The 60948-nt window shown below is 42.9% G+C and overlaps 1 protein-coding gene across 2 annotated transcripts; it reads right to left on the bottom strand.

Annotated features, from left to right (window-relative positions):
- Nucleotides 1–2303: 2303 nt before the first annotated feature.
- On the bottom strand, nt 2304–32426 carry got2a (glutamic-oxaloacetic transaminase 2a, mitochondrial). Of its 2 annotated transcripts, none has more exons than XM_072279262.1 (10): nt 32304–32426; nt 27676–27832; nt 25528–25656; nt 20602–20661; nt 18870–19031; nt 17767–17871; nt 17125–17275; nt 10703–10868; nt 5628–5778; nt 2304–3312 (listed from the first exon to the last, which is right to left on the bottom strand). In XM_072279262.1, the coding sequence occupies exons 1-10, from the start codon at nt 32375–32377 to the stop codon at nt 3190–3192; spliced, it is 1278 nt and encodes a 425-aa protein (XP_072135363.1). In that variant the 5' UTR covers nt 32378–32426; the 3' UTR covers nt 2304–3189. The 2 variants fall into 2 exon arrangements, with proteins under 2 accessions (XP_072135363.1, XP_072135364.1); XM_072279263.1 differs by lacking the exon at nt 32304–32426 and adding an exon at nt 31303–31536.
- Between the last annotated feature and the right edge of the window lie 28522 nt (nt 32427–60948).

The raw sequence follows: 60948 nt of genomic DNA, 5'->3' as shown, positions 1-60948 counted from the left end.
ATGGCAATTCTGGACTGGGTGGTGTGCATTGATCCAGATTTAATTATGAAGCTTAAAATAAAGGAATCCTTAAGGAGGTAGTGATCATAATATGATAGAATTCACCCTGCATTTTGGGAAGGAGAAGCTAAAATCGGATCTATTAGTATTATAGTGAATAAAGGGAATTACAGAGGCTTGAGGGGGGAACTGGCCAAATTTGACTGGAAGGGGAAACTAGCATGGATGACAGCAGAACAGCAATGGCTGGTGTTTCTGGGGGAAATTTGGAAGGTGCATAAAAGATATATCCCAATGAAGTAGTCTTCTAAAGGAAGGACGAGGCAACTGTGGCTGACAAGGGAATTCAAAGACCACATAAAAGCAAAAGTGAATGCATATGATAGAGCAAAAATGAGTGGGAAGCTTTTAAAAAACCAACAGAACGTAACTAAAAAAGCCAAAAAGAGAGAAAAGATGAAATATGAAGGTAAGCTAGCCAGTGATATAAAAGAGGATACAAAATGTTTTTTCCAATACATAAGTAAAATAGAGATGAGAGTGGATATCGGGCCACTGGAAAATGATGCTGGAGAGGTAGTCATGAGGGACAAAGAAATGTTGGATTAACTTAAAGTATTTTGTGTCAGTCTTCACTGTGGAAGACACTAGAAGAAAGCCAGAAATGCAAGAATGTCAGGGGGCAGAAGTGCGTCATTATTATTACTAAGGAAAAGGTGTTTGGGAAGCTGAAAGGTCTGAAGGAAGTTAAGTCACCTGGATCAGAGTTCTGAAACAGGTAGCTGAAGAGATTATGGAGGCATTAGCCAGTACCCGAGAACTAAAAAAATTTGCAAATGCCATACTACTCCTAAGGGAGGGAGACAAAAGGAAGGAAATTATAGGCCAGTTAGCCTGACTTCAGTGGTTGGAAAATGTTGGGAGTCTATTAAGGTTCTGGGGTACTTGGAGGTACATGATAAAATAGGCCAAACTCAGCATGGTTTTCTAAAGTGGAAACTTGCCTGCCAAATCTGTTGTAATTCTTTGCGGCAATAACAGGCAGGATAGAGAAAGGAGTCCAAGGATGTTGTTTATTTGGATTTTCAATTGCCACACATGAGGCTGCTTAACAACACAAGAACCCATGGTACTGTGGGAAAGGTACTAGAAAGGATGGAAACTTGCTGACTGGCAGGTAGCAAAGAGTGGGAATAAAGGGGGCATTTTCTGGTTCATTGGTAGTGACTGGTGGCATTCTGTTAGGGTCAATGTTGGGGCTGCTCCCTTTCATGTTATATGTTGATGATTTGGATGAAAGAATTGATTTTGGGGCCAAGTTTGTGGATGATACAAAGATAGGTGGAAGGGTAGGTGGTGTTGAGGAATCAGGGTGTCTGCGGGAGGATTTAGACAGATTAAGAGAATGGGCAAGGAAGTGGCAGATGGAATATAGTGTAGGGAAGTGTATGGTCATGTACTTTAGCAGAAAGAATAAAGGCATGGACTATATTGTAAATGGAGAGAAAATTCAAAAATTAGAGGTGCAGAGGGACTTGGGAGTCCTTGTGCAAGATTCCCTAAAGGTTAACTTGCAGGTTGAGTTGCTGGTAAGGAAGGCAACTGCAATGTTTGCATTCATTTCAAGAATACTAGAATGCAAAAGCAAGCATGTGACACTAAAACTTCAACACTTGGGAGTACTGAGAGTAGTTTTGGAATGTGCTGGCATTAGAGAGGATCCAGAGAAGCTCCACAAAAATGACCCCAGGAAGGAAAGAGTTAACATAGGAGGAGTGTTTAAAGGGGGTGGGGGGTGGGGGCAGTACCTCAATGAAACCTATCAAATATTGAAAGATCTGGATTGAGTGGATGTAGAGAGGATGTTCCCTACAAGATCAGAGGGCACAGCCTCAAAATTGAGGATCGTCAATTTAGAACAGAGATGAGGCAAATATTTTTTGTCCAGAGGGCGGTGAATCTGGAATTCCTTGCCACAGCCAGCTGTGCAGGCAATGTCTGTGAGTACATTTAAGGCGGAGGTTTATAGGTTCTTCAATAATCAGGGGGTCAAAGGTTGCAGGTAGAAGGCGGGAGAACAGGATTGAGCAGGATAATAAATCAGCCATGACGGAATAGCAAAGCAGACTCGATGGGCCAAGAGGCCAAATTCTTATGGAATGGGGCTTGTTCTGACCCCATTATCATTTCTTCTGGTTTCAAATGCTTCTGACTGTTTAATGTCCTGACTTGTACTGCAAAAGAATTAATCAGCAGCTACGTGCAGTCAGTTCAAACTAATTCAGCAGAATGCTAGACACACGTGGAAGTATAATTGCTTTATTGAGCCTCTCAATACAGGTCTAAGACTTTTTAAAATCAGGATTACCAGCTGACAGCGAGCCTAAACTTGCTTCCACAGCCTTGTACCATCTACAGAGAGCAGTTTTGAATCTCTTGTACTGTCCATAACAGCACCGCCCCTTGGCAAATCTGAGCCAAATATTTTTTTAAAAGCAACACAGCCAAATGTAACACGCAATTAACCATTCTACCATGACAGGAACCTATTGGTAAGGGGCATTCCAAACAGCTACCCACAGAGCATGATTAAAAGGATGTCTGACCAGAAGAACCGTTCAATTCATTTCCTACAGGCATATCATGCTGACAAGTATGAAGCTAAGCAATTATGCTCATGAACATACTGTTGACCTTTACCTGCTTACAGTATACCTAGAATGGCCCAATATTGAAAGCAGCTACCAGCAATGTGCAAGTTATTTGTGTAACCGTGCTAAAGCAGATCAAAAGGAAACAAACAGCTGAGTATTTCTCTGATAGCTGAAGCAAAATAAAGAGAGAAAATGGAAACAGGGCAGCAGTTTGAAAAATACCCAGGGTACAAGGGGCTGACCGTAGAAAAACAGCACAGGGAACAGGATGGTTTCTGCTGTTCAAACCCATGCTTTCAGACAAGGGTGAGGAGACAAAACCTCACTCAGTTTCCATTAGTTTACAAGGTAGACTTCAGGCGATTTACCACTCCTCCCAACCCTTCTCTTTGTCAGCCAAGATGATTCAATAATTAATATCCACAAGATAATTCACAATATCATACTGTACAAACTGACTGGTCTCTGGCTGTGATTGAAAGATGGGTTTCTTCACCCTCCTCCCCCTTCATGTTTTGACTCTTTCTTGGGTGCATTATTTGGAGACTTGATGGATGCCATGTGCTAGGTACCCGACATTGGAAGAGGTGACTCCAGCAATGGAAATCCGGCCATCCTTTGTCAGGTAAATGGAGAATTCCTTCGTCAGACGCTCTACCTGCAGGTAAAATACCAGGTATGATTGAGTTCCAGTGTAGGTCTGGCAGCAACAAATAACTACAATTATTTCATTCCTGATGACAAAGTTTATACTACACTTCACCGAGCAAACTGGGAGCCCCAAACAAATCATTCTTACTCTCCTAGCAACTAATTTTTAATGTAAAATTTAGAAATATATTTTCCTATGCTTCATCTTCAGCCTTACTAACCAGTTGACCGTTAAAGTATTTGAAAAGCATAAGTGTTTTAAATTATTCAATTAAAATATCCCATTAAAATGGTACAATGGATTTCTATTATATTTATGACACATTTAAAAAGTTACTACATCTACATGAAATATGACAAAATCCTGGTGTATGGTGCAAGAACAAACAGGGTGAGGCATGAACAGAATTCTTTTAAACTGAAACATTTAATACTGCTCTTTTAAAGGATGCAGTGTTATGGTTTTGAATTTTTTTTTAAATCTCAGCTCTACTCATTTACCTGCCCCAATCTCTAGCAGCCAGGTTTCAGGATACCTTTGCTATTCCATCAAAGTTTAAATCTGGATTTTTCAGTTCCTTTACTGACTGATCCCATTCAGTCTGTATGGCTTGACTGCATTCCTGTTCTAATGGTCTTCCATTCCTCCACCCTAGCGTATTTTGCAGTGACAGATTACTCCTCTGAACAAATCATTGTCCACAAGACCAAAAAGATATTGGAGCAGAATTAGGGTATTTAGCCCATCAAGTCTGCTCTACCATTTCAACATGACTGATCCAATTTTCCTCTCAGCCCTAATCTCCTGCATAATCCCCATATCCCTTCATGCCCTGACCAATCTATCAACCTCTGTCTTAAATATACGTAAAGACTTGCCCTCCACAGCTGCCTGTGGGAAAGAATTTCAGATTCACCATTCTCAGGCTAAAGAAATTCCTCATTCCTCATGCACTCTGTTCTGAGGCTGTATCCACCATAAGAAATATCCTCTCCACATCCACTCTATCAAGGTCTTTCACCACTCACAAACAAGAGAAAATCTGCCGATGCTGGAAATCCGAGCAACATGCACAAAATGCTGGAGACTGGAGAAAAAAGGCTGAGGAGTAGATTTGAAAGGTGGGGGGAGGGAGGGAGAGAGAGAAACGGCAGGCAATAGGTGAAACAGAGGTGAGGGATGAAGCAAAGAGCTAGGAAATTGGTCGGTGAAAGAGACAGAAGGCAGGCCATGGAAGAAAGAAAAGTGGAGGAGAGGGGAAAAGCACCAGAGGGAGGCGATGGGTGGGCAAGTTGTTCCACCCCTCCCCTCCTTTCTTTTATGTTAGCTTTGACTTCTCTTGCTAGCCATGGTAGTATTATCTTTCCTGTAGAATACTTGGGGATGTACATATCCTGTGTCTTTTGAATTGCTTCCAGAAATTCCAGCCATTGCTGCTCTGCCATCATTCCTGCAGTGTTCTCTCTCTCATGCCTCTGTAATTCCCTTTACTCCTCTGTAATACTGATGCATCTGACTTTAGCTTCTCCTCAGATTTCAGGGTGAAACTGGTCATATTATGACCACTTGCCCCTTGAGGGTTCTAATCAATTCTGGTTCATTGCACAACACCCAATCTAGAATAGCTGATCCTCTAGTGGGCTCAGCCACAAGCTGCTCTAAAAAGCCATCTCACAGGCACTCTAAAAATTCCCCCTCCTGTAATCCAGTACCAACCCGATTTTACCAGTCTACCTGCATATTGGATGATCAGCCATGATCCGTGAATGGCGGTGCTGGCTCGAAGGGCCGAATGGCCTACTCCTGCACCTATTGGCTATTGAATCCCTCCCCCCATGACTATCATAACATTGTCCTTCTGGCAAGGATTTTCTACCTCCTTTGCAGTTTGTACGCCACATGCTAATTACTGTTTGGGTGTTTTTTTTCCACCCTTGCAGTTTCTTAGTTCTATCTACAATAATTCAACACCTTCTGACCTTACGTCACCTCTTTTTAATAATGTGATTTCACTTTTACCAACACAGCAATGCCACCATCTCTGCCTTCCTGCCTATCCTTTCGATACAATGTGTATCTTTGGACATTAAACTCCAAGCTATAATCTTTCAGCCATGATTCCGTGATGCCTACAGCATCATACCTGCCAATCTTCAACTGTGCTACAACTTCAACTAACTTATTCCATATACTGTACGCATTCAGATTCAACACCTTCTGTCCTGTATTCACCCTTTTTGATCATTCTCAACCTTATGATTCTTAACTTTGTCTGAGCTCTTACCAACATCTGCCTCCACAACCTCTCCACTTGGAATTACCTGTTCTGGTTTGAGTCCCGTGAAGCAAAACATTCCAATCTGGTCTGTAATGTGTTGCCAGTTGTGGATTGAGCCTTCCTTCTTCAGGTTTGATACCAGCTGTTCTCTCATGCTGATGATCCGATTTGCCATTCCTTTCACCTCATCTAGCCTAGTCAGGGACAAAATGAAATCGAAGGATCACTGTCAGAAGTCTTATTTCTACTGCACAGCAAGTACATTCATAACAACATGCTGGAGAATGAATCACTTTCCATTTCAGGGAAAGCATCAAAACCAAACAAAAGTATGATTTTAATGTGTGGGGTCTTAACTCTGCAGTAATGAAAGATCTCAGCCAAAATATTGGCTGTTTATTTCCCTTCATAGATGCTGTCTGACACGCTGAGTTCCTCTAACATTTTGTGTGTGTTGCTCTGTATTAACACTGTGTCATAGCTCCCCTCCAGTCCCACAGCTATGACACTTACTGCGAGAAGATTGTTCTCCAAATAAACCCTCCTGTCATTTTCTAGACATTCAATCATACAGGGCCATTCAACACCACAGCTTTGATTCAAACATAGAAAGGAGATGAAATCCACAGGGGAGAGGAGAGATACTAATCTTCACATCAGTGTGACATTTGTGTGTGCCATCAAAGCCCCAGTGAAACAGAAATTAGTGGGAATCAGGACAAACATACATATGGCTGGACTCATGGAAATGAACTCAGCAGGCTAGGCGTATCTATGGAAAAGAGTACAGTCATCGTTTCTGGCCGAGACCCTTCATCAGGACGGAGAAAAGCAATGAGAAGTCAGAGTAAGAAGGTGAGGGAGGGAAGAAGTACAAGGAAGTAGGTTAAAGGTGAAACCGGGAGAGAGGGATGAAGTAAAGAGCTGGGGTTGATTGGTGAAAGAGATAAAGGGCTGGAGAAGTGGGAATCTGATAGGAGATAACAGAAGACCATGGAAGCAATGGAAGAGGGAGGTGCACCAGGAGGTGATGGGCAGGTAAGGAGATAAGGTGAGAGAGGGAAATGGGAATGGAGAACAGTGAAGGTGGGGGGGCAGTCATCAAGTTGGAATACTAGGTGTTGCTCCTCCAACCCAAGTGTGGCCTCATTGCAGCAGTTGACGAGCCAAGGACCGACATGTTGCAATGGGAATGGAAAGTAGAATTGAAATGAGTAGCCACTAGAAAATCCCACTTTTACTGGTGAACCGGTCTCCCTATCTACATTGGGTCTCACTGATCTACAGGAGGCCAACTGGGAGTACCGGATACAGTAGATGATCCCAACAGACTCACAGGTGAAATGTTGCCTCACCTGGAAGGACTGCTTGGGCCCTGAATGGTAGTGAGGGAGGAGGAGTAGGGGCAGGTGTGGAACTTGTTCTGCCTGCAGGGGTAAGTACCAGGAGGGAGATCAGTGGGGTGGAACAAATGGACAAGGGAGTCATGTAGGGAGCAATCCCTGTGGAAAACAGGAGGTGGGGGGGGGGGGAAGAAGAGGGAAAGATGTACTGTGAGGTGGAACCACATTGGAGATGGCGGTGGAGAATTATGTGCTGGACAAAGAGGATAGTAGGGTGATAGGTGAAGACAAGAGGAACCCTTTCCCTGGTGGGGTGATTCTAGCCATGACCAACCTCTCAAAGAACTTTTATCACAGTAGATATGAGTGCCACAGGACAATAGTCATCGAGATAGTTCACCTTGCTCTTCTTGATCATGGTATGACTGCCGTCATTTTGAAGCAGGTGGGGACCTCCAACTGCAGCAGTAAGAGATTAAAGTTGTCCTTGAACACAGTTGGTTGGCACAGGTTTTCAGACTCCTATCAAGTATGTACACCATCAGGCCCTGATGTCTTGCAAGGGTTCATCCTCTGGAAGGTGTTCTGACATCAGCCTCCGAGATAGAGATCACAGGGTCCCCAGATGCTGCGAGGATTGGCACAGGTGAAGTTTCATTCTTGTTTTCAAAGCATGCATAAAAAGTGTTGAACTCACCCGGAAGCATCACAGTCGTTCAGCTTTCTGGGAAGAAATGGCCTGCAAACCCTGCCAGATCTGATATGCATCCAATTCTATCAATGACCTCAATCGGATTTTTTTTTGATCTTAAAATAGCCTTCCATATGTCATACCAAAACTGCTTGTATGGTTCTGGATCACCGGTCTTAAGTGCCACAGATCTAGCACTCAGCAGACTACAAATCTCCTTGATCGTTCATGGCTTGTGTATGTCTGGTACGTTCTCGAAGGCAGACACTCATCCACACTGGTCTTGATGAAGTCAGTAAGAACTGTGGCATACTCATTCAGATTCAAAGACGAATCTCGGAACATTGTCCAGATCACCGATTCAAAGCAGTCCTGTTAAGTGCTCCTGGCCTCCCTCAACCATGCCATCTTGGTCCTCACCACTGGTGCTGCAGTCTTCAGTCTCTGCCTATACGCTGGAAGTAGAAGTACAGCCAAGAGATGGGGCTTTCCAAAGTGTAAGTGTACGATGGCGCAGTAAGCGTTCTTGATGGTGGTATGACAGTGGTCAAGTGTGTACCACAGGTGACATGTTGGTGGTAGTTTTTCCAGAGATTTCTTCAAGTTGGCCTGGTTGAAATTTCCTGCAATGATAGGTAAGGCATCAGGTTGCCTGCTGACTATGACGCCCAGCTCTTCCAGTGTCTGCCTATTGTTGACCTGAGGTGGAATCTACACCGCAACCAGGATGGTGGAAAAGTCCCTTGGCAGACAAAAAAGAGTTAATGATACAGCATACTCCACCTGCTATCTTTAAAAAACTGAGTTGACCTGTCTTTATGGAGAAAGCTGAAGCCATCGGTCTGTAGCGCTATGTTCAAAATTAGATTAGATTCAACTTTGTATCTGTACTCGTCATTGTGCCGAGTACAGATACAAAGCCAATGAAATACATTTAGCATCTGACCAGAAATGCAAAGAATAGTGTTATTTACAAAATAACTATGAATAAAAAGTGCTACAGCACACAAATATAAAAGTACTGAGACAGTACAATATGGGTGCAATACTGCTTAGTGCTGTGATGTGAGGTTCAGCAGGGTCACAGCCTCAGGGAAGAAGCTCTTCCCGTGCCTGCTGGTGCGGGAGCGGAGGCTCCTGTCGCGCCTACCGGACAGGAGGAGAGTAAAAAGTCCATGGTTAGGGTGAGATGCATCCTTGATAATGCTTTTCGCCCTGCCCAGGCAGCGTTTATGGTAGATATTCTCAATGGTGGACAATTGGATGCCAATAATCCACTGGGCAGTTTTCACCACACGCTGGAGTGCTTTGCGGTCCGATACAGGACAACTGCCATACCACACTGAGATGCGGTTGGTGAGTATGCTCTCAATGGTAGTGGTAAAAGTCCATCAGTATCCTGGGACAGAGGTGAGCTTTCTTCATGCTCCACAGGAAATAAAGGCGCTGTTGCGCCTTTTTGATCAGGATGGAGGAGTTCAGGGACCAGGTGAGATCCTCGGAAATGTGGACACCAAGGAATCTGAAGCTTGATACACGCTCCACTACAGGCAAATGGCAGCTGATAGCCATGTTTCCATGAAGCAAAGTACACAGCAGTTCATGGCGTCCCTCTGGTACAGCAATCTTGCTCTGAGGTCTTCAATTTTATTTCCAGAGACTACATCCGCCATCATGATAATTGGCATGGGGGGAGGCGGGGTAGTTGGTTGGTGTCTAAAGCTTTGGCATTTCATTCATACTTGGCAACCAATGCATTGTCCCTGCTTCCACGTTCTTGAAGGGGAATTGCACTTGTGATCAATGCCGTATGAGGTTTATTGATGTTGAGTAGCAATATATTTTTTAAAACATTAAAATTATGCTGCTTATTGAAGTACTTATGTCTGTGACTGTGGATTTCAGCTGTACTGGTCCCTAAATGAGAATATTTAATGATTTCCATTGTAGTTGCATGTAGAGTCAGCACTTATCAGTGCCATTTTACAGTCTGAAATAAGAAGAGAGAACTCTGAAAGCACACGGCAAATTAGATGGCATAAGTGGAGAGAGAAACTGAACTAACATTTCAGGTTTTCTGATTTTTAACAGCTGCTGCCTGATCTGCCAAGTGTTTGATTTCCAATTCTCCAGTGATCCTGGGTGGTGATATTGACCGAGTCGATAGCGGGTATCTTTCTTTCCTCAACACAGATCACCCTCTCCACATCAGACAACCATGAACAATTCACTTCTGCACATCAGCTCCAAGTGCAAATTCCTCTACTTTCATTAGTCCAAAGATAAGGAACTAAAACGGGTGTTTTATGCCATCAGAAAATCTCAAAGCGTGTCACAGCTATTAAATTGATTATGAGCAATCACTGTTTAAAGCCTTACCCAAATTACAGTGATCCTTCAGCAGCATGATTTTTGCTCTGAATTCCAGCACTGCAGTCTCATGTCTCCTCTGACGCTGCCTCTGGAACAGTGCTTGAACCCTACTTATCCAGTGACACAGACAGACAGCAGAGGACATCTGCGGTCCACGCCTCCACTCTGCACTCAAAGGCCAGTGACCAGGAGGCACAAAGAGGCACAATCAGTTGGCACGTCCGGAGTTTGGGGTCCCGTCCCTGACTATCTGGGAGTTGATACCGAAGAGAATCTGAAGGTCGGTCAGTAGATAGTCCAGAAGTTGAAGGCTGGAGGCCTATCCTGCCGTTGGAGGATTGCTGTGTGCGTGGGTGAGTGGGAGGGAGGAACAGGGCTTGTTTAGCTGTTGTTGTGTTCTTTGTTGTTCTGCTCAGCATTGCGGACATGCTATGTTGGCACTGGAATTAGTGGTGACACCTGTGGGCTGCCCCCAGCACATCCCAAGCTGTGTTGGCTATTTACGCAAACGACACATTTCACTGTTTGTTTCGATGTACTGTACATGTGATAAATGAACCCAAATCTGAATCCAAGTGAGGAAGAAGAGTACTACTTGTTCAGCACAGCTGAGGCTGATACCTGGTCCCCAAGACTGAGCCTGTGTCCCAACCTCTTCATTTGCCAGCAGGAAGTCAGACCTTCAACGTGTTGGTCATTAACCGCACTCACCATTCTTTCCTGAGTTCTGCTGTGTTCATGATGGTGGCAGCAATGCGAGCTCCATTTAACGGTGGGTTGGAATACATGGGACGGATCAAGATCTTCAGCTGGGATTCCACGCGCTTTGCCTCATCGGGATCACTGCAGATTACTGTGAATCCACCCACACGTTCGCCTGCAAGATTAAAGAAAGCCCATTAAGATAAGAGGTTGAGCAGGAAGACCCAGAAGGCAACAGTGCAAATGAACTTCAAGGATTCTGTTCAGCAGTTTAGGATTAAGATTGAGAGCAGTTTAAGCATCTTGCCAGTTAATGATATTGACCAAATGCTTCAGAAACAATTTCTTGCTGGTTGAATTCTCAAGTGGCATAACTTTGGACAGTAGGAGGAACATGGGAATCCCAGTGCAGGATTGAGTCAGTAGTGAGGAAGGCAAATGCAAGGTTAGCATTCATTTGAAGAGGGCTACAATGTAACAGCAAGGATGTAATGCCAAGACTTTATAAAGCATTGGTTAGTCTGTATTTGGAGTATTTTGAGTAGTTTTAGGCCCCACATCTAAGAAAGCTACACACATCAAAGTTGCTGGTGAATGCAGAAGGCCAGGCAGCATCTCTAGTTAGAGGTACAGTCGACATTTCAGGCCGAGACCCTTCGTCAGGACCCTCTCTAAGAAAGGATGTGCTGATGTGCTGGGATGAGAGGATCCAGGACGTTTACGAGAAATAATGCTGGGAATGAAAAGGTTAACGTACGAGGAGCATTTGACAGCCCTGAGCCTGTACTTGAAGTTTAACAGAAGGGGGTGGGGTGGGGGAAATCTCATGCCAAATATTGAAAGGCTAGATAGAGGAAGTTTTTGGTAGTGGTGGAGTCTAGGATCAGAGGGCACAGCCTCAGAATACAAGGATATCCCTTTAGAAGACCATGAGACCAGAAGACAAAGGAGAAGTAGGCCATTCGGCCCATCGAGTCTGCTCTGCCATTTTATCATGAGCTGATCCATTCTCCTATTTAGTCCCACTCCCCCGCCTTCTCACCATAACCTTTGATGCCCTGGCTACTCAGATACCCATCAATCTCTGCCTTAATTACACACAATGACTTGGCCTCCACTGCTGCCCATGGCAACAAATTCCATAGATTCACCACCCTCTGACTAAAAAAATTTCTTTGCATTTCTGTTCTGAATGGGCACCCTTCAATCCTTAAGTCATGCCCTCTTGTACTAGACTCCCCCATCATGGGAAACAACTTTGCCGCATCCACTCTGTCCATGCCTTTTAACGTTCGAAATGTTCCTATGAGGTCTCCCCTCATTCTTCTAAACTCCAAGGAATACAGTCCAAGAGCGGACAAACGTTCCTCATATGTTAACCCTCTCATTCCCAGAATCATTCTAGTGAATCTTCTCTGTACCCTCTCCAACATCAGCACATCCTTTCTTATTTAAGGAGACCAAAACTGCCCACAGTACTCCAAGTGAAGTCTCACCAGCACCTTATAGAGCCTCAACATCACATCCCTGCTCCTATACTCTATTCCTCTAGAAATGAATGCCAACATTGCATTCGCCTTCTTCACTACCGACTCAACCTGGAGGTCAACTTTAAGGGTATCCTGTATGAGGACTCCCAAGTCCCGTTGCATCTCAGAACTTTGAATTCTTTCCCCACTTAAATAATAGTCTGCCCATTTATTTTTTCTGCCAAAGTGTATAACCATACACTTTCCAACATTGTACTTCATTTGCCACTTCTCTGCCCATTCTTCCAATCCATCCAAGTCTCTCTGCAGACTCTCCGTTTCCTCAGCACTACCGGCCCCTCCAGCTATCTTTGTATCGTCAGCAAACTTCGCCACAAAGCCATCTATTCCATAATCCAAATCGTTGATGTACAATGTAAAAAGCAGCAGCCCCAACACGGACCCCTGTGGAACACCACTGGTAACCAGCAGAATAGGATCCCTTTATTCCCACTCTCTGTTTCCTGCCAATCAGCCAACACTCTATCCACGTATGTAACTTTCCCATAATTCCATGGGCTCATATCTTGTTAAGTAGCCTCGTGTGGCACCTTGTCAAAGGCCTTCTGAAAATCCAAATATACAACATCCACTGCATCTCCCTTGTCTAGCCTACTGGTAATTTCCTCAAAAAATTGTAATAGGTTTGTCAGGCAGGATTTTCCTTTGAGGAATCCATGCTGAGTTCTGCCTATCTTGTCATATGCCTCCAGGTACTCTGTAACCTCATCCTTGACAATCGACTCCAACAACTTCCCAACCACCGATGTCAAGCTAACAGGTCTATAATTTCCTTTTTGCTTCCTTGCCCCCTTCTTAGATAGCAGAGTGACATTTGCAATCTTCCAGTCTACAGGAACCATGCCAGAATCTACCGACTTGTGAAAGATCATCGCTAATGCCTCCGCAATCTCCACAGCTACTTCCTTCAGAACACAAGGGTGCATTCCATCTGGTCCAGGAGATTTATCTACCTTTAGCCTATTCAGCTTCCTGAGTACTTTCTCTGTCGTAATTGTGACTGCGCACACTTCTCTTCCCTGCCACCCTTGAGTGTCCGGTATACTGCCGTCTTCCTCAGTGAAGACTGATGCAAAATACTCGTTTAGTTCCTCTGCCATCTCCTTATCTCCCATTACAATTTCTCCAGCATCATTTTCTATTGGTCCTATATCTACTCTCACCTGTCTTTTACTCTTTATATACTTGAAAAAGCTTTTAGTATCCTCTTTGATATTATTTGCTAGCTTCCTTTCATAATTAATCTTTTCTCTCTTAATGACCTTCTTGGTTTCCTTTTGTAAGGTTTTAAAAACTTCCCAATCCTCTGTCTTCCCACTAATTTTTGCTTCCTTGTATACCCTCTCCTTTGCTTTAACTTTGGCTTTGACTTCTCTTGTCAACCACGGTTGCATCCTTTTTCCACTCGAAAATTTCTTCTTTTTTGGAATATACCTGTCTTGCACATTCCTCATTTCTCGCATAAACTCCAGCCACTGCTGCTCTGCTGCCTTTCCTGCCAGTGTCCCTTTCCAGTCAACTTTGGCCAGCTCCTCTCTCATGCCACTGTAATTTCCTTTACTCCACTGACACATACCGACACATCAGATTTCGGCTTCTCTTTTTCTAATTTCACAGTGAACTCAATCATGTTATGATTACTGCCTCCTAAGGGTTCCTTCACCTCAATCTCTCTAATCACCTCAGGTTCATTACACAATACCCAATCCAGTACAGCCAACCCCCTAGTGGGCTCAACAACAAGCTGTTCTAAAAAGCCATCTCGCAGACATTCTACAAATTCTCTCTCTTGAGATCCAGTGCTGGCCGATTTTCCCAATCTACTCGCATGTTTAAATCCCCCACAATTATCATAACACTGCCTTTCTGACAAGCCTTTTCTATTTCCAGTTGTAATTTGTAGTCCACATCCCTGCAGCTGTTTGGAAGCCTATAAATAACTGCCATCAGGGTCCTTTTTACCCCTGCGATTTCTTAGCTCAACCCATAAAGATTCTGCACCTTCCAATCCTATATCACCTCTTTCTAATGATTTAATATCATTTCTTACCAATAAAGCCACGCCTCCCCCTCTGCCTACCTTCCTATCCTTCCGATACACTGTGTATCCTTGGATGTTCAGCTCCCAGAGACATACATCCTTTAGCCAGGTCTCAGTGATGGCCACAATATCATAGCTGCCAATTTGTAGCTGTACAACAAGATCATGAACCTTATTCCTTATGCTGCGTGCATTTAAGTACAACACCTTAAGACCAGTATTTGATACTTTTTGCTTTGATTTCACTGCAACTTTATTGCACTGCAACTCATCCCAATGGCTACAAATTTGCCCCATCACCTGCCTGTCTATCCTGACATCTTTACTGCTCACTATTTTAGATTTATTTCTGTTTTCCCCTTCCTCTGCTCTATCATTCCGGTTCCCATCCCCCTGCCAAATTAGTTTAAACTCTCCCTAACAGCTCTATGAAACTTTCCCACGAGGATATTGGTCCCCTTCGGGTTCAGGTGTAACCTGTCCTTTCTGAACAGGTCATACTTCCCCCAGAAGAGATCCTAATTATCCAAGAATCTGAAGCCTTGCCCCCTACACCAGTCTCTCAGCCACGCATTCATCTGCCTGATCCGACTATTCTTGCCCTCGCTAGCACGTGGCACAGGTAGCAATCCTGAGATTACTACCCTGGAGGTCCTGCTTCTCAGCTTCCTTCCTAACTCCTGGAAATCTCTCTTCAGGACCTTCTCCTTTGTCCTATCTAAGTCATTGGTACCAACATGTACCAAGACAACTGGCTGCTCACCCTCCCCCTTTAGAATATTCAGGACCCGATCTGAGACATCCCCTACCCTGGCACCTGGGAGGCAACACACCATGTGGGTATCTCTATCAGGCTCACAGAATCTCCTGTCCGTTCCCCTGACTATGGAATCCCCTATGACTACCGCATTCCTCTTCTCCCTCCTTCCCTCCTGCACAACAGTGCCAGGCTCAATGCCAGAGACCCGGTCACCATGGGTGTCCCCTGTCAGGTCATCCCCCTCAACAGTATCCAGAACAAGACATTTGTTGCTGAGAGGGGGCAGCCACAGGTGTGCTCTCCACTATCCGGGCATTTCCCTTCCCTCTCTTGACAGTGACCCAGTTTTCTGACCCCTGTAGCCTAGGGATGACTACTTTCCTGTAGCTCCTGTCTATCACCTCTTCACTTTCCCTGATAAGCAGTAGGTCATCAAGCTGCAGCTCCAAATCCCTAACACGGTCTCTGAGGAGCTGCACCTCGGTGCACCTGGCGCAGCCACAAATCTAAAAGAGGAGGAATTTCTTCAGAATTTCTGCAGAATTCATTGCCACAGACGGCTGTGGAGGCCCAGTCATTGGGTATATTTAAAGCAGAGGTTGATATAAGTAAGGGCTTCAAAGGGTATGGGGAAAGCAGAAGAATGGGGTTGAGAAGGAAAATAGATCAGCAATTGACAGAAAGGTGATGGACTGAACGGGCTAGTTCTGCTATGTCACTGTCACATTAGAGGGCTTTTGACACAGTAGGGGTTAAAGCTGTCCAGAAAGCAAGCTTTCACACTGAGAGCAGTGGCTAATGATCCCAAGCAAGAATGATTAGCTGATATCTATGTTTCCTAAGTGTCAACACTCAAACTTCTAATGCTGATATTCTCCACATGGATTTTCCTCTTTAGCTTCTAGAGTAACCATTCTCAGGAACAGAGGAACAACACAATAATCTTCTCCAGGCCACAGTTTTATCATCAGAGCCAACACAACTGCAAGCATAGCTCCGTTGCCACACAACAGTTGTTTGATTCTCATGAAACAGAACTGTACACCCCCTTTAGCCCACGATGTTGTGCTGGACTTAAAACGTTCCTAGAACAATCTAATATTTCCCTCCTCGTACTCCTCCATTTTTCTATCACGCATGTGTCTATCTAAATGGCCCTAATGTATCTGTCTTTACCACCACCCTGGCAAGGTGTTCAACTCTATTAAAAAAAATTACCTCTGACAACCCCTTTATACTTTCCTCTAATCACCTTAAAATTATGCCCCCTCATCTTTTCTCGAGAGAGAAAAGCCCCTGCTCAAAGCTGACTGGGAGTGGGAGCCCTGATTAGTCTCACCAGACCACCTCAGTGGTGTTGTGTTACTTAAATGCTGTTTTCTATCACAGTGATTACATTTAAAAAAACACATCGTGGGCTTTGACATGCCATGGAAAGGATGTGGAAAGCACTGCACAATTGAGATCAGCTAATGTTTCACAAAATATCGATTCCCAGGGGTACTAGCTTTCTTTAGAAGATGTCGTCTCTGGACTGCAAGTTGAGTTTACATGGAATTAGGATGAGGTGAAACCAAGGCAATGGGAACAGTTGACACTGTCAATGAAAGTTATGCTCAGTTAACAGCTTATCACTCAACGATGTGGGCATGTGCAGGAAAGAACAGTTGAGGCAGAAATTTACCACAATCATTTTGAATGATTAAACAGGCTAAATGGACTGGACTTGATTTTATTGCATTCCAGATTTTAATTATGAAGTAAATAGCGGGCACAGTCACACAATGAAGCAGCTATTCCAGAATGACATTAACCAACCTCATTCACACCTATACATCTCAGTGTTTAGATTTTTAATGCTGCAAAGGTAGAGGAACAGGAACAGGAAGATGAGCTGTCAACTCAGACTCCTCATCTGGCAAACTAGCAGGAAAGGTTACTTCAAAACTGACATCCTGTAGGTGGCCCACTGAGATACAAGTGATACCCTTCACTGATTTTGGGGACTGTACAATCCAGAGTGCTGACGACCAAACTAAACTGTTGAGTAACTGAAAAAGCATCTGGGTCATTTACTTACCGTACAGTCCCATGTTCTTTGCAAAGGACTGTGACAGAACCAAATTCATGCCCTGTTCAATGAAATAGCGCATTGCCCAGGCATCTCTGTCAGCATCTCCACTGGCAAAACCCTGATAAGCCATGTCAAAGAATGGGAAGAGATTTCTTTGCTGAAAAGAAAAGAAAATCTTAGCTTCATTCACATAAGTCTAACTTTATTTAACAAAATAGAAGTTACACCTTTGTCTAAGAGCACACGACCCAATTATATACCAGATACAATGGACTGTGACAGGTTTAAGTTCAGATTTGTTACACATATGATGAAACGTAGAGTGAAATGTATATTTTGTGTAACAACTAACTCACCTAGGGATGCACTGGGGCAGCTCACAAGTTCCATAGCATGGCCACAATCATCAGAACACAAGCAACAAACAGCAAAACAAGCCCATTTGCTCCCTCCCTCCCACTCACGCACCCTCAAAGGCAATCCTCCAACTCCAGGATAGGCCCCCAGCCTCAACCATTGGACTTTAATGGTGATTTTTATTCACAATACACGGTTAGAATCTGTACTGTAGACCTCTACATCAGAGTGGAAAAGTGGGTTATGGTTCAAAATGCACCACCTGAAGACACCATAGATCCTGGTGCTCACCTTAACAGCAGCAGCCAGCTCCTTCCACTGTTCTGGTCTTGGGTCTACGCCTGTGGGGTTGTGAGCACAGGCATGGAACATGATGATGGCCCTCTCTGGGAGTTTCTGCGGGGAAACAGAAAGGAAAATAAAAATCTAAATGCACCCTCCTGTAAATGCAAGTGTGTTAAACCCATACTTAACAAGTCTGTGATATTCTGATTTTGTGGTTTGAAGTAGAATCTATACAATCCTGAATCCATTACTCACTATCCAGTATACAATCCCCAGAATATACAATACTAAAATAGTTTTGACAAAGAGCTTTCATTCTGAACTGTCAACTCCGTTTCACTTCCCACAGATGTCAAAGTAAATTATCAAACTATGTACATGACCCCATACCCTACACGGGTTCATTTTTGTGACCTGACAAGCTGAATGCTCTCAGTATTCTATTTTTAGTTCAGGTTCAGTACTGAAGCTGCTTCACAGGGCATGCCTTTATAGGTAAGCCTTTCGTTGGTGGTGTACTGGGAACAGCATGATTCAAAATTTGCTAGAACTAGAAATCAATGCTTTAAATTTTCATTGTAGAATATTGAAAATGAATCAAATGGGTTGCTTAGATGCTGAATTCCTCTAGTTACATTATAATTGGTCAATCTGCTCACCTGCCATTTTTGGAGTGGCTCAAGAAAAATTGCTGAGATTGTAAATATATTGTGTGACATCAAATCAGTGGGCAGGCCGCAAATGTCACCATGATTCCAACACCAACATAGCATGTCCACAACACACTAACCTAACAATACATCTTTGGAATATGGGAGGAAACCAGAGCACTTGGAAGCCCACATGTTCACGGGGAGACCTTTCCTTACAAACTTTTTTTCTAACTGGAAATTGAACCCCGATCTTACAGCTGGTGCTGTGATAGTTTTACGCTAACCACCACATTACAATGTCGCCCTATCTCAACCAATTGCCAGCTACAGGTAATTAACATCAAATACACTCTTCGTTCTGAGGGTATTGCATTGAAAAGGTTGTGGCTTACACCAATCTATAATTACAAGCCTTGTCTGATTTGTATTTATGAATGAGCTTCACCACACACTCACTGAAATATCCTCTAGTGCTCCAGCAAAATCGAAACCACAGGTCTTAGGGTCATAATAGCGGTAACTTTTGACCTCAAAGCCGGCATCCCTGAAGATAGCTGTGTGGTTGCCCCAGGATGGTTTAGGCAGATAGACCTCTCGACTGTTCTTGTAGAAACGATGCTGTAGGGTAGAAAAAATACCATTATGGTGGCACCTTGAGTCAGGCTGTTATTCTGCACTCTTGTCCTATATCTGTTCACCAGAGTCTTCTATTTTACTGTGCCATACACTTCACTATTACGCTGGCTAATAGCCAATCAATATTCTACCTGATGCATTTGGAGTCAGGGTCCTGTGCACAGAAACGAGCCCTCAGCCGTCAAGTAAGTGCTGAACTATTCTGCTTCATCCTATTGACCCGCACCTAGACCGTAGCCCCTCAAATCTTTCTCGTGTGTACACTTCTACAAATTTCCATTAGATGTTGCAATCAAACTGCGTTTGCCACCCCCCTTGCACTAGTCTCCTAAGAATAACCCCCTCAGGTTCCCCATAAATCTTCCACTTTTCACTTTTAAACTTTTACCTCTAGATCTGGTCTTACCCAGCTTCAGTGGAAATAAAAGCACCTTACACTTACACCATCTATACCCCTCAATTTTGTATACCACTATCAAACCTCCCTTGATTTTCCTACGCTCCAGAGAATAAAATCCTAACCCATTCAACCTTTCCCGATAAGCCAACTCCTCAAGTTCCAGCAACAGCCTTGTAAAATCTCTGCATACTATTTCAATCTTATTGATATCTCTCCTATTGGTACATGACTAGAACTGCATACAGTACTCCAAATTTGGACTCGCCATCGTCTTATATAACTTCAACACAACGTCCCAATTCCTGTACTCAGTACTTTGATTTACGAAGGCCAATGTCTATCTACCTGTCTATCAACCCCATCTACCTGTGATGCCACTTTCAAGGAATTATAGTGCTTTGTCGTTTTAACTTTTACCCTGGTTTGTCTTCTTAAAAGTGCAACGCCTTTCACTTGCCTGCATTAAATTCCACCTGCCACTTTGCATCTGATTTTTTTCAGCTGGTCCAGATCCCGCTGCAAGATACGATAGTCTTTCTTGCTATCCACTACACCCACAACCTTGGTGTCATCCACAAATTTGGTGATGCAGTTTACCATTTGTGGTTAACTTAGGAAGTTACAGCAAGGAGGGAAAAGGAAAAGTAGAGTAAAAAGTCTTCACTGAAGAAAGCCGAAGTGACCTTGCAGTTTTCACATGATGCCGAAAGCACCATACTAGCAAGTGAGGTTTTCAAATACTCAAATCATTAATCCAGATAAAAAGAAAAACAATTTTCTTAAAAATAAGGCTTCACTGTGCTTTAATTTATAAATGTTCTAAGACAGCAGTGTAAAATACCCCTACAATTCTGCCAAAGAATTAATAGACTGAAAACAAAGTTAAGAAACTGTCTTGAAGGTTTGACACTGAGGCTGTAGAAGGAAGAAAATATTTTCACTGGTAAAGGCTGCCAGTTTTGAGATCCTGAGGAAATCTGTTAAAGAAATTACAAGAAATCTTGATGTTTAATGAGAAGAAAGCCAACAGTGGTCTCAGAAGTGGAAGACTACTTCCAAGAAGCAGAACATTGTGTCTGGAGTTTAGGTGGAGGGAATCAGGCAAGTTCAGATGATAAAATTGAGATTTACTCAAATAGTGTTGCTACTTACCAAAAAATTAGCACCAACTCTCAGAGATCCAGTTCCAGAAATAGTTTGAACGGTGATGTACTGAAATCAAAATAAGCTCTAGTTTATGACTGTGCATTTGCAAAATATTCAGTATTCATATAGAGGGAGAGGGAGAGAGAAAAATGAATTAAACTAGATTTTCATTTTCTGCTTTTGTTTGAGTTAGATATGGCCCTTGTGGCTACGGGGGATCAGGGGGTATGGAGGGAAGGCTGGTGCAGGGTTCTGAGTTGGATGATCAGCCATGATCATAATAAATGGCGGTGCAGGCGCGAAGGGCCGAATGGCCTACTCCTGCACCTATTTTCTATGTTTCTATCTTTCTAGAGTGATGAGACCACAGGTAGTAGAACTGGGTAATACAGTGTTGCAGTTCTATCCATTGAAATATAATGCAGACTGGTAAGTAAAGGGGCCAGGACCATAAATCCAGGGCGTCTTGGCCTAAAACACGTAACACATAACAATGTTGATTTAAGACAAATTGGGATATTTATTCCAAAAGACCACGGATTTTAATTTGGGAGACAGGTAGACTCGCACCAATTCCATGGAGTTTGATGTTCACATTAATACAAACACAATGAAAGGAGGTTTACTCTTCATCCTTTATTAATTCACCTCCTGTCTCATACCTAAAATGCTTATTTTTGTGGCTCTACCTCTACTCGTCAGTAACCTGTACATTTGCTCAAGAATCTAAAAGGTCTACCTTCCTTAGGCAGTAGCATCTTGCGCATCTTACGTTGCACCAATGGCTATTGTGATTTCAGCTGCCCTACCATTCCCCACCATAAACCCCATTCATTTCATCTGCCTTATTTTCCTTCCAGAACACTTAAAATCTATTGCCCTGACCAAATGTTTGAACAACTTTCTAACATTCACATAATGCTGGAGAAACACAGCAGGTCATGCAGCATCTACAGAAAGGGATAAACAGTCGATGTTTCAGGCCAAAACCCTTCCTCAGGACTCCTGTAGATGGACTTTCAGCGTCTGCAGAATCTCTTGCGTTTCTAATATTTCTTCCTTGGGCATAGTGTCACAGCTGTTTCTAACAATTTCTGAATTGCTGTGTGATGGGTAACATTTTTGAGCAATGGTATATTGCTTAGAACACTAATGAGGACTCTTTGTGGATGTGATGGTGTTTATAAGAATCATGGGACCAAGCAGCTAAGTAGTCCATTCCGTTGTGAAGAGGGCAGTTATTTGCAGGCTAGTGTTGCAAACCAACCCAGACGTACTGAAGAGTACTAGTAACAGAAAGCGTTAACAGCCCCGTTAACTTGCTCTGTCATTCCAATGAGATCATGGCTGATCAGATCTTGGTTTCAACACCACTTTCTTGCTTAATCCCTGAAGCCACAAAAAAATACATGCAACTTGGCAATGAATACGTTTAGATTCACGACTACATCACACTTCAGGCAGGAAAATTTCAGAACTGGTTTACAACCAATTACCCCAACCTTTGTTCTGGTTTTAGATTCACCCACCAGGGGAAGCATCCTCATCTCGTCCACCTTGACAAGAACATAGAACAGTACAAGAACAGTCCCTCCAGCCCACAATGTTATGCCAAACTACTTAAATTAGTAATCAAATAGCCAACTAAACCAATCCTCTCTGCCTACATGGTGCGCAAATCCTTCCATTTCCCTGACATTCATGTGCTTACAGTATCTAAACATCTTTTAAAAGCCTCCATTGTATCTGCCTCTACCACCACCCCAGGCAGTACAATCCAGGTGTCACCACTGTGTAAAACAAACTTACTCCTTACATCTCCTTAGGTGCATTCCCTCTGGTATTAAGGCATTTCAACCCAGGAAAAAGATACTTCCTGTCTACTCTATGCTTCTCATAGTCTTATAAACCTCTATCACATCCGCCCTCTGTCTCAGCTACTCCAGAGAAAACCACCACCCAAGTTAGTCCAATCTCTCATGCCTTCTAATCCAGACAACATCCTAGTAAATGTCTTCTGCATCCTCTCCAGAGCCTTGATATCCTTCCCATAATGGGGCAACGTGTAGATAGTCAGAGGCTTTTCCCAGGGCTGAAATGGCTAGCACGAGAGGGCATAGTTTTAAGGTGTTTGGAAGGAAGTACAGAGGAGATGTCAGGGGTAAGTTTTTTCACACAGGGAGTGGTGAGTGGGTGGAATGGGCTGCCAGTTGCGGTGGTGGAGGTGGAAAAGATAGGGTCTTTTAAGAGACTCCTGGATGGATACATGGAGCTTAGAAAAATAGAGGGCTATGGGTAAAGCCTAGGTAGTTCTAAGGTAAGAACATGTTCGCCTCAGCTTTGTGGGCCAATGGGCCTGTATTGTGCTGTAGGTTTTCTATGTTTCTAGAACTGTACACAACACTCCAAAGGCGGCCTAACTAGTTTTATAAAGTTGCAACTTCATGACTTTTGAACTCAATGCCTCAACTAACAAAGGAAAGCATGTCATATATCTTCTTAAGCACCTTATGAACCTATGTAGTCACTTTCAGGGAGCTATGAACTTAGACCGCAAGATCCCTCTACTCATCAACATTGTTAAAGGCCTTGCCCTTAACAGTGTACTGTCTCTTTATATTTGACCTACCAAGGAGCAACACTTGTCATTTGGCCAAGTGACTCCATCTACCATTTCTCCACTCATATATGCAACTGATCTATATTCCACTGTAGTTTTTGCTATCGGCTCATAATTTTGAAGTTTCAGCTTGACTCTAGTGCGTAGGCAATATCTGCACAATTGTCTTCAGATTATAAGCAATCTATTGAGTCATCAGCACATCTTCTCAAGGTAAGCATACCCCTCCTTCAATAAGACCAAAACTGTAGCCAGTACACCAGGTACAACAGTTTAGCAAAGCTCACCTACACTTACTTACTCAATCTCCCTTTCAACAAACACTAAAATCTCATTTACCTTTCTAATTACTTGCTGTATCTGCAAACTGACTTATTCATAAAAAGAGACCTAGATCTCCCTGAACACAAGCTTTAAATAGCCCCATACCATTTAGAGAACATAAAACATACGGCACAAATAATACTCTACTTTTCTATACTTCTAAAGTGGATTGCTTATATTAATGCACGCCATGCTGTGTCATGTTTTTGCTCACCCAGTTAACCTACCAATGTTACAAATTTTCATTCATTATATCCAACAACTTCCTTTCCCACATGTACAGCATCTTCAGCAACTTCCCCTAGTCCATTTGGCTGTCTATTAAGAGAGATTAGAAATAGCTGACACCTTCACACTGATTCCTAATACATTACAGTAGGTACAGCCTGTAAATCTTTTAAAAAAAAAGCACCCATTTGAACTGACTCTCATACATTCTCTCAGTTAACCAATTCTCCATTTTTCATCATCAATACCACAAAGAGCTAATTTCATGCAGCAATTTATTAACTGGCTCCTGGAAATCCAAATTCTACCTACGCTGGTCTCCACCGTTTAGCCTACTAGTTAAACAACTTGCAGTTTGATATGAAATTTTAAGAAAATACTACAACGCTGTTCTGTCTCAACGTTTCCTATTCCATAACCAACACAGATTAAGTTCGCCAGTGCTCAGATTATGGGATATTTCCATGCATCCACATTAACGCTGATGCTTTTTAAAAGTAATTTTGCGATTTATCAGCTCTTGGTACACTGATAATACAATATTTGGCTACATCTTTTTTTCCGTTTTCTTGAATTCATAATATTGATTATTTGAGAGGGTGAATACACATAATACAAAGGAGCTGCACAGTAGCTAGTGGTATTACAGCAGGTTCAATTTCCAAGGAGTTGGTACGTTCTCCCTGTGACTGCATCGGTTTTCTCTCACATTTCAAAGGTGTATGGGTTATTAGATTAAATGGCCACATGGGTATAATTGGACAGCACAAGCTCATTGGTCCAGTTACTGTGCTGTATCTCTAAATAATGCTCAAGGTCAATTAAAGTTAATAGTCATACAGCATTGAACCAGGCATTTCTGTCTATTGAGCCCATTTATAGTAATCCTATTAAATTCTGCCCACATTCCCAACAACCCCCACCCCAGATTACAGCACTCTCCAACAGTGCTAAATGGTTAATGAGAAAGCTCTTTGCTTACTTGCTATTCCATGGGAAAAATATCAGGTTTACCACCAAGTAACTTTGAACTTGGTTTAATAGCCCTCTCAGTTCTTCAGATTATCTGCTTCTATGTTGCTTTTAGCCTTCTTTAAAACCCAGATCATGTTACCTCTCTGCAATGACAATAACTTCACTTTGGTATCCCCACGTTCAGTTAAACTTCCAAAATCTGCTTAAACTTTTGAATGATATCCCAATGTGCACATAATCTTGACCATTCCTGTGTTCTGGTCAAATCAAGATTTAATTATTCCCACTAATTATCAGTAAATACATCCAGGTTAAATGGATCAGCAAAGGTTTAATTGTAATTGTATTAATTTATCAGACCTATATACTGGTGAACCTGTGGAATTCATTGCCACAGACATTTGTAAAGGCCAAATCATTGGGTATACTTAAAGCAGAAATTGATAGGTTCTTGATGAGTAAAAGCGTCAAAGGATATGGGAAGAAGGCAGGAGAATGAGGTTAAGAGAAAAAATAAATCAGCCATAATGGAATTATAGAGTTTGATGGGCAGACTGGCCTAATTCTGCTCCTATGTCTTAAGGATCTTACAGTCTATATTCCTCCCCTGCTTCAATATAGTGCTATCTCCTGCTTTAATAAATTGCTTCTCCTCATTTTCCCATCCAATCAGACCACTTATCCTTCTATCCTGATAGACTACTCCATATATTTGGTCGTGAAACCCAGGTATGCTGGCCTTCTGCTTGCGTGGCCCAGATCACTAGAAAACCATAGTTCTTTACCCGTCCACTCTTGATGACTTCATTGTTGTTCCCTAGAGCCAGTTCTGCGCAGGCCTTGTTGAAGTCTGCCAGGCCTCCTATTGGAAGGTACTCTTTGTCCATCTTCTTTGCCGCAATTTGACTCTCAGCCTGTCAAGAATATTGAAATGACAAGGTACTCGTCAGAAGTAGTAACGTCTGGAGGCACTGATTGTGCTGACAAAGAACAGCTCTTCCCCTGAAAAATTTTTCTGTTGGCCATTCCTGCACAGGATCACGTACGTACAACAAAGTTAAAGAAAAATAAAGCACCGGAATACAAGTTTGGTATTACCAGCTGCACTTTGACGTTGTCCTTCAACAGTAGCACAACCCCCAGCCTTCTCCACTATCTCATGGTACATATTTTCAACAGATGCATGTTCTATGGTGAATGAAATAAAATTCTGGAGTAGTAGTAGTCTACAAAGCTAAATCAATAAAAATTGGAGTTTCATTCCCATCAGTAACTTTGTGAATTGAATTCATATGGACTTTTTTTTTAAACAAGGTGATTATTAGCATAGTTGTCAGATTGTCAATCCTGTCGTACAGCTCTGGTGTTCAGAGAAGTGCTCCGTTGCTTTTACAGTTACTGCAGTGGTTCATAGTATCAGTGCCATAATCACAGAGCAAATCCTACCTTCCTAATGACTTCTAATTCCAAGAATAAAAGTAATTCCCTCTGAAGGTCTTTGTACTCCTCTCAACTAAATGGCAGCCATTTCATAAAGAGACACCAATTCTGAATTGCAGGTTGTAGTTCTGTACTTGAAGTAATGGACCAGTCTTTCAATGATCACATTTCCAGTATTGGGTTACTCAGAAATCTTTGCAAGTGGTTAGTTCAACCCGCTTGATATGAAGAAAACATTAAGTACAATGTTAAAGGGCCTGAAACCATGCAACTCCACTGTTACTTTTTTTGTGACTGTGCTTAAAGTGTAGACTTAATAAAAGATCTACACCGGAAAATTGGCTATTTATGTCCTGATCATAATGAAGGTTGGTCAAGAGGTTCATTTGGCATTCAAGATGAAGCAGTAAGTTGGGCCGACTAGACATTAGCTTTGAGGGAGAAGTCAGAGTGGTAGTAGGTGGATGCCTCTCTGACTGGAGACCAGTGACTAGTGGTGTGCACAGGAATTGGTACTGGAACTGATTGATTGAGGACCTGAGTTTTAGTGAAAGGTTGAATAGGTTAGGAATTTATTCCCTAGAACATAGAAGATTAAGGGGAGATTGGCTAGAGGTTGTACAAAATTATGAGATTGGGTAAATACAAGCAGGCTTTTTCCACTGAGGTTAGGGGAGACTACAACTAGAGGTGCAAACATGAGGAAATCTGCAGATGCTGGAATTTCAAGCAACACACATCAAAGTTGCTGGTGAACGCAGCAGGCCAGGCAGCATCTCTAGGAAGAGGTAAAGTCGACGTTTCAGGATGAAGGGTCTGAGCCCGAAACGTTGACTGTACCTCTTCCTAGAGATGCTGCCTGGCCTGCTGTGTTCACCAGCAACTTTTATGTGTGTTACAACTAGAGGTCATGGGTTAAGGGTGAAAGGTGAAATGAGGGGGAACTTCTTCACTTCAAGGGTGGTGAGAGTGGAACAAGCTGCCAGCGTAAGTGGTGGATGTTTGGGAGAAATTTGGATGGGTACATGCACGGGAGGGGGTTATGGTCTGGGTGCAGATTGATGGAACTGGGAAGTGTAATGTTTGACATGGACCAAATGGGTCAAAATGCCTGTTTCTGTGCTGTAGTGTTTTTATTTTAAACTTTGATATGAAAGGCCCACAATAATAAGCATGAAGAATTTCAACAGACTACACGGTAGATTCTATTAGGTAGGCTCTTATGAAAAATGAAGGACCCTGTTGAGAAAGCCCCCCCCCTTATCTAAATAGATGAACTTTCAGTAAATACAAGGTTATTTACTGACTCTTCACAAATGCTGCCTGAAATTATTTAATTTTCTTATATTTTTTCCCCTTTCTCTTTCCCATGCATATATTAACCTCAGTCATCTCGCAGCATTGTTCAGTGAAGAGACCATGAGTCTACAGGATTTGGTGTTTCTTCACCATAACACACTTTACAAATAAAAGGAACACCGTATTCTACTCACCTTTCGGACAGAGTTCAATACGAACGGCTTCCCACTGTCATCACGGTATGCACCGACACCCAAGTTCATTTTCTTGGGATTGTTGTCACGCTTGAAAGCTTCAGTAACCCCAAGAATTGGATCAGGAGGACCCAGTTCCACATGTGACCACACCGAGCTGGAATATTATTGGAAAGTATATTTCAGCGACAGCTTCTATTCAAAAAGTTATTTGAATTCATTTAAAAACTGCATAAATGACAAAATAAGCTGCATTATAGTGGATTATAATTGCACAATAAGGAGTTAGCTTGTTTTATAAATAGCAGTCATAACCCCCAGGTAAACACAATACACACTTTCCTACCAATTGGATTGCTATGGATGTACCACTCAGGAGAATGGTGTAAGCATAAAGTGTCCAATTAATGTACAGTATCATATAAATTTTCATGCCCATTGTGAACATGATGGCAAAAGAGGTCATGTATCCTTGCATGTTAAACCACGGTCTGTGTCCTTGCATGTTAAACCATGGTCTGCGTCCTTGCATGTTAAATCATGTAAACTGCCCATCCAGTTGAATCACAAACATGAGAAAGTCTGCAGATGCTGAAAATCCAAAGCAACACATGCAAAATGCTGGAGGAACTCAGCAGGTTTGGGGTGAAGTAAAGAGCTGGTAAATTGATTGGTGAAAGAGGTAAAGGAGAGGAGGAGGGGAAATTTGGTAGGAGAGGATAGAAGACCATGGAAGAAAAGGAAGGGGAGGAGCATGAGAGGAAGGTGAGTGTGGCCTCATTGTGGCAGTACAGGAGGCCACGGACTGACATGTTGGAATGGGAGCAGGAGGTGGAATTGAAATAGGTGGCTACAGGGAGATCCCACCTTTTTCTGGCGGGTGGAGTTTCTCAACTCCAGAATTTGTGTGTGTTGCCCATGATCATTTCAGTTTGAAATCTCATCAACCATTGGTTAAAATCTTCTCCCCTGCTTCTGTTTAAACCTATTATAGTACCCTCAAATTTATATACTTACTGAAATAACAATTATCATTTTTAAAAGATAAATGTTGATGGCACAGTAGGACAAATCCACTGTTCTATTCTGAGGAATAAGCCTGAATCTATATGATATCCTCACAGTTTGATGTATAGTCACATCTAAAAGACAAATCTCCAACAATATAGGACTTCTCCAATACCACACCAATATGTAACTTTGTACCCATATACTTGTAAAAATCCTATAAGTGGCTGATCTAGTAACATGGGAATAACCACCTGCAATTCTCCTCGGAATTGAGAATCAGAAATAGGGAAATTGTGAGTCAGAGAAAGACTGACTGCTGGAAGACAAAATGGAATCCCACGTCCATGTTCCTAACACAGATCATCACTCTACTCTGACTGAACCCAGTTACATTCCTGTTTGCTGAAACCACAATTTTAAAACACCCTCAGTAATCTGTTTCCAGCCTAACTTTAAACAAAGATGATAAACCATACTTTCAAAGACTCTACAACTCAGTATTATTTATTCTTTATCTGCTAAATTGTCTTCTTTTGCACAGTCCTGGTTGCATCAGTCCTTATATATTGTTTTTCACAAAATAATATTGCATGTCTTTATTTTGCTGTAAATGCCAGCAAGAAAAGGAATCTCAGGGTAGTACATGGTGGGGATGGACGGACACACACTTTGATAATACATTTACTTTGGGTGAGACCACAGAAAGGAATGACATGCCTGGATTATTCTGAGGTTTGATATAGTCATGGTTGAAAAACCAGCATTGGCATAGTGATGGCAGTGTGTAGAAGCTAAACCAAACAGCAAGTGGATGGGTGGGTGGGTGTGTGTGTCTGTGTGTATATACACACACATTTTAAATGTACTCTTCTGTGTACGTGAGAAAGTAAGAAATAGAAAGATGTGGGATGTGTTGGAGAAAGAAAGAAAACTGTGCCAAAGAGAAAGAAGCAAAAAAGACGAAAGAGAAGACCATGAAAGGAGATGGAGAGAGAAAGAACGTGGAGAGTATGGACAGGAAGAATGGGGAAGAGAGGGGTGCAGAGGAGAGAGCCAGTGACAGAGGTCATTCTAATGAAGTCAGTCTGGATGACTTGATAAGGCAACCTTCACAACACCAGGTAAGTCTTGATCTAGCAAGACATAACTTTTTTTTAAAAAAGGAGAAATGAACAGAGAAATTGAAACTCACATTAAACACAAGTGAGGCACATTTCATTGAGGATAGTTGGAAAATTGGACGTAAGCCATGATTTCAAAAAAAAGATTTTGTTTATGCCAAAATGCATTTGCACAATCACAAATTTAAAATCTACATAAATTAGCACTAGACAGCACTGAATATAGAATCTAGTGCGTTTCTGGTGTATATGACGAGTTTGTCATTGAAATGTTGGTTAAAATTGATGCTTGTACCCAGCTGGAAGCCGAAGAGCTTATTCAGCATTAAATATAATTATCTTCTTATTTGCATTAAGACACTGTTATAAGTGTCTTTAAGAAAATTGCTGTATTTTTATGAACATACTGTATAGCTAAAATTAATTTATTACAATATAATCTTAATACTATTCAGTTTTCAGAGTGGAAGTAATGTGACTAAAAAGAACACTGAAACATTTACTAGTTTAATCAATGTACACCTTCAGTTCCATGAGTTACTTTGTAGAGTGTAGAAAAAAATGATGCTTAAGAACAAGAACTCAATTTGAGAAGCTCCATGAACCTGAAACTATAATAGTTTTGATTTTCAGACAAAAAGGTTTTTTTGAACTCATCTCATATTTGACAGCTTCTGTTTAATTCCCCATTTTCCTTCACTGGTCCAGCATTTGTGATCACATTTTATAAGTGCCTGAGTTTCCTCAGCTCTGAGGACGTGCACCACATGCTCCTGCATCATCCTCAGTTAAAGTAAAAGCACCAGTCACATTGCAAAGCAAAGCTGAGTAGGAATTTGCTCCCAAGAGGTCATGCTTCAGTTCTTTCAAGCGCAGAACTTTGTAAATCTAAGTTTTATGCGCAAGGAGTCCTAGAGGATTCAAAAGAGTATAAATTATACATTATCAACTTTAGTTAAAGTAAACAAAACACATCAACAGATAGATATTGCCAAAAGGTCCATATGCAATTCCTTCTGGGTCACTCATATTGGATTACAACAGAAGTGTAATTAATTCTGCTTTGTAATACAAGTTGCAAAATGTCACAATAGAAAAAAACAGCTGCGTTTCGAGCACAACTTTTGCCAACCCTCTTCCATCCATAGAAACCGCAACTCACACAAAGAAGCTGTTTTAAGAAATTTTAAGAAATGCTAACAACCAGCTGAAAATATTTTCTATTGCAACATTCCTGTATGAAATCTTAGAGAATCTCAAATTAATCGTTAACTCAAGGCGATTTATAGCATCAAATAATCTGACTGTTGCAATAACTGGAAATATCAATTCAGAAATGCTGCAAGGACAAAGCTTTACAACAGTTATAGGGCATTGATGAATGTGCCAACAGGATGACCAGAGGTAACACTAACACCACTATAAGCAAACATACAGATCAAGTACAGCCAGACAGATATAGAGGGAAGAAAGAAATGGATTTGATCTAACTAACGGTGAGCAGGATAGCAGTGACCCGCCGGAGTAGGTGGCACACTTGGACAGATAGATGGACAGAAGAGGTTCAGAGGGATATGGGTGGAAAAGCTCCTCTCCATGCTGTGTGACCATTAGCGGCGATATTTGCAAGGAGACCGGAGTGGGGCGTGAAACCGAGCCAGGCCGCGAAGGGAAATGGGGGCTCCGCTCGGCCCGGACCGAGAGGCCGTCAGCAGCGGATGGCCCCGGCAGGCGGGACTACGGTGGGTCAGACTGGCGGAGACTGACTCCCCGCCCGTCCCGTCCCGCCGCGCCGGGTCTCCCCAGGCTCCGCTCCGCTCGGCCCGGACCGAGAGGCCGTCAGCAGCGGATGGCCCCGGCAGGCGGGACTACGGTGGGTCAGACTGGCGGAGACTGACTCCCCGCCCGTCCCGTCCCGCCGCGCCACGCCGGGTCTCCCCAGGCTCCGCTCCGCTCGGCCCGGACCGAGAGGCCGTCAGCAGCGGATGGCCCCGGCAGGCGGGACTACGGTGGGTCAGACTGGCGGAGACTGACTCCCCGCCCGTCCCGTCCCGCCGCGCCACGCCGGGTCCCCCCCCCCCGTGACCTCGCTGTCAAGGGCACGGCCACCACGCGAGAGGGCGGAGCCTCGCCAGACCCATCCACCAATCGCCAGGCAGCTGTCACTCGGTCCCGCTTGACTGTCAGGCGGCGGCCAGGAACAGCTACCGTGATGACGCAACGAAGGCGGGGCTTGGAACGTTTCTCGGCCAATCAGCGAACAAAGGACGACAGATTAATGTGGGCACGTCTCCCGAGGCCCATCCGCCCTCCCCATACAACACAAATCACAACCGCAAAATCTTGAGGAAAGTCAATCTTAGCTAAAACGTTCTTCAAGCTCAAGATAAGCGGCTTTTGTTGGGGGCCCGGACAGATACCATCCCGTTTCCACGGTGACTTGTTTGGATCGCGCTTGGAGGCGGCAGCGCTGGTGATCGGACGGCTGGCGGTTACCTAGCTCGTGCGGAGACGGCGGCCAGAGCCGGGTGGCGGGCCGCCGCCGACAGCAGTCTGTACGAACACGACATCGCCACGCTTGCCGGGTTAGGGAAGTTTAGACGTCGGCGGCAGCGGCTTTATATAACCACAGGGAAAGCAAGGAGGCTTGCGTGCGGTGGCAAGAGGTAACCTGGCTGCTCAGGCTCATCAGCGCCACCTCCAGGCTGAATGTCTCATCCGTCAGCCAGGGTTGAAACGTCTACTGTGCTCAGGCTCATCAGCGCCACCTCCAGGCTGAATGACTCATCCGTCAGCCAGGGTTGAAACGTCTACTGTGCTCAGGCTCATCAGCGCCACCTCCAGGCAGAATGTCTCATCCGTCAGCCAGGGTTGAAACGTCTACTGTGCTCAGGCTCATCAGCGCCACCTCCAGGCTGAATGACTCATCCGTCAGCCAGGGTTGAAACGTCTACTGTGCTCAGGCTCATCAGCGCCACCTCCAGGCTGAATGACTCATCCGTCAGCCAGGGTCGGGATGGCGATGCCATCTCTACAATGACCATCAGCGCCGGTCTCCACAAAGCTGTGTCTTGTCCAGCGCACTGCTTGCTTTATACCTGTGACCGTGAGGTTATGTTTAAGTTTGCTGACAACAGCACTGTTATTGGCAGAAACATAGGTGCTGATGAATCAGCATGTAGAGGGAAATTGAAAATCTGGTTGATGTATGGGTCAAATCTAGATGGTGGGGCTAGGGCCCGATATCGTGTCAAAGTAGCAGGGTCCGGGTCTGAGAGTGAGTAACGATTTAGGTGCCGGGCCAGGTTGAAAAGTGTCGGGGCCGGAGCTGCTGTTCAGTTGGTTACTCGTCTCTGCACTGAACTGAGGCTGTGACCGACAACTAGCGGGCTCCCGGACAGCCTACAGTGATGACTGAAGTCACCTTTGTGAACTTCAGCAACAGGAATTCTGCAGATGCAACACACATCAAAGTTGCTGGTCCTGACGAAGGGTCTCAGCCTGAAACGTCGACTGTACCTCTTCCTAGAGATGCTGCCTGGCCCGCTGCGTTCACCAGCAACCTTGATGTGTGTTTGTGAACTTTAGCTTTGAATGTTATTTACTGTTTGCACGATTGGTTCGTTATTAATTGCACAGTGGGTTCTATTGGATATCTTTGCTCTGTGGCTGCCTGTAAGGAGGTGAAGCTCAAGGTGGTGTATAGTATACCTACTTTGATAATAAACGTACTTTAAACTTTCAACTTTGGTGCCACTACAATTTTTCATTCAACAGCAGCAAAACCTAAGAGCTGGTTATTGATTACAGGAGGAAGAAACCAGAGGTCACTGAGGTAGAGGTAGAGAGGGTCAGTAACTTTAAATTCCTTGGTGTTACCATATCAGAGGATCTGTCCTGGGACCAGCATGTGAGTACCATTACGAGGAAAGCACAATAGTGCTTCTATTTTCTTAGAAATTTGCACAGATTCACCATGTCATCTAAAACTTTGGTAACCTATAGATGCACAGTGGAATGAACCCTGACTGGTTGCATCTCGGCCTGTTTTGCAAAGTGGTGGGTATATATCCCAGTCCATCACAGGCAAAGTCCTCCCCCATCATTGTGTCCATCTACAAGGAAAGCTGCCACAATGCAGCAGCATCCATCAGTGAGGGCCCCCTGCCCCCACCATCCAGGCCATGGTCTCTGTTCACTACTACCATCAGGCAGGAGGAACTAGAGCCTTCAATCCCACAGCACCAGGACCAGGAACAATTCACCCTACATCCACCAGACTCCCGGCCCAACGTGGATAACTTCACTCGCCTCGACCCTGAGCTGATTCCACAACTTACAGACTCACTTTCAAGGACTCTTCAACTCATGTTGTCAGTATTATTTATTTTTAATTATTTGCATGATATGACTTTTTCACATTGGTTATCAGTCTTTGTTGTGTAATTTTTCATAAACTTTATTGTTCTTTATGTTCTGGTAAATGCCTGCAAGAAACTGAATGTCAGGCTAGCATATGATGACAGACACATACTTTGATAATAAATTTACTTTCAACTTTGAAGGTTGACCGAGTGTGTAAGGGGGAGACGAGTAAGTAAATACTGTAAATTTTAGGAATTGGGAAGCGTTCAAGGTATTTGTTGCCCGAAGAGACGTGGAGGAGACGGAGGTGCTTGATGAAGTATCACACAGTCCTGTAATGTACAGGAGGTGAAGAAGCATTTAGAATTAGTGACTGAGAACACAGACTAAAGAACGCAGGAGTTGCTAACTGCACAGCGGGAGGGTGTGCGTGGCAGTTCAGGCCGGGTTCTGTCAGAAATCTGTCGATTTCTGAATAGAAGTCAGCCTCCCTGTCTTCCTGAGGATCCTAGAATGTAATTTCCTGGAGCCTTTCTTCCCAGCATTGCTCTCAGCTACCTCCAGCTTATGACTACAGCACTTACTTCACAGGTCACATGGGAGCTACAAGCTCAGGCAGTGGTAGTCCTTGCAAATCACCTGGAGCTCTAGGTTCAATGGGAAGCCCAAAGACAGGGCTCATGTGGCACCATCACCATCACTGCCGTGAGAAGCCAGCAATCCTGGCAGCAACTGCTGTCTCTACAGGATAAAGCATCCTCACTTTAAGTGGAGAACAATACATTGTTGTGCTGCTGAGAACGGTGCCAGAAATTAGTTAGGTGAAGGATATGGAGGCTGAGATAATGCAGCCACATGCCACATGTTGTATTTGCAAGTTTTATGAAAAACAAATAAAAATGAAGTAGTTAAAAATTAAGCTGTGTGTACTAGATAGGCCATGGCCCTAACAAGGTCCTGGCTGTAGTGCTGACAACTTGTGCCCGATAAGATGGGTTCTTGACCTCACCACAGTAAGACAACTTAGGGAGAATTAGTCCAACCAGATTGGTTCCTTATTGTGCAGACTTATGCAAAACATGGGGCCAATCCAATCTTATTAATAATCATAAAGATAAGAAAATCTGCGGATGCTGCAAATTCGAGCAAAGCACACAAAATGCTAGAGGAACTCAGCAGGTCAGGCAGCATTTATGGTGCCTTGGCCTGAAACCACCTACTTGACATCCCTGTTGAGTTTTCTGATACTTTTTTAATTTGTCCTGACTGTCGGCATTTTGATCTGATTACACTTGTTCTGTTCTTCTGCTGAGATGTACTCTTTAGTCTTTTTAATGTCTCTGTCGTACTGATTTTGTAATTTATCACAATTATATTTTTCTTTTCCACTTACATTTTTCACTTATTCTGGTAACACACACGCAGCTTATGACAGGGTCTGCACACCATCGCAGACTTCAAAACTAAGGTCAGTGGTGCTGCCAACATCGCTGTCTCTCTCCCAGATGAGCTAAATCTTTTTTACGCTCGGTTCGATGTCGCCAACACTGAGCCCCTGAGGAGAGCTGCTGATGCGACCTGCACCTTGGTCATCTCTGAGGCCGCAGTACGCAGGTGTTTCCAACGGGTGGTCAGTCACAAGGCTGCAGGACCGGACAGCGAGTACTCAGAATGTGCGCAACACAACTGGCAGGCGTGTTTACAGACATTTTAAATCTCTCCCTCTCCGTATCCTCCTGCTCCACCATTGTCCCTATACGGAAAAAGACCAAGGTAACATGTCTGAATGACTGGTGTCCTGTTGCACTCACCTCAGTAATAAGCAAATGCTTTGAGAGGTTGGTCAAGGACCACATCAGCACCATGCTACCACCCACACTGGACCCCCTGCAATTCACTACCGACACAACTGATCAACAGATGATGCAATAACCACAGCTCTACACACCGACCTTACACATCTGGAGAAGAAGGGTGCTTATGTGAGAATGCTGTTCCTGAACTACGGTTCAGCATTCAACACCATAATTCCCTCCAGGCTCGACGAGAAGCTCAGAGACTTCGGCCTTGACCCTGCCTTGTGTAGCTGGATCCTGGACTTCCTGTCAGATTACCAACAGATGGTAAGAGTGAGTTCCTTCACCTCTGCCCCTCAACAAAGGTGCCCCACAGGGCTGTGTATTAAGCCCCCTCCTTTACTCCCTTTATACCCATGACTGTGTCGCCACCTACAACTCCAATCTGCTAATTAAATTTGTTGACGACACTACACTGATTGGCCTAATCTCAAACAATAATGAGGTGGCCTACAGAGAAGTAATCACCCTGACACAAGGGTGTCAAGAAAACAACCTCTCCCTCAATGTCGCAAGAACAAAGGAGCTGGTTGTGGACTACAGGAGGAATGGAGACAGGCTAACCCTATTGATATCAATGGATCTGGGGTTGAGAGGGTGAACAGCTTTAAGTTTCTCAGCATACACATCACCGAGGATCTCATGTGGTCTGTACACACCAGCTGTGTGGTGAAAAAGGCCGGACTTCCGCCTGCGGCTCGATGGAGTAATACATAAATTTTTGCGGCTGCCTTTAATGCCTCCTTTTCCCCAGTTTAAACCTTGAATTTTTAACTTCTATTTCTTGGATCTTAGAGGGGAATAGTTGTCATTATGTCATATCCTTTAAGAAGTGGAAAGCAGCTTTCTGAATCCAGCAATGGAAAGGGAAAAACTTTGAAAGAAAAATCAGAAGATATGCCTGTCTGGGCTGAGCGTTTGGAACGTGCGTTGATGGCTCTTGACAACAAAATAGACAATAACACTTCTGAGTTGAAGTCGTTCTGACAGGGTTTTCAGACTATTGAGGAAAATATTATTTCCTTGAATACTGAGTTTAAAGAATCGAAACGTCAGATTGCAGATATTTGAACCCGATTGGAACAGGCTCAACGCAAAATTGTCGATTTAGAGGCGAAGTCTCGACGGAATAATATACGAATTATTGGACTGAAGGAAGGTTCTGAGAGTGGGAAATTATTGGTCTATCTTGCCAATTTGTTTCAATCTTTGTTTCTGGATATTCTACCTCAGCCTCCCGATATTGAAAGAGCTCATAGAATTTCCATTTCGAATTCTCAGATTTCAGGTAAAGCTCGGCCAATTTTGGTCAATTTTCTTCGCTTTAAAGTTAAAGACCAAATCATAAAATGTGCAAGGAAACAGAGTTTTTAAATTCTCTGAGATCCGTTTTTACGAAGACTATCCACGGGAAGTTATGGAACAGCGGATCAAATTTGTTCCAGCTATGAAAATAGCTCATGCAAAGGGACTTTTTCCATACCTTTGTTATCTCGTTCGATTAAAGTTATTTCCTGAAGATTCTACACCTCGTGTGTTTTTGGTTCCCCAAGCGGCATTGGACTTTAACCCTATCGTGGAGTTGGCTGACGCATGAAGGATATTTGGGTTGCTGAATAATTTTCTGAAAGAAAACAGGCTTTGAAGATTTTTGATATGCTGAAGATATCCTTTGATCAATGAACTATTTAAAGAAGTGGTGAACTTCTTGGTCTGACTAATGAATGACTTTTTTGAAGTCTGTTTGGTATACAGAGTGAACTAACACGGACAGATTATTAACTGGTTTGATTATCTGCTTCTTTCTTCCTTTTCTTTTATTAATTAAGAGATAGTTTTTATAATTTATATAGACTCTTTCTTTTACAGTGAGGAGTGTTTAGAATAGTTAATTAGCTTTAGTTTCTTTTATTAAAGTTGGGTAGTAAGCTAAAGGAATAATGGTGCCTTTCTCTTGTTAGAGATTGTATTGTTTAGGTTTAATAGTATTGCTTTGACGTCTCTGGAGATTGTTTTTGCATTTCCTAGTTTATTTTCAATGATTAACTATAGACATCTTTTTTTCTGCTTCTCTGCTGGGCTTTCTTATCTTAGGGTCATGTGTTTTCTTTGTAAAGAGGAAGGGGGGGAATTGGGAGAAAAACTTTTAAATCACTATTTAAGTTGAGCCGCAAGTGGAGTTCTGCTTTTTTTCTTTTCTCTCTGGAGATGCATTCTGGCCTTTTCTCTCCTTTTGCTGGATTTCTACCTTTTGGGATGATGGGAGGATTTGGGGTATTTTTGCATTTTGGGGTTTATTTTGGGATTTTTTTTTCAGTTTTTTCCCCATTATGGAGTTCCAGAGCATGCGTGTTTTCTATATGGTGATACTCATCACCGCCATCTTTGATTAGCCCGCGATGGTATGCGTGTATTTTCGTGTTTAAAACAATATTCTATGGTAATTAAACAGATGAACGTTATTAGTTGGAACGTACATGGCTGGAGTCACCCTACTAAGTGAAAGAAGACTTTTAAAATTATTAATTGATTCCAGCCTGATATAATTTTTGTTCAAGAAACACATATCAGAACAGACGATCAAAATAGATTTTTTAAAACATGGAAGGGCCTTCAATATCGTGCTGCTTGTCAAAATAAAACAAAGGGAGTATCTATTGTTATTAAATCTAATATTTTATTTATCCAGGGAGACATCGTCTCAGCTATCAATGGTAGATTTTTAATTATTAAAGGAACAATTTGTAATAGAAAAATTGTCCTGGTTAATCTATAAGGATCTAATGTAGATGATCCTTCTTTTTTTAAAAATGTATTTGGTTTATTACCAGACTTAAATGAATATATGCTGCTGATGGGAGGTGACTTCAACTGTTGTTTAAATCCTTTGATTGGTAAGAGTACAACCGAGCAGCAGCTTCCGAGTCGTTCAGCATCACTTATTAATTCCTTTTTAATTGATTATGGTTTGATAGAAATTTGGAGAAATTTACATCCTAATGATAGAGATTATTCTTTTTATTCACATGTCCATAAAAATATTGGAGAATTGATTATTTTATAGCTGATTTCTGATTTTTGTCCAAAGTCCAGAAATGTGAATATGATGCTATTGCTGTCTCGGATCATGCACCTTGAAGATTAACTTTTGAATTGAATGATGCTAGTAATGTAAACTTGCCTTGGCGTCTTGCAGAAAACTTATTACAAAATTCGGACTTTGTCAAATTTATAGAGATTTAAATAAAAGATTTTTTTCTTTTCAATAATACAGGAGATGTGTTGAAATTAATTATATGAGATATATTTAAAGCGTATTTGCGAGGTCAGATAATCTCCTATTTGGCTAAGCTTAAGAAACAGACAAAAATAGAGTTAGATAGGATTTCAAAACAAATTAAAGACTTGGCTAACACTTATGCAGTTTCTCCTAATATTGATTTATTTAAACAAAGGGTTGAACTTCAATCACAATATAATTTATTATTAACTTATCCTATTGAAAGAAATATGCTTAAATTAAAAAGTCAATTTTATGTGTTTGGAGATAAAAGTAATAAGCTATTAGCATCCCAACTAAAAGCAGTTAGAGCTAAAAGACAAATTTTAAAAATTCGTAGGGGAGGTGGTAGTTTAGCTTGTAATTATGAAGGTATTAATAACATTTTTCAAGACTACTACAGTGAACTCTATAAATCTCAGTTTCCAGCTGATCCTTCTAAAATGAATGCCTTTTAACAAAAGATTGATTTTCCTAGAATATCTGTTGAAGAGCAACAAATTCTTGATACTCCTTTTACTGAAAGAGAAATTCAGAAAGCTATTCTTTCAATGCAATCTGGTAAAGCTCCTGGACTGGATGGTTTTTCTGTAGGATTTTATAAAAAATTTGAAGATTTGCTTACTCCTTATATGTTGGAAATGCTTAAATATTCTTTTCTGTTAGGAGAGTTACCTTCCACATTTTATGAACCTTCTATTTCTTTAATTCTTAAGAAAGATAAAGACCCTACGGATTGTGCTTCATATAGACCTAAATCATTATTAAATGTAGATGCTAAAATTCTTTCAAAAATAATGGCTAATCGGTTGGAGAATATACTAGCTAAAATTATTTCTCAGGACCAAACAGGTTTTATAAAAGGCCATTATTCCTTTTCTAACACTCGGAGACTGTTAAATGTTATATACTCATCCCTCTCGAAAACTCCCCAATCTGTTGTTTCTCTTGATGCTGAAAAGGCATTTGATAGAGTTGAATGGAAATATTTATTTAATGTTTTAGAGAAATTTAGTTTTGGTACTAATTTTAATAAGTGGATTAGAATGATATACAAAAGCTCTATTGCCACTGTGATTACTAATAACTGCAGATCCTCCTTTTCTCGACTTTCGCGGGGTACGAGACAAGGTTGTCCGTTAAGTCCGTTGTTATTTAATTTGGTGCTGGAACCTTTGGCTATTGCACTTCGTGAAGCTAAGAATATTCAAGGAATTTCAATAAATGGGACTATTCATAAGATTTCCCTTTATGCTGATGATCTCTTAGTTTATGTTTCGAACCCTGAGGAATCTATTCCTAGTTTATTGAAATTATTAAATGAATTTGGAAAGTTTTCAGGATATAAATTAAACCTGCATAAAAGTGAATTATTTCCTTTAAATTATTCTGCTTTTATATATGATAATATTCCTTTTAAAGTTACGGATTCTTTTAAATATTTAGGTATCATCACTAAAAATTATGGAGACCTTTATAGAGCTAATTTAGTTCCCTTAGTGGATTTTATGAAGCAATTATTTTCTAGATGGAATCCTCTTACACTTTCATTAGTTGGTTGAATTCATGCAGTTAAAATGATGATCTTACCAAAATTTTTATATGTATTTCAAAATATTCCTTTTTTTTAACTAGGAAGTTTTTTGATCAGGTTGACTATTATTTAATCTTTTGTTTGGAATAATAAAAGACCAAGAATTGGAAAATGTCATTTACAAAAATTAAAAAAGGATGGAAGTCTTGCTTTGCCTAATTTAAGAATGTATTATTGGGCAGTTAATATACGTTATTCGTGTTCTTGGTTATATTGGACCGATAAAAATGAACGACCACCATGGGTTGATCTGGAATTGAAAGCTGTGAAACAATTTTATTTAAGTTCGTTATTAGGAGCTTCTTTACCTGTACAACTAGCCAAAATTTCTATTTTAAATATAAATCGTATGATTAAGCAGTCATTATGAATTTGATACAGTACCAGTTTCGTAAGTTTTTTAATCTTAAAAAATTTAACCTTCTTAGTTTAATTTATCGAAACTATTTATTTAAACCCTCACTTAGTGATCCTACCTTTTCTCTTTGGAGGAAAAAGATCTGTTTCAAGAAGGCCGATTGATGTCCTTTGAGAAATTAGTAACTAAATACTCTCATTCACACTCACACTTTTTGCAATATCTTCAGGTCAGACATTTTTTAGAAGAATATTTAAGTAATTTTCCATATATACAAGATTCTGACCTGTTAGACATTATTTTAAAAATGAACCCTTTAGTGAAAGGTTTCACAGGGAAAATTTATAATTTACTATTACAACAGGATCATCCTCTATTTAAGATTAAGCAAGATTAAGATAAATCATCCCCTATTTAAGATTAAGTAAGATTGGGAAAGAGAGCTTAACATGACCTTGATAGCAGAGGATTGGTTGCGAATTTTGAAGTTGGTTAACTCTTCTTCGATTTGCGCCAGTCACTCTCTAATTCAATTTAAAATTGTACATCATTATTATTTGACAAAGGAGAGACTGTCCAAAATATTTCCTAATGTTAATAGTCAGTGTGATAGATTTAAAACTGAGACAACTACATTGACGCATATGTTTTGGTCATTTTCTGTATTGAAACAGTTTTGGAAATCTATTTTTTCTACAATTTCTAAAGCTTTAAAAATTAATTTACAACTTAATAAATTGACAGCTTTGTTTAGTATAATTCCTCAATATATTCATGGTATTTCCATATCAGACCAACATGTGATTGCATTTGTTACACTATTGGCCAGAAAGGCTATTTTATTGAAATGAAAAGATGCCTCTGCTCCCACTTTGATACAATGGTTTGCTCAGGTGATGTTAGGTCTTAGTTTGGAAAAAATCAGAAATCGAACTTTTGATCCTCGATTTGACTTTGAGAAAAGGTAGGGTCATTTTGCCCGCTACTATCATTTGATTTGAGTTAATTAAGATGGTTTCCTTCTGATTCTTGGGTAAATGGATTTGGTTGGCAGATTGATGTCTTTTTTTATGGAAGCTTGTATGGCGTATAGCTCTGGGTTTGTGCTCCAAATGGGTGTTTTCCTCGTTGTTTTTGTCAGGGTTTTTTTTGTTTTAGTTAGCAGGGGTTCTTTTTTCCTTCTTTCTTTTTTCCATTTTCTTAACATTTTTTTATTATTATTATTATATTGATATATATATTGTTTAGCTTGGTTAATAGTTTGACTCTTATTATACATATTGATATATTGACTTGATTATTTTAATGTATTTTTTGTAGTTGATTTTCAATAATAATTAATAAAAAGATTTGAAAATGAAATGAAAAAGGCTCAACAGTGCCTCTTTCACCTCAGATGGTTGAAGAAGTTTGGCATGAGTCCCCAAATCCTAAGGACTTTCTACAGGGGCATAATTGAGAGCTGACTGGCTGTATCACTGCCTGGTATGGGAACTGTACTTCCCTTAATCGCAGGACAGCCCAGCACATCTGTGGATGTGAACTTCCCACTATTCAGGATATTTACAGCAATAGGTGTGTAAAAAGGACCCGAAGGATCATTGGGGACCCAAGCCCCCCTAGCCACAAACTGTTCCAGCTGCCACCATCCAGGAAACGGAATCGCAGCATTGAAGCCAGGACCAACAGGCTCCAGGACAGCTTCTCCCACCAGGCCATCAGACTGATTAATTTTTTTTATTAAGTGCAATTGTGAACAATAGCCAGATCAGAAATGCTGATCAAGTCGACTAGTTCCCAAAGAGAACTCTGATAGGCCAATCAGATGGTTCACTGCTGCTCAGCGATAGAACACAAAAAAAATAGTATGTACAATTAAGAAACATTTAAAAAATAGCAGAAATACTGGAGTCATGATGATCATGATGAAGTCTGCTGGAGAGAGACATTTATACACATGCTGTCCTCCATAATTCAAAGAGATTGAAGGATAAGGTTGCAGGGTGACAAAACGAGGCAGGAGCACTTGGAACTGAAAACTAATCCCTACCGGGAGAAAACAGCACCTGTTCTTTCCGTACTGGTCTCCAGCAGTTTAAGGACTAAGTCCAGCCGGAACATAACTCACAAGTGCTCTTGAAAGTCAGGTATTAACCCTACCTACCAACAACCAAGCATTGCCATCCTGGTCCCCTTCATGATAGTTTATCAAGAAGCATGTGACTTCCCTCCCAGAGATGATAGGTGTTTGTGCACTCGACTCTTGAAGGCTTGGACCCCATCGTCACAGATGTTTCCAACCACAGCATCTGCAAGGCTGTTCCAAATTCTGATAGCACAGTGAAGGAAGCTTCTATCCAGTGTGTTGGTTCTAGCATCAGGCATAGAAACAGCATGAGCAGGCACAGATAAATCTGATCGTGTGGTGCACTGTCTCTCATGAGATGAAGGCAGCATGGCACGAAGGTCTGCAGGGCTGGTGTGCATTTTGTGTAGCACAGTAGCTGCAGCAACCTATCGTCTGTGGTGTAAGCTACTGATGGCTAGCTTCTCAAGAGCTGTGGCTTCATCTACTATAATCCTGAGAGCCTTTCTTTGAATGGAATCAAGCTGGCTGAGGACACTCTGTGAGGCATTCATCCACGATAAGCAGGCATACTCCACGATACTTCGTACCTTTCATTCATGCTGATACAATTGTATTTATTGACTGTTCTGTTGTATATCTTATTGTACATACTATTTTTTACAAATTACTAAAATGTACACATTGCACATTCAGATAGAGATGTAATGTAAAGATTTTTACTCTTCATGTATGTGAAGGATGTAAGAAATAATGTCAATTCAATTCAATTAACTCTCGTTTCTACCCCGTATTTGATCTTCAGAATCAACACACTCTTGTTTCAACCTCATAATTGATTTTCAGAAACAACACACTCTCGTTTCAACCCCATATTTGATCTTCTAACTCCGCATACTCACATTTTTTAACCACAAAAAGGCTACTAATGTCCAGTTGTTTTTCCTTTCCCCCGGGCATTCTCTGGTCTTGCTCCATGCTTTTTTTACTATTGTCTAGCCGCTAGTTTTCATTAGACCCAACATTGAATCTATATTTTGTTCTAATTTCTTCATTACTCTTACTAAATTGAAATACTTTGTTCAGGTAGGAACCCAAGCCCTCAGTCATCTGCTGACACATAACAACAGGAGGTTAAGGGTTTCACTACTTTGGCCATTGCCTTAATTTTGCCACGCGCTTATTTTGTGCTTGTTTTTACTGTTGACTTGTTGTCATGGTCCGGATGGCGATCCCCTTAAATTTACCTTGTTTATGTTACGATCTGGACCGTTGATTCCCTGTTTTCCCTCGACTTTGGTGATTAGAGGCAATTAACACTTGGCTGAACCGGTAGTTTATAGTCTCCGGCTTTCAGCCGTTTGGCGCGGGAGCGTCTGCAAAGTCATCTAAGGTACAGTGTGGTGATGTCATCTGGCCGGAGCAAGCCTAGTCTCTGCCGAAGCGAGTGCCGGTAATTCGCCCTTCCTCACCGGAGCGACCCTGTCCAGTTACCTCGCTGAAGTGAGCCTGCAAAGTTTCCTCATCAAGGTGGGTCCGTCAGTTAACCAGCCGGAGAGAACCAACAGCCACTGTCTACTGTTCCCGGGTCGAGTCGAGAGCTCGCCAGTACCCGGAGGCTTCAAGTCAAGTCCTGGCTCTGGGGGCATTCAAGTTCCAAGTCAAGTCCTGACCCTGGCGGCATTCAAGCACCAAGTCAAGTCCTGGCCCTGGCGGCTTCCCAGTTCTAAGTCAAGTCCTGGCCCTGGCGGTCTGTGATTCCTGTCCTACCCCCTTGTCTGTATCCTTTCTCTGCCCCTCTCGCCTCTAGCCCTCATCTGCAGCCCCCAGCTGCACTTCGGTCTAGTTCCATCACCGGAGCTAGATAGGTACTGTCTGGTGTTCATTCGTGTTGGTCTTGTCTTGTCCTTGCCTCCGCGGGGTAAGTCAGGCCGTCTTGCTGTTGCTCTGCAGGTGGTCATGTCTTGTCGTGTCTTGTCCTCGCCTCCGTGGGGTAGATCAGGCCGTCTTGCCATTGCCCCGCGGGGGGTCATGATCTGTCTTGTCCTTGCCTCTGTGGGGTAAGTCAGGCCGTCTTGCCATTGCCCCGCGGAGGGTCATGAGTCCCGGCCCGATGTCCTGTACCCAAGGAGGGGTCCCGACTCTCTGTTCTGTGTATGTGTCCATGGTTCCATGTACCTGCTCCCCCGAGACTGAGGCTCTGTATTCCCATGTTCCTCCTCTCCCTAGCCCATGTCATGTCCTTGCCTGGTTCTGGGGTCCGAGCCCGAGGCAAGACCCAGGTACTGGGTCCTTGCCCAGTCTCTGGCTCGGAGTCCATACCCTAGCCTCTTCATGTCTCCTCTAGTTCTGGGAGCCAACTCAGAGTCCAAGCCCAGACCCTTAGTCCCAGCCTGGTCGTAGTCCTCAGTCCTTGTCCAGTTCACTACTCCTGCTCCTGCCTAGCTCTCATGGTGTCGAACAATAAGCTAAATCTAAGTAACCTCACAAGATGTGAATTGCATTTGGCTCCACCCTTGCTCCCTATGCCCCGCCATTGTGACACTTGTATGATCCGATGATTCTAATTTTATTGCTACTTTTAATTTTATTCGTACTTTGCCTGCTTGTAACAATTTTTGTTGCACAGAACTGAATTTGTGCTTGCTTTTATCACTAGATTGCAACCAAAATTTTATTTTTTGTGCAGTTAATTTTATTAAAAGAGTCCAAAGGAAAGTATAACAGGGTCTTCCTTCACTTTTAAACTTCCTTCAAATAGTGTATTGAAGCCCAAAATAGAGGATTTTTCTGATGATTATGAAAGTAAGGAGGAAAGTCTTACATCCTACAAAATGTGCACATCAAAACTTTCCCCTTCATCTGGGCTTCTTCCATGTCCTTAAATTTTTGTCATTATCCTCCCAACTACTCCAAGCTCTTGGACCTTGATGCTTTTGCAATCTGAAAGTCCTTTGGAAGTCAAGAATGAGGCATAAAACTTACTGCTTGCTGGCATTTTATTAAGTGTTACAAGAGCAGAGATGAAAGAAGTGTCCGGGGAACAAAGAGAAGTCCAATAAGTAGTTGTAGTCTCTCATACTCAGACTAGAGATGACAGAATTCCATTGATAAACAGTTACCGTGTAAAATTGCCAGATTCAAGTGGTGGAACACCTGCTACTGAAAATTAAGAAGTTTCTGGAAAAATATTGAAGCAACTATTACAACCTTAGTGGACAATTATGTGTATATATTGTTGTTGTTCGTCCATCGTTGACGTCGATGAGGACCTCGACACCATAATGATGGTGTCGAGACTAGCGCGTGATTTGGATCTAAGTGAGGGAGAGTTGCGCAGCGTCAGCCTCACTCTCTCTTCCCAATTTCCATCTGGATCCAGTGGCAAGACAGAGTCTAGATGGCTGGAGATGGGACTAGGCGCAGTGGATGACAGGACATCTTCTGTGTCTTGTCCTGCTCTACACGCTCCACGACCCTTGCAGAGACCGCCTTCTTGACCGTTGGACCTTCCATTGGTCTCGTCCGCTCAATCCGCCGGTGTCTGTCCTCACATGCTGGGATAGACATCTCCCTATCTCACCAAGGGTTTGAGACCCGTCGGCTACCCCCACCTGGTTTAGCCGGCTTGTCGAAGCCGTTGCCTGGAGTGTGGCCGCTGTCGCATGCAAACAGCTACGGGGAGCCACAGGTGAGAGCTGAGTGCCAGGTGGGGACCAAAGGTGGACTAACCGCCCTGAAAAGGACGCGACATGTTCCCCCACCGGAGGTGCTACCCCTCCCTGACATCCCATATACCCCTATGTGTATATAGGTGATTATATAAAACTCAAGCAAGCATAGGAAAATTAAACTACAAGAAAAATAACAAACCTACACCCCAATCTGTACATACAGAAAGGCTTGTCACTGTACCTCAGTACATATGACATTAGTAACCAATCCAATTCAATTATCTGAAAAATTGACTAGTCACAATTGTACTATGACTACAGGAGCAAGGCCAAGGCTGGTTATTGTGAGAGTGACTTCACCAGCTACAAAATCTTTTCACCACGAGCTGAGCTTAAGGAGTGTCCTTGCAGCATCCCCACTGAGCACAGCTCCAACAACACCAAGAAGCTTGTCACCAAATCCGAGTGTTTGTTTGGCACACCATCTACTGGTGTAAATCATAGTCATAGTCATACTTTATTGATCTGGAGGGAAATTGGTTTTCATTACAGTTGCACCATAAATAATTAAGTAGTAATAAAACCAGAAATAATTAAATAGTAATATGTAAATTATGCAGGAAATAAGTCCAGGATCAGCCTATTGGCTCAGGGTGTCTGACCCTCCAAGGGAGGAGTTGTAAAGTTTGATGGCCACAGGCAGGAATGACTTCCTATGACGCTCTGTGCTGCATCTCAGTGGAATGAGCCTCTGGCTGAATGTACTCCTGTGCCCACCCAGTACATTATGTAGTGGATGGGAGACATTGTCCAAGATGGCATGCAACTTGGACAGCATTCCCTTTTCAGACACCACCGTGAGAGAGTCCGGTTCCATCCCCACAACATCACTGGCCTTACGAATGAGTTTGTTGATTCTGTTAGTGTCTGCTACCCTCAGCCTGCTGCCCCAGCACACAACAGCAAACATGATCGCACTGGCCACCACAGACTCGTAGAGCATCCTCAGCATCGTCCGACAGATGTTAAAGGACCTCAGTCTCCTCAGGAAATAGAGACAGCTCTGACCCTTCTTGTAGACAGCCTCAGTGTTCTTTGACCAGTCCAGTTTATTGTCAATTCGTATCCCCAGGTATTTGTAATCCTCCACCATGTCCACACTGACCCCCTGGATGGAAACCAGTAGTGTGCAGTAACACTCACAATGCTGGAGGAACTCAGCAGGCCAGGCAGCATCTAGGAAAAAGTACAGTCACCATTTCAGGCTGAAACCCATCAGTTTTGGGCCAAACCATCGACTGTACTCTTTTCCTAGATGCTGCCTGGCCTGCTGAGTTCCTCCAGCATTTTGCGTGCATTGCTTGGATTTCCAGCATCTGCAGATTTTCTCTAGTGAGCAGCAATGTTGAATGGTTGACAGTCCTAATCACCTTTGAGGGCTGCTCGTGTAAAATAAGTTTTATATGACCAGATGCTGATAATTCAGTCATTTTTGTTATCAGATCATGTACAGATTGGGTGTAAATCCAAATCTGGATCCATTGGTACAATTCTTTTCATTATTTATTTCCATCTAAGAACCCGCCAACTTCTGACTCCTAACTCCCACTCCCCCCCCCCCCATTCTATTTGGCTCCTTCTGTCCAGCATTCCTCCACCTGACCTGGACCCACCTGGCCTCACTCCCTACATCTCACCTCTTTACTGTCTCCCCTCTGCACGCTCAGCCCTGCGGGGTCAAAAATCTGACTACCCCTTTGTCTTTAAACATGCTATTTTACCCTCTGGGTTCCTCCAGCAGTTTGCTTCTTACTCCAGACTTCAGAATCCATGGCTTCTGTCTCCAGTAGGACAAAGATGTTTCCTTCATCGGAAACATTTTCACATGGGTTTATGATTATTTTTGTTTTTCATACACACGGACATATCGAGTATTGAAAGGCCTAGGCAGAGTGGATTTGGAGAACAATATTTCCTCTAAGCTGCGCGGGTACGAGGCCACGCAGAAGCTGGAATACTCCCGCGCACATAGCCTCTGTTGCTGCGCAGCTGGAATTGGGCACAGCTGGAAAAAGTTTACAAAACGTGAAAGATTTTCTTTGTTGTTTTGTATTTCTAAGCACCTTTCAATTAATAAATAAAATCAAAAGTAGGTGGTTTTCCAGTTTTCATTCTGAATATTCACAGTACCGTCTGCATATCACATACAAAAACACATTTAAATTGCCACACACACAAGATACTGGAAGAACTCAGCAACCAGGTAGCATCTGTGGAAAAGAGTGAACAGTCACCGTTTCAGGCCAAGACCCTGCATCTAGACCTTTTCCATAGTCGCTGCCTGGCCTACTAAGTTCCTCCAGCATTTTGTGTGTGTTGCTTTGGATTCCCAGCATCTGCAGATTTTCTCGTGTTTGTGGTTTAAAGTGCCACGCAGTTTTCAGTTCGTGTAAAAATTTCCTGCTCAGAGCAGTGGAGGCTGTCATCGGGAAGTTGATAGGTTCTTGATTAGTAAAGGCATCACAGGTTATGGGGAGAAGGCAGGAGAACAGGGTTGAGAGGGACAATAAATCAGCCATGGTGGAATGGTGGAGCAGACTCTGGACTGAATGGCCTAATTCTGCTCCAATGGCTGATGGTCATTTGGCCTCTTGAACCCACTCAGGCTTTTAATGAGATAATTACTGATCCAATTACAATCTCAACTCTGCATTCCTGGCCATTTCTGGTCACCAATCCCCACTTGATTATTCGGAATCTATTTCATGAGGAAGTTCCAAGAACATAGAACATAGGCCTTAGCAGAAATACGTAAAACATCCTTGGTGACTGGAGAGGTATCAGAGGTTTGGAGGATAGTCAATGTTGTTTTACTGTTTAAAAAAGGCTCCAAACGTAAAGCAGGAGATTATAGTCCAGTGAGTCTGAAATCAGCTGTGGGAAAATTACTGGAAGGTATTCTCGGGGACTGGATATATAAGTATTTGGATAGACATGGACTGATTATGGATGGACAGCATGGCTTGGTATGTGGTGGGTCATATCTAACCAACCTGATAGAATTTTCTTGAGGAAGATACTAGGAAAGTAGATGAAGGCAAGGAAAAGGGTGTTGTCGACATGGACATTTGGCAAGGTCCCACAAGGGAGGCTGGTCAAGAAGATTCAGTCACTTGGCATTTAGGATGAGATAGTAAATTGGATTGGACCTTGACTTTGTGAGAGAGCAGAGAGTGGTTGGGTATTGAACTCCCACGTCTGACAGGAAGAGCATTTCATCCTGACTCAGACATCCTACCTCTCCCGGAAGTTCTGGGAGTCTCCCGTATATCGATAGTGGCTCCCTGATGCCTGGAAATTATATATAATATCCCAGAAATCGTTTTTTTTGAGAGGGAGAGTGAGCATCCTGATTGGTCTCTCTTCGTGCTAAGAGTGGTCCCCAACCGAGGAAAAAATATGATTTGGCGATATGAAACAATATGAGTCAGCTCCACCTTACCTCATTCCCTATCACGCACTGTTGAATTTTTAACACACGCGAGGTCATCAGTGACCCAAGACGTGCAAAGGAGTGGGTCCGTGACCCATTTGTGAATGTCCCCGGTGAATCATCCAAATGTCAGCGCGGGAAAAAGATCAACTCCTCGAGCTTGCAAATGACGACGGGCTGAAAAGTATGTTTGACTTAACATCTCTGCTGGCATTTCGGATCAAAGTCAAGGCTAAATATCCTGAGATAGCCACGAAAGCACTGAAAACGTTGCTTCCATTTCCAACATCGTATCTCTGAGAAGCGGAGTTTTCTGCAATGAATGCAACGAAAACTAAATTACGGAATAGACTGGACATGAGGAACCCCCTTCGAGTATCGCTGTCTCCCGTCACCCCTCAATAGGACCGTGTTGTTGCAGGAAAACAAGCCCAGAGCTCCCACTGATTCAGCGATATTGGTGTGTTGCAATGATTTTATATGTTCATACGGGGAAAGTATGCGCTGAGTGTTTAATATCCAAACGTTACTTAAAATGTAATGATGCTATTGACTTATAAGTGACTTATAATTCAGTGGTCCCCAACCTCCGGGCTGCGAAGAATGCAGCAGTGGCCGGAACGCACCCAGCATATCTTTAAGAAAAAGGCCAAAATAAACAAGCTAGTTAATTAAGTGCTGCCCGGCACGTAAATGTCGACCCAGATCTGGGATCAAACTCCCTGTAGACTTGCTTAAAGTTGTAGTAGAATAAACATGATAATATAATATAAGTACATATTTTAATGTCACATTTTCTGCATATACCCAACTTGGTTTACAGATTAGACAAAATCACTAAACAAAGTATTACATACACCCTTGGAGGTCGACGGGAAAGGGGGGGTGGGGTGGAATATGGGGTTGCAGGGGGTGGGGGTGCTACCTCCCTGAAATGAGTTTTTGCAGGGTAGGATGTCTGTCCTGACTACTCTACGCTAGAAAGAAAAGGCCTGTTCATGTCAAAGCCTGTAAAGCCAAAGCCTTCACACTCTATCATTGGCCACTCTGCTTAAACCTACTCTCTTTTTGTTTGCAACTGAGTTTAGGCCTCTGACTCTGACACTTTCCATGCCTGTGCTGCCCAAAAGGACTGGCCTTGCCTGAATCTCCTCCTTTTATCCTCTCTATCCCAATTTCTGTCGGGCTCTGACACATGAGTTGCCAAAAAAAAGACAAAAAATTTCACCTTTCCTTGTCTTAAACTGTTCACTCCCTTTTTTCAACTACCCCTAGTTCCTGGTGTTGCCACAAGAAAAAAATTTCTTCACATCATCCAGAATCTTATAACTTGTGTTTTGAGCAAGGTCACTATGACTCTCATAAATTCCAATTGATACCAATTTTCCTTTCTAAAACAATCTCCCTCTATCAGTCCAGTAAACATTCAGTGAACTACTTCCAACACAGGGGGAGTACACCTCCTCACAAACCACCCAGACTCAACTTTCCACAGGGCAAATACACACATAGTTAATTATCCATAGAAACTCTCACTGATTGTTTTTACTATTTTGGCAAGCCTTAATTTCCCTCATTAAACATTTCGTGATTTTGTATTGTGTCCAATCCTTACTTCAACTGCATCTCTATATCAGCATTGATTTTCTGTCAAATTTAAATCACGTTTCAGCCTTCATCAGTGCTGCAAACTCAGTAGCATCTTAAAGCAACGTCGGTTTAATGGAATGCAGTGTTTTAGAAATTAATTATTGGAATAACACAAATACTCCATCACCACTCCATTGATCCCACACTCTAACTTATTTGGTTTGCTGGTCACAAAAGTATCCATCTAATTCGGGCTCCTGAAACTTGAAGAATTTCTGCTTGCCTGAAATACTTTCCAATGATCCTTTCGCCCTACACCTTACCTTGGCAAAGTCTTGTTATTTACTCAAGCCAAGCAATCAAGGCCTCTCTCTGTCAGGAGACTTTTCTGGAAAGGTCGCCTAGAGGCTAGCATCACTTTACACAATGGGGTGCCAGAGACGGACAAGAGAAACGCAACGGAAGGGTGTGAAACATACCCAACAACTAAGACTCTATTGTCCTTACTAACTTCAGAATATCATCGGCTGTCTACCTGAAGTCTCAATTGACTTTAACACCTCTATTGTAAATGGCAATTGATCTTGCGAGTAAGGAATGCAAATGTATACAATTTACAATGATTAATATCCACAATTTGTAAGCTAATTCTGAATAAAAATAGCCGTTTTCTGTTCAGACATCAACAGTGTGGGTAACAGGGAACCATGTTCCCCTTGTGCTCAAGTAAAATAGGAAGACTGCTTGAGTTGGAAGAGTGCATGTGTACTGGGACAACAGTTACTTCAACAGTTGGCCACAGAGAGGGAGCTAAACGTGGTCCAAAAAGACATATTAGAAAATGAAACTGATCTATTCACTCTATTCACTGAAATATTAAAAGTAATGCAGCAAGAAAGAGCCATACTTATGAAACATAGAAACATAGAAAATAGGTGCAGGAGTAGGCCATTCGGCCCTTCGAGCCTGCACCGCCATTCAATATGATCATGGCTGATCATCCAACTCAGAACCCTGCACCAGCCTTCCCTCCATACCCCCGATCCCTTTAGCCACAAGGCCATATCTAACTCCCTCTTAAATATAGCCAATGAACTGGCCTCAACTGTTTCCTGTGGCAGAGAATTCCACAGATTCACCACTCTCTGTGTGAAGAAGTTTTTCCTAATCTCGGTCCTAAAAGGCTTCCCCTGTATCCTCAAACTGTGGCCCCTCGTTCTGGACTTCCCCAACATCGGGAACAATCTTCCTGCATCTAGCCTGTCCAATCCCTTTGGGATCTTATACGTTTCAATCAGATCCCCCTCAATCTTCTAAATTCCAACGAGTACAAGCCCAGTTCATCCAGTCTTTCTTCATATGAAAGTCCTGCCATCCCAGGAATCAATCTGGTGAACCTTCTTTGTACTCCCTCTATGGCAAGGATGTCTTTCCTCAGATTAGGGGACCAAAACTGCACACAATACTCCAGGTGTGGTCTCACCAAGGCCTTGTACAACTGCAGTAGTACCTCCCTGCTCCTGTACTCGAATCCTCTCGCTATAAATGCCAGCATACCATTCGCCTTTTTCACCGCCTGCTGTACCTGCATGCCCACTTTCAATGACTGGTGTATAATGACACCCAGGTCTCGTTGCACCTCCCCTTTTCCTAATCGGCCACCATTCAGATAATAGCAGGAGTTCAGAAAGGACAAATCAGTTATAATCACATTGTAACAGGGATTGCAGTGGAGTGAGCAACTAGCATCCAGCAGAGGAATGCAAGGCATGTCAGGAATTGAGAAAGAGACTGGGAGTGTAGAAGGAGGTCTGAGGATATCAGGTAATAAACAGAGAGGTAACAGTCACGGAGTGATTAGTGTGAGTGACGATTACACTGTCAGAGGATGTGATTGGTGTGAGTACAGTCAAGCTCTGTCAGAGGTGTGATTGGTGTGAGTACAGTCAGACACTGTCAGAAGTGTGATTGGTGTGAGTGACAGTCACACTGTCAGAGGGTGTAATAGATGTGAGTACAGTTACATTGTCAGATGGTGTGATTAATGTGAGTGACAGTCATACTGTCAGAGGGTGTGTTTGGTGTGATTGGTGTGAGTGACAGTCACATTATAAGAGTGTGTGATTTGTGTGAGTGACAGTCACACTCTATTAGAAGGTGTGATTAGTGTGAGTGACAGTCACATTGTCAGAGTGTGTGACAGTCACACTCTCAGGGGGTGTGATTGGTGTGAGTGACAGTCACACACTGTCAGATGGTGTGATTAGTGTGAGTGACAGTCACATTGTCAGAGTGTGTGACAGTCACACTGTCAGGCGGTGTGATTGGTGTGAGTGACAGTCACGCTGTCAGAGGGTGTGATTAGTGTGAGTGACAGTCACACTGTGAGATGGTGTGATTGCTGTGAGTACAGTCAGACACTGTCAGAAGTGTGATTGGTGTGAGTGACAGACACACTGTCAGAGGGTGTAATAGATGTGAGTACAGTTACATTGTCAGAGGGTGTGTTTGGTGTGAGTGACAGTCACACTCTGTCCGAGGGTGTGATTAGTGTGAGCAGCCACATTGTCAGAGGCTGTGATTGGTGTGAGTTACAGTCGCACTCTGTCAAGGGTGTGATTGGTGTGAGTACAGTCACATTGGTAGAGTGTGTGATTGGTGTGAGTGACAGTCACACTCTGTCAGAGGGTGTGATTAGTGTTAGTGACAGTCGCACTGTCAGGGGGTGTGATTGGTGTGAGTAACAGTCACACACTGTGAGATAGTGTGATTGGTGTGTGTGACTGTCACCCTCAGTCAGAGGGTGTGATTGTGAGTACAGTCACACTGTCAGAGGGTGTGATTAGTGTGTGTGACTGTCACACTGTCAGAGGGTGTGACCGGTGTGAGTGACAGTCACACTGTCAGAGAGTGTGATTGGTGTGTGTGACTGTCACCCTCAGTCAGAGGGTGTGATTGTGAGTACAGTCACACTGTCAGAGGGTGTGATCGGTGTGAGTGATAGTTACACTGTCAGAGAGTGTGATTGGTGTGGTATGACTGTCACCCTCAGTCAGAGGGTGTGATTGTGAGTACAGTCATACTGTCAGAGGGTGTGATTGGTGTGAGTGATAGTTACACTGTCAGAGAGTGTGATTGGTGTGGTATGACTGTCACCCTCAGTCAGAGGGTGTGATTGTGAGTACAGTCATACTGTCAGAGGGTGTGATTGGTGTGTGTGACTGTCATCCTCAGTCAGAGGGTGTGATTGTGAGTACAGTCACACTGTCAGAGGGTGTGATCGGTGTGAGTGACAGTTACACTGTCAGGGGTGTGATTAGTGTGAGTGACAGTCACACTGTGAGATAGTGTGATTGGTGTGAGTGACAGTCACACTGTCAGAGAGTGTGATTGGTGTGTATGACTGTCACCCTCTGTCAGAGGGTGTGATTGTGAGTACAGTCACACTGTCAGGGGGTGTGATTGGTGTGTGTGACTGTCACCCTCTGTCAGAGGGTGTGATTGTGAGTACAGTCACACTGTGAGATAGTGTGATCGGTGTGAGTGACAGTCACGCTGTCAGAGAGTTTGATTGGTGTGTGTGACTGTCACCCTCAGTCAGAGGGTGTGATTGTGAGTACAGTCACACTGTCAGGGGGTGTGATTGGTGCGGGTGACTGTCACCCTCAGTCACAGGGTGTGATTGTGAGTACAGTCACACTGTGAGATAGTGTGATCGGTGTGAGTGACAGTCACACTGTCAGAGAGTTTGATTGGTGCGGGTGACTGTCACCCTCAGTCACAGGGTGTGATTGTGAGTACAGTCACACTGTCAGAGGGTGTGATCGGTGTGAGTGACAGTCACACTGTCAGAGAGTGTCATTGGTGTGTGTGACTGTCACCCTCAGTCAGAGGGTGTGATTGTGAGTACAGTCACACTGTCAGAGGGTGTGATCGGTGTGATTGACAGTCACACTGTCAGAGAGTGTGATTGGTGTGGTATGACTGTCACCCTCAGTCAGAGGGTGTGATTGTGAGTACAGTCATACTGTCAGAGGGTGTGATTGGTGTGAGTGATAGTTACACTGTCAGAGAGTGTGATTGGTGTGGTATGACTGTCACCCTCAGTCAGAGGGTGTGATTGTGAGTACAGTCATACTGTCAGAGGGTGTGATTGGTGTGTGTGACTGTCATCCTCAGTCAGAGGGTGTGATTGTGAGTACAGTCACACTGTCAGAGGGTGTGATCGGTGTGAGTGACAGTTACACTGTCAGGGGTGTGATTAGTGTGAGTGACAGTCACACTGTGAGATAGTGTGATTGGTGTGAGTGACAGTCACACTGTCAGAGAGTGTGATTGGTGTGTATGACTGTCACCCTCTGTCAGAGGGTGTGATTGTGAGTACAGTCACACTGTCAGGGGGTGTGATTGGTGTGTGTGACTGTCACCCTCTGTCAGAGGGTGTGATTGTGAGTACAGTCACACTGTGAGATAGTGTGATCGGTGTGAGTGACAGTCACGCTGTCAGAGAGTTTGATTGGTGTGTGTGACTGTCACCCTCAGTCAGAGGGTGTGATTGTGAGTACAGTCACACTGTGAGATAGTGTGATCGGTGTGAGTGACAGTCACACTGTCAGAGAGTTTGATTGGTGCGGGTGACTGTCACCCTCAGTCACAGGGTGTGATTGTGAGTACAGTCACACTGTCAGAGGGTGTGATCGGTGTGAGTGACAGTCATACTGTCAGAGAGTGTGATTGGTGCGGGTGACTGTCACCCTCAGTCACAGGGTGTGATTGTGAGTACAGTCACACTGTCAGAGGGTGTGATCGGTGTGATTGACAGTCATACTGTCAGAGAGTGTGATTGGTGTGTATGACTGTTACCCTCTGTCAGAGGGTGTGATCGGTGGGACTGTCACTCTCTGTCAGTGCGTGTGTGATTGGTGTGTATGACTGTTACCCTCTGTCAGAGGGTGTGATCGGTGGGACTGTCACTCTCTGTCAGTGCGTGTGTGATTCAACCTGGTAAATGTACCCACTTTCTCCAATAGCAGATAAACTGAAGCACGATCTGTTTGAGATGTCAATGAGCCACATCAGAGGCTGTATTAGAATCAGTGAGGATCTTTTTCAGGCAGTTGTAATGAAGATTAGCATATCCAGAAGTTAATTACTGGTCAGTAGATATAATTAGGCCATTTCACTATTGTGTTTTCTCCACCTTTAAATCATAGCTGACTTACTTTCCCCCTCAATCCCATTCTCCTGCCTTCCCCCTATAACCTTTGACACATACCCTTACTTACCAAAAACCAGTCATCCTCTGTTTTAAATATACCCGATGATCTGGCCTCCAAAGCCATCTGTGGCAGTGAATTCCACAGTTTCACTACCAATGGGTACAGAATTTCTGCTCATCTCTGTTATTCTGAGGCAGTGCCCCCTGGTCCTAGACCCTCTCACTGTTAAAAACTTCTCTACCCATCCCCTCTACCAGGCCTTTCAATATTCAGTAGGTTTCAAAGAGATCTCCCTTCATCCTTCTAAATTCCTGTGAGTAGAGGACCAGAGCCATCTAATCCTTTCATTCCTGGGATGCTTCTCGTAAATCTCCTCTGGACCTCTCCAATGCCAGTATGGGTCCAAAACATCTCACCTACTCCAAACAACAGGAATTCTGCAGATGCTGGAAATTCAAGCAACACACATCAAAGTTGCTGGTGAACGCAGCAGGCCAGGAAGCATCTGTAGGAAGAGGTGCAGTCGACGTTTCAGGCCGAGACCCTTCGTCAGGGACTGCTACTCTGAATATGCTTTATAAAGCTTCAGCATCACATCCTCGCTTTTATAGTATTGTCCTCTTGAAATGAGTGCTGACATTACATTTACCTTCCTTACTACTGACTCAACCTTTATTCACATTCTTTGCCTCCTGTCAGTCAGGCAATCTTTTATCCATGCTGGTAATGTTCATATAATACCATGGGCTCCTATCTTATTGCTGCAGCTTTTGAAAATCCAAGTAAACAACATCCCCTGACTCTCCTTTGTGTATCCTGCGTGTGGATTCCTCAGTTCCAACAGATTTGTCAGGCAAGGAAACCACGTTGACTTCAGCATATTTTATCATGGGCCTCCAAGAGCCCTGAGACCTCATCCTTAATAATGGACTCCAACATCTTCCTAACCACTGAAGTCAGGCTAACTGGCCTATAATTTCCCGACTTCTGTCTCCCTCTTTTGAGTGATACTTGAAATTTTCCATTCCTCTGGATTTATGTCCGAAATTCTTGAAAGATCAATACTAATCAATACCAATACAATCTCTTCAGCTATCTTTTTGAGAACCTTGGGGTGTAGCCCATCTGGCCCAGGTGACTTATCCACCTTCAGACTTTTCAGCTTCCTAACCACCTTCTCCTTAGTAATAATGACTACACTCACTTTGGACCCATGACTGTTTTAAGTTTCTGGCATGTTGTTGGTGTATTCCACAGTGAAGACTGGCATAAAATACTTATTTAGTACATCTGCCATTTCTTTATTCGCTATTACTACCTGTCCAGCATCATTTTCCTGTGGTCCAATGTCTACTCTTGTCTCTCTTTTACTTTCTATAGGTATCTGAAAAACCTTTGGAATTCTTTTATGCTATTGGCTAGTTTATCTTCGTACCATATCTCTTCTCTCTTTATTGCTTTTTTGGTTGCTTTCTGTTGTTTTTTAAAAGCTTCCCAGTCCTCTAATTTCTCACTAATTTTTATACCCTCTCTTTTGCTTTGACTTCCCTTCTCAACCACAGTTGCATCATTTTCCCTTTAGAATACTTCTTTAGGATGAACTGATCTTGCATCTTAAGAATCACTCCCGGGAACTCCATCAATGGACACATCATTCCAAATTTGGAAGTGCAATAGAGATAAATGAACGAGCCATTGTGACAAGGATAATAATAGGAAATATGCAGGAAAGCCAGTGAATGACAGACAAACATGTCATGTAGGGTACAATGGAGTTGAGGCTAGAGCCAGGCACACTATTTAATATGTACAAGAGGGTGGTAGTGCACTTTAACAGGTAATGTAATGGGAGTGAGTATGCCACATGCATTCCAAGTCCGGGACAAGAATGGGAATGCACAATGCCCAGTTCCAATCAGCTCCTCCAGTAGTGAAGCTGATCATGTTTGTATGCAGCTTGGGCTGTGAGGTGGCAGAGTAACAGGGAGTATCATAGCCAGATAAAGACCTGCAGCAAGACAGCTGAATCCCTCTTCTGGACATTTAATCACAGCCCCATAGCCAAGTTCTCTCACATCAACATGCTGGGGCAACTACTGACTGGATGGAACACATAAATACCATGACAAGCGGCAAGTGATTCCCCTCCACTTCCCAAAACATTCACGAGGCATGGGAGTGAAAAGGGTGATACGTTGCTTGTCCAGTTAAGTGCAGCCTCAACATTTTAAAAGCTTAAATCCTTGCAGGTCAAAGCAGTGCCCCAGCAGCCTGAGCACCCACCATTAATATCCCCGATGGCTGTGTGTGCTACTTACACAATACACCACTGGAATTCATCTACAGCAGTTCCACATAACCTCAAAGTGAGAGAGCCAGACACAGCAAAATCGCATATCAGACCATAAGCAGAATGAGGCCATTTGGCCCATCGAGTCTGCTCTGCCATTTCCTCATGGCTGATCCATTTTTCCTCTCAGCCCCAATCTCCTGCCTTCTCCTTGTATCCCTTCATGTCCTGACCAATCAAGAATCTATTAACCTCTGCCTTAAATATACATACAGATTTGGCCTCCACAGTTGCCTGTGGCAACAAATTCCACAGATTCAACACTCTCTGGCTAAAGAAATTCCTCCTCATTTCGATTCTAAAAGGCCACCCCTCTATTCTAATGTGTGTATTCCATAGGAAACATCCTCTCCACATGCACTCTATCAAGGCCTTTCACCAATTGATAGATTTCAATGAGGAAACCTCTCATTCTTCTGAATTCCAGTGAATACAGGCCCAGAGCCATCAAACACTCTTCATATGACAAGCCATTCAAACCTGGAATCATTTTCGTGAACCTCCTTTGAACCCTCTCTAGTTTCAGTACTTCCTTTCTAAGATACAGGACCCAAAACTGCTCACAATACTCCAAGTGAGGCCTCACCAGTGCTTTATAAAGTTTCAACATTACATCCTTGCTTTTTTATTCAAGTCCTATTGAAATAAATGCTAACCGCATATTCACCTTCCACACCACAGACTCAACCTGAAATGAACCTTTACCACAGACTCCCAAGTTCCTTTGCAACTCAGTTCTTTGTATTTTCTCTCCAGTTAGAAAATAGTTAACCCTTCATTTCTTCTACCAAAGTGCATGAATATACATTTCCTGACACTCTATTCCATTTACCACTTCTTTGCCCATTCTCCTAATCTGTCCAAGTCTTTTTGAAGCCTCTCTACTACCCCAAAATTACCTGCTCCTCCACCTATCTTCATATCGTCTGCAAACTTTTCCATCATCCAAATCATTGACGTACAACTTAAAAAGAATCGGTCCCAACACAGACCCCTGTGGAACAACACTAGTCACCGGCAGCCAACCAGAAAAGGCTCCCTTTATTCCCACTCTTACCCTCCTGCCAATCAGCCACTGCTTTACCCATGCTAGAATCTTTCCTGTAATACCAGGGGCTCATAGCTTGTTAAGCAGCCTCATGTGTGGCACCGTGTCAAAGGTCTTCTGAAAATCCAAATTCACAACATCAACCGATTCTCCTTTGTCTATCCTGCTTGTTATTTCTTTAAAGAATTCCAACAGGCTTTTCAGGCAAGATTTTCCCTTGAGGAAACC

Source organism: Mobula birostris, chromosome 15, assembly GCF_030028105.1.
Source record: "Mobula birostris isolate sMobBir1 chromosome 15, sMobBir1.hap1, whole genome shotgun sequence".
Lineage (NCBI taxonomy): Eukaryota > Metazoa > Chordata > Chondrichthyes > Myliobatiformes > Myliobatidae > Mobula > Mobula birostris.
This window is presented reverse-complemented; position numbering and strand designations above follow the sequence as displayed.

Excerpts from the sequence above, each read along its gene's own strand:
- got2a (XM_072279263.1), bottom strand. The coding sequence starts at position 31,418 with ATGGTCACACAGCATGGAGAGGAGCTTTTCCACCCATATCCCTCTGAA. Across the intron at positions 17,872-18,869 it reads GAGCACTAGAGGATATTTCA|AAACTCCCAGAGAGGGCCAT; the intron begins GTGAGTGTGTGG and ends GTTTCCCCGCAG. Across the intron at positions 3,313-5,627 it reads CGGGACTCAAACCAGAACAG|GTAGAGCGTCTGACGAAGGA; the intron begins GTAATTCCAAGT and ends TTTTACCTGCAG.